At 38.2% G+C, this 72,089-nt stretch overlaps 2 protein-coding genes across 5 annotated transcripts; one reads left to right on the top strand and one right to left on the bottom strand.

The window, feature by feature from the left end:
* Positions 1-22,365: 22,365 nt before the first annotated feature.
* On the top strand, positions 22,366-23,499 carry LOC135637696 (F-box protein FBW2-like). 2 transcript variants are annotated; one of them, XM_065150412.1, is made up of 2 exons: positions 22,366-22,782; positions 22,879-23,499. In XM_065150412.1, the coding sequence occupies exons 1-2, from the start codon at positions 22,436-22,438 to the stop codon at positions 23,363-23,365; spliced, it is 834 nt and encodes a 277-aa protein (XP_065006484.1). In that variant the 5' UTR covers positions 22,366-22,435; the 3' UTR covers positions 23,366-23,499. The 2 variants fall into 2 exon arrangements, with proteins under 2 accessions (XP_065006484.1, XP_065006485.1); XM_065150413.1 differs by having other exon boundaries at positions 22,368-22,782; positions 22,882-23,499.
* A 3,614-nt stretch (positions 23,500-27,113) lies between these two features.
* Positions 27,114-58,978, bottom strand: LOC103984999 (protein HLB1). 3 transcript variants are annotated; one of them, XM_065152198.1, is made up of 14 exons: positions 58,464-58,976; positions 56,883-56,978; positions 54,943-55,012; positions 53,539-53,649; positions 51,468-51,551; positions 43,072-43,122; positions 36,324-36,353; positions 36,141-36,203; positions 35,929-35,994; positions 35,640-35,768; positions 34,441-34,476; positions 33,189-33,308; positions 29,325-29,510; positions 27,114-27,530 (listed from the first exon to the last, which is right to left on the bottom strand). In XM_065152198.1, the coding sequence occupies exons 1-14, from the start codon at positions 58,910-58,912 to the stop codon at positions 27,420-27,422; spliced, it is 1,602 nt and encodes a 533-aa protein (XP_065008270.1). In that variant the 5' UTR covers positions 58,913-58,976; the 3' UTR covers positions 27,114-27,419. The 3 variants fall into 3 exon arrangements, with proteins under 3 accessions (XP_065008270.1, XP_065008271.1, XP_009400879.2); XM_065152199.1 differs by lacking the exon at positions 51,468-51,551 and having other exon boundaries at positions 58,464-58,978; XM_009402604.3 differs by lacking the exon at positions 33,189-33,308 and having other exon boundaries at positions 58,464-58,977.
* Between the last annotated feature and the right edge of the window lie 13,111 nt (positions 58,979-72,089).

Below are 72,089 nucleotides of genomic sequence, written 5' to 3' on the forward strand. Positions count from 1 at the left end.
TCTTCTTATTTCTTTCTATTCTTTGTTGATTATTATTCTCTCGACAACATTATTCATACTACATCGTATGAATTTAGTAACTCTTTCCACATTGGAGTTGTATCATATCACATGGCTTGTATATCAAATCCAATCAAATGATAAGATTTCAGCAATCAATTAGTAGATTCTTGATTATTATAATATGAAGAAAGGGAGGATCACATGCAAGTGTAATCTTTTCTTAAATAGTAATAATATAGTATTACTGGCTAAGATCAAACCAATACTTACAAATCTTGAACGACTCTTAGACTTAACTTGTCGAAGCTTTAATTTCTACACAGGTAGATGTCACCTATTTATAAATATGAAATATAAAATTTTTTAATCTCTAGGACCCTATCTAATCTTGTTTAAAGGATAAGATATTAATTTAAAATATACTAAAATCATAAGTGCCTCTAAATCATTACAACTAATTCACATGAATTTATTTGGAACTATTGATATCACAAATTTAGGAGATAGCAAATATACTTATAAGATTGTTAATGATTATAATAGAAATACTTGGATATACTTCTTGGCACATAAAAAAAATTGATTCAAATATTTTATCAAATTTTATACATAAGTTCAAAATAAAAAATATTCTTCTATTCAAAGTAATCATGGTGTTGAATTTAAAAATTATAATTTTTACAAATTTTATTATTTAAATGGGTATGACCATAAATTCTCTACTCTAAGAAATCCATAATAAAATTGAGTTATTGAAAAAAAGAAAGAGAGTTTATAAGATATAACAAAAACTATACTTAATGAACATAGATTATCCAAATACTTTTAGGTCGAAGTCACGACATAATATGTAGGATTCTTATAAAACTCATTTATCTAAAATTCGTTATGAATTATAAATAATAAAAAGACATAATATCTCATATTTTAAAATTTTTAAATGTAAATATTTTATTTTAAATCATAAGGATGCTTTTAAAAATTTTAATATAAAATCCAGCATTTTTATTATATATTTCTCTATCTCTAAAGCTTATCGAGTTTTCAATAAGAGATCCTTAGTTATTAAAGAATCTATTTATGTTATTTTTAATAAATTTCTCATAACTAAGAAAAATAATTTTGATGATGATTTTGAACTTAATAAATTGAATTTGAATGAGAATTCTTCTCCCCAAAGTAATTTAGATACATATACTTCTAAAGAAATCTTCCCTAAGGAATGAAAGTATATAAATACATATCATAAGAAGCTAATTATTGAAGATATGTGTTCAAGCTCGTTCTTTGTTAAAAAAATATTTATGCAAATGCAGTTTTTTTTATATCAAATTACGTTTAAATGTATTGATAAAACTCTTAAAGATAACTCATGAGACTCATGAGTCTTGGCAATGCATGATTAAAGACCATATGCTATTTATTCTCATACAATCCTTTTTTTTTACTAGTTACTAAAAGGGAGATTTATCCAAACAAATCATGATCTTTCATTTGACTTTTTGATGTTATACAAAATAAATATCTTTTACTATTTGTTCTCCTATAGTTCTTTCTTTTTGCTAATGACTAAAGAGAAGATTTATACAAATGAATCATGATATTTCACTTGAATTTTTGGTATTCACGACTTAAACTTTATTTTATATGAATTAAGACTTTTTACTATTTGTTCTCTTATGATTTTTTTTTTTTGCTAATGAATCATGATCTTTTTGTACTCATGACTTGAGATTTATATTGTATGACTCTCTTATATTCATGACTTATATACTCCATTTGTTGATGACAAAGTAGAAGAAGTAACTCATATTTTTTAATGATGATAAAGCGACAAAATAGTGATTTATGCCTAGTTTATGTATTGAATAATGAGACTTATGATGTTTTTATAACTTTTTATTAGTAGTGACTCATGCTTAACTTTTATTAATTATTTCTTAAAATTTGAAACTTTGATTGAATATTTGGGCTTACAATGATAATATCAACAAGATCAAATTTGTCTCAACTTAATTCAAGACTATAATTGAAAAAAAAATATTATTTTGTATTCAAGTTTATCATATTTTTAAAATAACATATAGATAGGAGGATCTTGCTAAGACCCATTATCAATTGACCTCTCAGTGTCCATGTCTTGAATTTATTTTCAATGATAAAATATTGAGATCTTTCATGTATAATGATATAAAAATAATTTTTATTTTTATATAATTGGACATTGATACAAAAGGGAGAAGTAGTACCATGATACCATGATATTATTATTTTTTTGTATTGATGATGAAGGGGAAGAAATAGTAACTCATGTTTTTTTATTAACAAAAGGAGAGAAGCATATATTTTTCTTGTTAACCAAAGGGAGAAGTGATGATTGAACAAGAAGAATCATTATGTCTTATGATTTTTTGTTATTATTGTTTGATTCAGGCTAATGATTAACTTATAGTTATATTTTGATTGATATTACACATTGATAATTGTTAAAATTTAAATTTTGAAATACTTATGATTATAACTTGAAATTTAAAACTTGATTGAACAATGATTTTTGTGTTTGAATGATTGATTGAATAATAATATCAATAAGATCAAATTTCTTTCAATTTGAATTCAATATATGTATTTAAAAAGATATATAATCATTTGAGTTCAAGTTTATCACACCATTTTAAGATGACAAAAAGATATGATAGTCTTCTTACAACCCTAATATTAATTAGTTATCATTATAAAAGGGGGTGATTATTTGATGATGAAACTAATTAATGAGCTTATTGGATTAAATATATTTTTGAGATAAGTGATGTAGGAAATATTTTGATCACAGACTTGGATCACTGAAGGATCGACTATCAAGCAGGAGAGTTGGACGTTTTGCCAAAAAAATTCTTATTAAAAATTAAATATCGAATCGAAGGATTGGTCAACGTGCTAAAGATTGAACATCATGATATAAGTTCGAGCATCATGCTGAAAGGATCAGATATTGCATCAAAAAATTAGATATCATGGGAAAGTCAATATGCTAGTGGAATGGATAATATACCAAAGAAAAAGACAAAGTATCGAAAGTTCGAATGAAGTAATGGAAGAACGGATGATATGCTATCATAGCTTACTAACATGTTAAAAGTTTTGTTAATGTGTTGTATGCATGGTTGACTTATCAAATTCTTTATCGATGTCATTATGGGTCAATTTGAGTTGATATTGAGCCAAAATCATACCAACTTATCAAGGAAGTATTAGATTTGAAGTAAGCCAAATTGGGCATGTTAAAAGGCCAAATCAATGGCCTAAACTAGACCTTAGTGGTAGTACAACTAGGCCTAGGTGATAATACCGCCTGAGGCAATCGAAAAACATTATTTATACTTTTTGATGTTTTTGATGGTGATATCGCTATATCGATGGTAATACCACCTAGTTCAGTGATAATACTACTTACTACCTGTACCTTAAAATTTTGAAGATTTAAATTTTTGACTCAATTCTTACGGCCTTTTAGGGCCTAAAAATATCCCACTTAAACTTAGTTGATGGATTATCTATTAATGAGAAAAAAAATATTGGAAACTCTCATTTTGAGTATAATTTGAGTCTCCTCCTCTTGAATTTGGTTATAATTCTAACCTATAAGAGATGAGAGATATTATGTAAAATGACAATGTGAAGGTTATCTCCTTAACTTGAAAAATGAGAAAGTTGTAATAAAGATAGTTAATCTTCATCCATTAAAAAGAAGATTGATAGTGAAAACCGATGGTCTTAAAGGAAGAGGAATCAGGAGTGAACGTAATATCACGAACAAAGTTTTAAACATGATGTTTAATGTAATACTTATATATATTTGTGTTTTTCTATTTGTTCATGCTTTGCGGCATGTAGAAGAACAGTCGAATGTAATACTTATATATGTTTGTGTTTTTCTATTTGTTCATGCTTTACAGCATGTAGAGGAATGATCGAAGGCTTAACAGTCCCATTTTAGTTGGTTTGGTGGTCTTCTTAGGCTTGTAAATAAAGGTTATGTCATGTGGACACTTGTGAGAGATATTCAGTCTATAGTGGACCATTTTGACGCTTTGTTTTGCAACCATTCAGAGCTTGTAAAGTCTATTTGTAATTTGCATTGTCTATGAAGTGTTTCTTGAAATGTTTGTTTTTGGATCCTAAGTGAGGTGCTTTCTCTAGCCCGTTTTCTCTTTTCTAGGTCCTAAGGGACCATAAGAGGTTTTGGGGAGGTTGACCTTTACGGACGGACACGCAAGGATGCCACACGACTTAGGAAAAATCAACTAAGTCTGTGATAGATTGTATCAGAGTGGGACAAGCACTCATAAAAACACTTGATATGCAAATGTGGGGGACCTAGCGGGACTGCGTTGAGGGCAATCAACACGCACGACCGTTTGGGGGAAAACGAGCATGTAGATGTAGGGAAAAAGAGTCGCTCGGAGAAGCGAGTATCTGAGATTAGCATTCAGAGGAATGGACAACCCTTCGCGTAAGAGGCACCACGAGAACAAACAAGCTTGGAAGAATGCGTAGCACATAAAGGTTGGGATGGTTGAGTTCGAGCTACGGCTCGACGTTGACAACTATACTTGATTGCGCTCAAGGCAAGCGAGGTGCTTAGTAAAGAATGAGACCATGCAAGGTGGAATGAGTTGCTCAACGACTGAAAGAGTTATGCAAAACTCATGGAGGTAAGGGGAATTACTAACTCAAAGAATTCGGTACTCATGCAATGGCTTATATATGAACAATGGAGTGTTCGTGGCCATCCCAAGGCGACTGAAACTCAGTGCCATGGAGCATTGAAACTTTCTCTTGCTAGTCATAGGTGCCTAGCAAGCCAATCACGTGAGTGATGGCACGTGTGACTTGATATAGAATCTTTTTGCTTATTATATTTTGACGTATATCACTTATAACTATTGCATATGTGCATATATATATTGTGATGTCCTTGGATTTGTGCAATGAGAATCGGATCGTGATGAGATCACGATAATGAGATCGATTCACCTTTAAACATATATCCTAAATAATCCCGGTCATAGGTTACTCGAGAGGGACATTGTGATAACCGGACACACTGGTGTGCTGTATACTCGTCTATATGATGGATGCAGCTGGTCTCATAGCTACTCGTGCAGGGACACTAGGGATACAGTACAGGTGCTCATTGGAGAATGAGTTCACTGATTGATCCGCTTACGGAATGCTGAATGATTGATGATACCTTATTGCCAGACACCTAGTGATGCATTTGGTCCTTAGACTTGAGACACCAAGGATGTCCTCTATGAGTGCTCCACTCTTTGATACCAGACTTATAAGTTTGGCTGTCCCAGATCTAGTACAGCTAGTCATTGGGAGTAGTAGTCGACCTTACGAGGGCTATTGAGTGTCGATAGAGGATCATCCACTCTCGGCGTCATGAGAGGAATATCCCATGTGTTCTTGCTCAAACAAATCCCTGGCCAGGGTCATTCGGGTTGAGAGAGAAAGAGTTCTCCGGGAGAATCCGATTAGAGCGAGACTCGAGTAGAAACCGTATGGGTCTGACAACACCATGCTCGATATACGGTCTCTGTGATATTAGATGGATGAGGGACTATAGGTACACGGTAACCGAGGATAGACAGGTCCAATGGATTGAATTCCCCTGTATCGTCTGGGGACTACGACGTAGTGGCCTAGTACGTTCGTAGTCGATGAGTCGAGTGAATTATTACAGAGATAATAATTCACTGAGTTAGAAGGAGTTCTGACAGGTATGACTCACAGCCAGCTCGATATTGGGCCTAGAGGGTCACACACATATGGTAGACATTGCGATGAGTAGAGGTTCGGATATAAGATATCCGACGGAGCCCTTGTCTTATTGGATGCAGATCCAATACCCACTAGGGGAGGACCCATTAGGGTTTGATAGGGGACCTTTATAAATAGGAGGGATTCAGAGCCTCATAGGCTAGAGAGCTTTTGCTTGCCTTTCCTATTCTCCTCTCCCTCTCCACCTTAGAGCAGGCCTGGAGTTTTGAGGAGCGTCGTCGTAACCCTCCTGTGTGGATTACCACTAGAGAGGAGGACGCTTGACCTCCTTCACCCTCTCTTAAGGATCTGCAAGGAAACAAAGATATACGATCTCCCTAGGTAACACAATCTACTCTATACGCAGTTTTAAGTTTCGCGGATTTTGCGCACCAATCTTCGCACGACGACGAACATCTCTTTGGGAATCGGGGATTTTGTTTTCTTGTTCTTCCGCTGCGCATGTGATGTCGCCCCCAAGATTTCCCAACAGTGGTATCAGAGCCAGGTTGTTCGTGCGAATGATTGGTTTTGAACTACGTGTGTTGTGTTTTGGAAGAGTTTTGACGTCAAAATCGTTGACGCAAAAACAAGGATGGGCAGCAACAGTTACTGCCCTCGATCTACGTGCATGCAGCGCAGCCGAAGGCGAGCAGCACAGGGGCTGTGTTTGTAGCAGCGCTTGCCACCGCTGCTCCCGCGGGCGAAACCCCCCCCCCCCCCCCCCCCCCCCCCCCACAGGGGCGGTCGCCCGGCGGGACAGCACCGCCTGCGGGCGTTGCCCCACCGGCGCCCGCGGGGGCGCCCACCTGCAGCGGCAGCGCCGCCAGTGGGCGTGCCACCTACAGGCCAGGGCAGCGCCCTCGCCCCGCCACACAGGCCGCCGCCAGCAGGGTGGCGACGGCGGCAACAATAAGAGGGAATTAGGGTTTTGGGCAAAAGGATAGTTTTGCCCCTATGAATTTGAGAAATTACAGTTTCTATCTTTTTTATGAAAATACCCTTAGGAATTGAGAATTTCCCTATCTGTCCCTGAATTCAGAAAATATTAATTAATTAAAAGGTTTAGTTGATTATTATTTTTATTATTATCTAGTAGTCCTACATGATGATGATTATTTATACATGTGATGTATGATGTGTGGACGGATGATCATGGACCGTGTGATGTGTGTACTTATGATTATTATTATTGAGGTCTGTGAGCCTCTATTATATTTCTCGTTTATTGTCGGGCCTGCGTGCCTATGATTAAGTTGTAATCACATGAGGAGGCACAGCGGGAGCATTGATGCGATAGCGGGACCCACGAGACGGACGATCGTGATGCATGAAGATGCATCAAGATGTCGACGGAACCGACGAAGACGAGATGGACGATCACAGGGCATGGAGATGCACCGTTGCACACATAGATCTTGATGTGAGTGATTAGGCCTACTGGCTCGGGCCTAATCATATTAGGTTGTGGTCCATGATCATCTAGTGTGATTGCTTATACACATACTAGATATGTATATATATTTGCATGCGATGTAGATATATATTAAATATGTATATGTGTAACATGTCATATTAGGAGACCAAATCATAGAAACATCTCTCGATAATATTAAGTCGGTAAACGTGAGGCAATTAGATTGACCCACGTGGCCTTCCATCGTTATTAGTAGGAACCGATTCTCGGTGTAGGTTGAGTTGGTCGAGTCCCTCGAGACTCACCTATATCGCGATTTGCTATCTTGCTTACGACATAGAGATGTCACCGGTGACCTGAGGGCATGATATGCTTGGTCGAGTCCCTCGAGGGTATATCATCAAATCAGACTCATCTTGTAACGAAGGTGTTGACTTAACCAAGCATCATGGTTGGTCGAGTCCCTCGAGGCCATGGTGATTCGGAGGCCGAACATGACGGGAATCATAAGGAGTTGTGATCGGCAAGAGTTGCCTACCTTTTAGGCTTAGTGTGATTGGTCGAGTCCCTCGAGGTTACACTAAGACACTGATTGGATCCTGATCCCCACTAGAAGTCTGCCGGAGACTTCCGTTTCACGTGCTGAGGGTGTCGCGTGACTCGTTAGTAAAATAGTGTGAGCATATTAAGATAGAAGTCCATATCTTGATAGTTTATTTCTTGCAAAATCTGCATGTTATTCATTTCTGCTGCATATTTATTTTCAGAAAATGTCGCTTTCAAATCCCTTACGTGGCATACTTGATGTCAACCGCCTCACTGGTCCAAATTATATGGATTGGCATCGTAACTTGAGAATTGTTCTCACAGCGGAGAAAATCGTGTACATCCTTGATACAATGATGTCTGTGCCCGAAGAAGGGGCAAACGAGGATGAGATCGCTCGCTACGTGAAGTACATTGATGACTCCACTCTTGCTCAGTGCTATATGTTGGGCTCTATGACTCCTGAGTTACAGAGACAACATAAAAAGATGGATGCCAGATCCATTCTCCTACATGTTCGTAAATTGTTTGAGGAACAAGGAAGGACTCAGCGATATGAGATATATAAGAGCCTCTTCCGTGCTAGGATGATTGAGGGGACACCGGTTCAAAACCATGTCCTAAAGATGATTAAGTGGATAGAGAAACTCACAGGTCTAGGAATGGTCCTAGAGGATAACTTGTGTGTGGACATTGTGCTTCAGTCCCTACCAGATTCCTTTTCACAATTCATAATAAATTTTAATATGAACAAGCTTGAGGTGACTCTCCCAGAGCTCCTCAATATGTTGAGGGAGGCAGAGAGTACTATTAAGAAAGAGAAGCCAGCTCTCTACACTAGTGAGACCAAAAAGAAAAGGAAAGCAGAAAGGTCCCTTAAGAAGGGAAAGTGAAAGGGCAAACCAGGTAAAGCAAAGGTTACTAAGGAAGACCCAGCAAAGGACAAAGGCCAGTGCTTCCACTGTGGTAAAGATGGGCACTAGAAGAGAAACTGCAAAGAGTACCTTGCAGAAAGGGCGAAACAAAAGCTTGATGAAGCTTCAGGTACATTCATGATCAGTCTCCATTTGTTAGACTCTTATGATAACACATGGGTATTGGATACCGGTAGTGCTTATCATATATGCAATTCGTTGCAGGTTCTAGCAAGGCCTATGAGACTAGAGAGAGGCGAGATGGACCTTAAGATGGGTAATGGAGCAAAAGTTGCTGTAGTAGTTGTTGGCGAGGTCGCCCTACATCTGCCTAGTGGAGCTTTTATTGCATTAGATGCATGTTATTTTGTTCATTCTATTATCAAAAACATTATCTTCATTTCATGTTTAACAGTTAGTGGATATAAATTTATTTTTGAGAACAATGGTTGTTCGATATTATTAGATGATAAAATCATCACGAAAGGAACATTGCATAATGGTTTATTTATGTTAGACACTACTCCACATATCATGAATGTAAATGTGTCCAAAAGGAAACGAGATGAGTTGAACAGTGCATACCTGTGGCATTGTAGGCTATGTCACATCCATGAAAGAAGGATTCAAAAGTTACTAAATGATAGATATCTAGATCCATTCGACTATGTGTCATATGCAACTTGTGAGCCTTGCATTCGTGGAAAACTGACCAACTCTCCATTTAGTGGAACTGGAGAGAGAGCCACTGAGTTGTTGGAACTCATACATAGTGATGTATGTGGACCCATGTCAACTCATGCCATTGGAGGTTACTCCTACTTCATTACATTTACTAATGATTTCTCAAGGTATGGATATGTGTACTTAATGAAGTACAAGTCTGAGGCCTTTGAGAAATTCAGAGAGTATAAGAATGAGGTAGAGAACCAGACTGGAAAGAGTATCAAAACTCTTCGATCAGATCGAGGAGGTGAGTACTTAAGTACAGAGTTTACTCAGTTCCTCAAGGACCATGAAATATTATCCCAATGGACACCTCCTTATACACCTCAGCTCAATGGTGTCTCTGAAAGGAGAAATCATACGTTATTAAATATGGTACGGTCCATGATGAGTTTCGCTAACCTACCCATCTCATTCTGGGGATATGCCCTAGAAACCGCAGCTTACCTTCTGAACAGAGTTCCAACTAAGTCGATAGTGTCTACACCATATGAGATATGGAAAGGGAAGAAGCCTGATCTTAAGGTTGTTAAGATTTGGGGCTGCCCTGCCCATGTTAAAAGACACAACCCCGATAAGTTAGAATCAAGGACAGAGCAATACAAATTTGTGGGATACCCCAAGGAAACTTGTGGGTATTATTTCTATCATCTCGAGGACCAAAAGGTCTTTGTAGCTAAGAGAGCAGTGTTCCTTGAGAAGGAACACATTCTTGGTGGAGACAGTGGGAGAATGATAGAGTTGAGCACGGTTGGAGAACCAAGCTCAAGCACCACTCTACAGCCCGAGTATGTTCAGGTACCTAATACACAAGTTTCAACTTTACGCAGGTCTGATAGAGTATCTCATCCTCCTGAGAGATATGTGGGATATATTAGAGGAGAGGATGTTGAGGATATTGATCCTCAGACCTACGAGGAGGCTATTATGAGTATAGACTCCGGGAAGTGGCAAGAAGCCATGAATTCTGAGATGGATTCTATGTACTCCAATAAGGTTTGGAACCTAGTTGATGCGCCCGAAGGTATTATACCCATCGGTTGCAAGTGGATCTTTAAGAAAAAGATCGGAGTAGATGGAAAGGTAGAGACCTATAAAACAAGGCTAGTGGCTAAGGGGTATCGTCAAAGGCAAGGTGTTGACTACAATGAAACATTCTCACCCGTAGCAATGCTAAAATCCATCAGAATTCTATTGGCTATTGCAGCACACTATGATTATGAGATCTGGCAGATGGATGTGAAAACCGTATTCCTCAATGGAAACCTCGAGGAGGAGGTGTATATGATGCAACATGAGGGATTCATGTCCAAGAACTGCCCAGATAAGGTGTGTAGGTTGCTTAGATCCATTTATGGACTAAAGTAAGCTTCCCGAAGTTGAAACATAAGATTTGATGAGGCAATCAGATCTTATAACTTCGTTAAGAACGAAGATGAGCCTTATGTGTACAGGAAGGTAAGTGGAAGCGCTATCACCTTTTTGGTGTTATATATGGATGACATCCTCATCATTGGGAACGACGTAGGAATGCTATCCACAGTAAAGGCTTTGTTATCTAGACACTTCTCCATGAAGGACTTAGGGGAAGCATACTATATCTTGGGGATTAGAATCTATAGAGATAGATCCAAGAGGATGCTTGGCTTGTCCCAGTCCAGGTACATAGAAACCATTGTCAAAAGGTTTGGCATGGAAAATTCCAAGAGATGTCTCATACCGATGAGACATGGGATATCGCTTTCTACGAGTATGTCCCTAAAGACTCCAGAAGAAAGGGCGAACATGAATATGATACCTTATGCCTCAGCAATAGGGTCTATCATGTATGCCATGCTATGTACTAGGCCTGATATAGCGCATGCTCTGAGTGTCACGAGCAGGTATCAGGCGGATCCATGCTTGGAGCACTGGAAAGCAATAAATTGTATCCTTAAGTACTTGAGAAGGACTAAGGTTCTTTTACTAGTATATGGAGGTAATAGCCTTAAGGTTGAAGGCTACACTAACTCAAGTTTTCAATCTGATGTCGATGATAGCAAGTCGAATTCAGGGTATGTGTACACCTTGAATGGAGGAGCAGTGTGCTGGAAGAGTTCCAAGCAAGATACCACTGCTGACTCAACCACAGAGGCGAAGTACATTACTACATCAGATGCAGCAAAGGAGGGAGTCTGGTTGAAGAAGTTCATTACATATTTGGGAGTCATTCCGGATAGAGAGAAGTCGACTTCCTTATATTACGACAACTATGGGGCGATTACTCAAATAAGGGAACCCGGGTCTCATTAGAAGTGTTTTGAGGAAATTCCAACTTATCAGAGAGATCGTAACCCGAGGAGATGTAGTAGTGGAAAGAGTTCCATCCGAAGATAACATTGCAGATCCACTGACAAAGTCGTTGTCTCATTTTGTCTTTGAGCGTCACAGGGGTCTGATGGGGATCAGACACATAGGTGATTGGCTTTAGGTCAAGTGGGAGATTGCTAGTCATAGGTGCCCAGCAAGCCAATCACGTGAGTGATGGCACGTGTGACTTGATACAGAATCTTTTTGCTCATTATATTTTGGCGTATATCACTTATAATTATTGCATATGCGCATATATATATTGTGATGTCCTTGGATTTGTGCAATGGGAATCGGATCGTGATGAGATCATAATAATGAGATCGATTCACCTTTAAACACATATCCTAAATAATCCCGGTCATAGGTTACTCGAGAAGGACATCGTGATAACCGGACAGACTAGTGTGCTATATACCCGTCCATATGATGGATGCAGCTGGTCCCATAGCTGCTCATGTAGGGACACTAGGGATATAGTATAGGTGCTCATTGCAGAATGAGTTCACTGATTGATCCGCTTACAGAATGCTGGATGGTTGATGATACCTTATTGTCAGACAGCGATTCCGTAGTCCTAGTGGTGTATCTGGTCCTTAGACTTGAGACACCAAGGATGTCCTGTATGAGTGCTCCACTCTTTGATACCAGACTTATAGGTTTGGCTGTCCCATATCTAGTACAGCTGGTCATTGGGAGTGGTAGTCGACCTTACGAGGGCTATTGAGTGTCGATAGAGGATCATCCACTCTCGGCGTCATGAGAGGAATATCCCATGTGTTCTTGCTCAGACAAATCCCTGGCCAAGGTCATTCGGGTTGAGAGAGAAAGAGTTCTCCGGGAGAATCCGATTAGAGCGAGACTCAAGTAGAAATCGTATGGGTCTGACAACACCATGCTCGATATACGGTCTCTGGGATATTAGATGGATGAGGGACTATAGGTACACGGTAACTGAGGACAGACAGGTCCAATGGATTGGATTCCCCTGTATCGTTTGGGGACTACGGCATAGTGGCCTAGTACGTCCGTAGTCGATGAGTCGAGTGAATTATTACAGAGATAATAATTCACTGAGTTAGAAGGAGTTCTGACAGGTATGACTCACGGCCAGCTCGATATTGGGCCTAGAGGGTCACACACATATGGTAGACATTGCGATGAGTAGAGGTTCGGATATGAGATATCCGACGGAGCCCTTGTCTTATTTGATGACTCACGGCCAGCTTGATATTGGGCCTAGAGGGTCACACACATATGGTAGACATTGCGATGAGTAGAGGTTCGGATATGAGATATCCGACGGAGCCCTTATCTTATTGGATGCAGATCCAATACACACTAGGGGAGGACCCATTAGGGTTTGAAAGGGGACCTCTATAAATAGGAGGGATTCAGAGCCTCATAGGCTAGAGAGCTTTTGCTTGTCTTTCCTATTCTCCTATCCCTCTCTACCTCAGAGTAGGTCTGGAGTTTTGAGGAGCGTCATCGCAACCCTGCTGTGTGGATCACCGCTAGAGAGGAGGACGCTTGACCTCCTTCACCCTCTCTTAAGGATCTGCAAGGAAACAGGGATATATGATCTCCCTAGGTAACACAATATACTCTATACGAGTTTTAAGTTTCGCGGATTTTGCGCACCAATCTTCGCACGACGACGAACATCTCTTTAGGAATTAGGGATTTTGTTTTCTTGTTCTTCCGCTGCGCATGTGATGTCGCCCCCAAGATTTCCCAACATCTCTTCCATATGAGAATGATACGTCCGTAGGAGGCTGAAATGTGCAGTGAGTTCAGCATATTACTAGGCATTGAGGGATGCAGCGGGGGCTGTATTGACGTGGAGTCGCAATCTAGCAAGTGCATTTACAAGAGGCAGAATAATGCACATTTTATTCAGTAAGGTGGAGTAGTCCAAGGGGATGGTGGTCTCCGAAACTTTCAGAGAGAAGGAAACGAAAAGAGATGTTGCTCCAATGGGATAGATATCTATGAGGGATAAGTCCCGGCTCTCTAGAGGGAGAATCATGTGCAATAGACCGCACATGTTGAGGAGTAGTACCTCAAAAATAACAATTCCACGAAGCTCAATGGACTGAGTGAGCGACGAGGAGTCGTCACATTATCTCACTTGAGAGAATGCATTGGTAGATGCATTGCGAGATCAAGTGGGGGAGCGAGCCAAAATAACACAAATGAAGGTATAGTTGGAGTCGATATGAAGATTGAACTCAAGTGAGGGCTGACCCGTAGAATGGCGGGTGTGAGGGCCACCATCAACTCAATGGGAAATGAGGAGCGGAGCAACTTGGGTGTAACTTGGCGAAGTACCCAAGCTGCATGAAGGGAGCCGACATAGAAGATGGAACATGAAGCAGAGGCACCGAGCTTTCCTTAGACAGAGGTCAAGGACATGAACTCTTACAGAGACAAGAGCAAGATCATGTTGTTTCAGGGGTCCTTCATTCTGATGGAGCGGACTCATCTTGCATGGTGCCAAAGACGAAGGAAGCTTCTGAGCATATGCACCTTATCTCGGAGAAGTATTTGATGGAGGAATTAAGAAGACTCAACTTGCGGAGGTGAAGTTGAGTTCAAAAGGCCTTGGCATGGGGCAAGAGGACGTAGAGGTTGGTACTCTTGAAGAATATGCCACAGTGTCATTCAAGTTGCCATGAAGGAAGTGGTGTGCAGCGGAGATTATGCTGGTAGGGGCATAGGCCCAAGATCCAGACAATGGTGCACCATTTTCAACGAAGTCGGTGGACTTCGGGAGCTACTAGGTGACGGACTATCTTAGAGTGGTGTTTCATCTAGGTGTGACTTAAGATCCGGTGGATGAAGGTCGATTGCCAAAGGAGTGAACAAAATCGAAGGTGGAAGAGACCCTGTGATGTATTGGCCGAGGCCACACATGGAGGGATCACAATCCGAGTTCATCCCACAAGGATCAGAATGCAATGGAGATGTCACCGAGGGGCGATATGGGGCAACGGATCATGGTGAAACAGTTTGTGGCAATGCAATATACACGACATAGCCCCGTGAGGGACTATATCATACGGAGGTATGATCGGGAGCCATTGGGAGCTCCACTTCGGTGAACAACATGACGGCAAGAAGGGCTATGGATTCAAGGAGTGAAGGCCATGGTACTGTAGAGGCAGGTCTTCTGTACGTGCATTGAGTTTTGCATCGGATGAAAGCCTTGGTTATCAGCATATGGGGGCTATATTCCACCAAGGGAAAAGTTTGAATGTAAGTACAAGTGAGTCCCATGGGAGGGACTTGATCATGCAGAGGTATGATCGAAGCAACTGGAGAGTCGGATTGCTTTATAGCCCATATTCACTTAAGGGTGCCCGGTAAGTCAGAGGACAAGGTCGAGTAAGCAAACATTGCTACCAAGGAAGCTAAGGAGAATAGAATCGGTGCAAACCCTACAACGTGATGGCAGAGGCTATGCATGAGAGTTACACTCTGTCTTTTCATCGACCAAAGGGAGCTACTTGGAAAACACATAGGTGTTGAAGCAAAGGGTCGAAAGGGGCGAGGAAGCGATGATGAGTCCAAAGGGACTTAGCTACCCAAAATCAAGCATCAGTTAGAATAGAGGTGGACTCAGAAGAGTACCACAAAGACATATCTATTGATCATAAAGAAAAAGGATGCAGATGCGAGGCGACGGATAGTAGGGCTATGGGCATGGCAATGCCATTGTACCGTAGAGGCGAAACTTCTGTGAAAGTCATTGATCCCTTGCTCTCATGGAGGGAGAGCGCTTGGTCATGAAAGGGACCGAGGAGGTGGAGCATGCAGTGGCAAACTCCAAGTACCGAGATAAGGATGAAGGGTAGAGGTCAAGGAACTTCGTAAGACCGGTGTCAACGAGCTTCTCATCAAGATAGTTGAAAGCGAAGGACTTCGGGTCATACAAGAGTGCATGACCAAGGAATAAAGCTGGCAGTATGCGGTGTTGTACCTTTGCTACTCAGTGGAGTAGACGACTGAGTTGATAGAGAAGACGGTATAATCTCAGAGGCAACCAAAATGATTAGAGACTTGCTCCAAGTTGGGGTGAAAACTTCCTGCATTCCAAAAGTTCGATGGCATTATGCGGTGTTGTACCTTTGTTACTCAGTGGAGTAGACGACCGAGTTGATAGAGAAGACGATATAATCTCATAGGCAACCAAAACGATTAGAGACTTGCTCCAAGTTGGGGTGAAAACTTCCTGCATTCCAAAAGTTCGATGGCATTGAGAAGGTGAATCACAGTAGCTAACTCAATACAAGGAGTGCAAACACTTCGAGTGCTTCAAAAGTGTGAGCAAAGAGCAGGCGAAGGCCAGTAACCAGCTCGATGCATGGAGTACAACCCTCGAGGAGATGGGCAAAGTCAAGTAACCATTGCCTTTTCAACTCTTAAGAGAATGGGCGAAACTGAGTACCCTAATTCTCTTATCTATCCAGTAGAGGAGCTTTGCACAGGTTCAAAGACCCTTCGAAGATATTAGAAGACAATAGTTATCAAATCCTCACCAATAGTGATCAGTGCTACTGAGAGTAGATTATCTGCTTCATTTCCCAATAGAATGCCAATCGAAAGCGGAAGTGATGCGAATCTACTTCGAAGTGACAACTAAGTAAAAGAAGAGTCGATGGGCAAATTTTATGGAGGAAGGACCCAAAACTTCAGAAGTTTGCGAGGCGATGCTCGTTAAAACTCCAACAAGCATACACCCAGTTCAAAACAGCATGAGGCATTTGAGAGACTGGTGCATAGTAAAGATAGTCTTTTCCTTCATCTAGAGGATCGGCAAGAACCAACAGGGATCAACACAACTCAGCTAACCCCATATTAGAGTCAGAGTCATTGGCGAGTTGAAGCAACATGGCAGATCAAAGGTTCGACTACTCAAAAACAGTAGCGAAGAGCAGTTGGGAGCCAAGAGGCGCATTGCAACTGTAGCAGAAGATTGAAGACTCAGCAAAGGCGAGGAGTTGTAGTGTCGGCAAAGGCTTCGACGATGACATTGAAGGAATAAGTGGGGGAGAATGTCATGGACAAAGTTCTAAACATAATGTTTAATGTAATACTTATGTATGTCCATGTCTTTCTGTTTGTTCATGCTTTGCACAACATGTAGAGGAACGGTCGAAAGCTTAACAACCTCATTTTAGTTGGGTTTGGTAGCCTTCTTAGGCTTGTAAATAAATGTTATGTCATGTGGACACTTGTGAGAGATACTCGGTCTATAGTGGACCATTTTGACCCTTTGTTGTACAACCGTTCAAAGTTTGTAAAGTCTGTTTATAATTTGCATTGTCTATGAAGTGTTTTTTAAATGTTTGCTTGTAAATCTCAAGTGAGGCGCTTTCTCTAACCTGTTTTCTCTTTTGTAGGTTCTAAGGGACCATGGGAGATTTTAGGGAGGCTGACCTTTGCGGATAGATACGCTAGAGTGCTACACAACTTAGGCAAAACCAGCTAAGTCCATGATAGTAGGTCGGGAAGATCGAACCACTATAAATTTGTTTGCCTCTTTTTACTTGCCCTTTACTTATGACTTAGTTTTATTCTCTTTACTTGCAATTTTAGCTTGATCAATTGAGTTTTTAAAATGTATTGATTTAAAGATAGAGTTTTAAAATAAGTTAAATATATTATTACATGAATTCACCTCTCCTCCTCCCCTCTTAATACCAATCTTAATACAGATGATATGCCGAAAGAATGGACACCAAAAGCTTTAAAGATATACTAGATAAGTGATTGATTTATCAAAGACTTAATCGAGGTTATTTTAAGCCAATTAAGCTAGTATTGAGTCAAAACAAAACTAACTTGTTAAAAAAACTATTGGTATTGAGGCGAGGTCAAATTTAAGCCTGTTAGAAGGCCAAAATAGTAGCCTAAAGTAGCCTAAATAGTAGACAAGCATTATTTTTTGCTTTATCAGCTTTTCCGATGGTGGTAATACCACCTAGGGCAATAGTAGTAATGCCCAAAATTTAAATTTTTTTATAGTAATGCCTTGAGAGTTTAGAATTATAATTGTGTCAAAAGTTACGATGATAATATATACAATGTCAATGATAGTATCGATCATATCTTGAAATTTTAGAAATTTAAATTTTTGACTCCATTCTTGAAGTCTTTTAGGATTATAAATACCTCACTCTTGCTTAATTGATAGAGCATTCATTCTTTAGCTAGTGAAGTATTGTAAACTCATATTTTGAGTATAGTTTGAGTCACCTCCTTTTTTTTTTAAGTTTGGTTGAAATTTTAAGTTGTAGGAGATAAGATATCTCTTATAAAAAGATAGTGTGAAATATCTCATGAGCCTAAAAAAGAAAAAAAAAAAAAAAAAAAAAAAAAGGATAGTTGATCTTTGCTCGTTAGAAAAAAGATTGATAGTAATAACCTATGGCATCAAAGGAAGAGGAATTTAGAGTCGATGTAGGTTGGAAAGACTGAATCACTATAAATTGATTTGCCTCTCTTTACTTGCACTTTGCCTATGACTCAGTTTTATTATCTTTACTCGCTACTCTAACCTAATCAATCGAGTTTATGAAATATATTAATTTATTTGATTAAAATTTAAAATTAATTAAAAATATTATTACACTAATTCAGTCTTTCCGTACCCCCCCTAACGAAACAATTACTAATTCACTTCCCCCCTCTCCCCTTGATTATACTCTAAGCTTCTCTAACTACCCTAAGAATAAATCTTTAGTTTCCTTATTATTCAAAAATAACATTCAAAAATGATTTGAGTTAATTCATTCAGATATTTGGGGACAATTATCTTTTAACTCTTATTCTCATCATAAATATTTTGTTTCTTTTTTATTGATGATTATGTCTTTAATGTCTTTCAACATTTATTGATGATTATAAAAATTGACACCTTTTATATGTTACTGGGACCTTACTTCTTGATGCTTCTTTATCTTCTCATTTTTGGATAGAAGCTTTATTTATAACTGTGTATGTTTAATTAATCATTTACCATCACCTAATCTTCATAATGAGTATCCATATTTTTGTTTATTTAATGAGCATCCTAATTATAATCGATTATGTATTTTTTTGATGTCTTTGTTATGCATGTCTTCCTTCATCCGACAGAAATAAATTGACTTTACAATTTGTAAGATGTGCATTTCTTGGATATGCATCGAATCAAAAAGGTTTTCTTTGTTATAATTTTATTATTCATCGTATTTGTATCTCACGTAATGTTATTTTTATTTAAAATCTTTATTGTTTTCAAACCACTCATATTTCATCTTTAATAATAGTTCTAATAACCCAAGATTTGATTCTGGGGTAGTTTGTCAACAAGAGATGAGAGAATTATCAATCAAGACACAGAAAAGTCTAGATCAAATAACTTCTTCCTCTCCTTATCTAAGTTCTACATTACCAACTATTAAGATAGTTGTACCTTCCTTAAGATATTATACTTAGCATATTAGACCTCTAGATCATTTATCTATTATGACTACCTTGTCAACTGTCCATGTTCCAAATTCCTGTTCACAAGCTAGGCAACAATTGCATTGATAGAATGCTAAGAATGAAGAACTGGAAGCTTTGACAAAAAATCATACATGAGATATTATTCCTTGGCCAGATGAGTGTAAGCCAATTGGGTGCAAATGAGTTTTACTCCATTAAGCAAACCGTAGTTGATCTTTGGATCGATATAAAACTCATTTAGTTGCTCTTGGGAATTGGCAAGAATATGAGATTAATTATAAAAAGTACTTTTTATATGATGATCTTTTTTGAATACATATAAAAAGTACTTTCTTATACGGTGGATTCCTGTATGAAGACGATCAGATTCAAAAACTCATATTTGTTGTCTATGATATTCTCTGTTACAGAGTTCTCTACATGCTTCTTTCCATACGAAAGATCTTGGAAATGTTTCTAGATGAACTTTCTGTTCATCTCTAAGCTCAAGATATATTCATTTAATCAACGTAAATATATCAAAAAATTGATTACTTCGGTTGGACTTGAACGTTCAACTCCGATACTCTATTGGAAATCAATATGAAATACTCTAAAAATAAAGGAGAACTACTATACGATCCTAATAGATATCGATAGCGTGTCGGAAGTCTGATTTATTTAGTAATTACTCGATCAGATATTTCTTATGTAGTAAACCTAATAAGTCAGTTCATGCTATCAACATAGATATTTACATATGGTAGCAGTGAAAAGAATAATTTATTATTTACTTGGGACTTGTAATCATAGATTATTCTATAAGGTTGGATTTTCACTTACCCTCCAAGCTTATAGTAACACTGATTGGGCAAGGTGTTCAGTTAGTATATTGTATGTTGGCAATACTCTTGTTCGATGAAAATGCAAAAAATATAGGAGAGAGTATCTAAATCTTCTACCAAAGTTGAATATAGAGCTATATCATCGGCTTGTTTTGAAATTGTTTGGCTTCGACGACTTCTCTTTCCACCATTCTTTTGATTCACCAAAGAACAAAACACAGAGGTGGATTGTCACTCACTATATTTGATATTGCCTACTTTGATCATACATTACCTCATCTCAACAGAGTTTCAACCTGTAAATATTTTTACAAACTCATTGTCAAAGACACGACATCAACTTTGGCTAACAAATTGATGCTTATTAATTCAACAGTAGCATCAATTTGAGGGAGGATGTCAAATCTAATCAAATAGTAAAATTTCAGCAATCAGTTTCAATTGCAGTCAATCTATTATAATTTCAGTTAATCTATTATATATATATATATATATTGTGATTGAGTGTAAATATTCAATCTTTGTAATAATTTTCTTGTAAAGAAACTTTGTACATGATTATATAGAGATCAATCTCCAAACGGAAGACAAAGTGTTTTCATAAAATCAATCTGTTGCTTTTTTACATTAGCTGACAGCAAACTAACCGTTGATGCGGGCATCTATTTTTAAGCATGAATTATCTTTCCATGATAGATGTGGTGATGAAACAACTTAGACTCAACTCTCTTCTTAAACCATTAAACTAGTTGGTTCTTATCAATTTAGTTGGTCATGTGAAATGACAGGAAGAGAGAAAAAAGAATCTAGTTCCTCCTTTTGACAGCAATCTTGATTTAAAGACGGTATTAAACATAAATCTTTGAACAATGACATCAAAAGGTATTAAACTAGATCTAAGTATTTGATTTCATAAACATAAATATTATTTTCGTATTTTAAATCAACATATTACAGATTTTTATGCTTTCATAAACAACTTAGACTCACTCACGAGGAAGCAGAACCAGAGGAAAAGGATACTGTTTGCTCAGCTTTCGGTCAGTCTTCCAAGTAAGAAAGCTATCTTCCTCCTTTCTATCGATCAGTCTGAAACCGGAGAAAGTGATGAAACAGCTGCGACTCACTAAAGAGGAAGCAGAACGAAGGAAAAGGTAGACTGTTTACCCAGCTTTCATTCAGTCTTCCTTCGAGTAAGAAAGCTATCTTTCTTCTTTTAACGTTACGTCGTTTTCTTCCTTTGAGAGTAGCAATCGTATCTTAAACCTTTTCCATGATTGTGTGATCTATGCATAGAGTTGCGTCTTCAATGCCACAAGCTCATTTAGATAGGCTCAATGCAATACATCTAATAAGAGAATAGAAAGAAATCTTTTTTTTTTTCTCTTTTCTTTATTTACTTTAAAATTAGAAACATTCCAAATATTATAAAACTTATGACATACTTCAAACGCCACTAATTAATAAAATTTATTCAAATAATAAATAAACTAAATTGGTTCTCGCATCGTCAGATCAATGAAAATTTTTTAGAATAATTCAATCAATCTAAATAATATATTTGTTAACTGATGAGAGGTAGTTTTTACTTCTTTTTTAGTCAAAGTTTTTAGTACAATTATAATTGCACCACTCTACTTACTTAATAGACGACGAGCAAGTAGAAGGTGAGAGTGGAATTGGATCATCCCTTCATTGGTGCCTTTGGACTGAAATCAATTCCATCTTTAACTTTTGAAACTATGTTGTATATTAATTATTGTTTATATATATATATATATATATATGTATATATATATATATATATGTATATATATATATATATATGTATATATATATATATATATATGTATATATATATATATATATGTATATATATATATATATATATGTATATATATATATATATATGTATATATATATATATATGTATATATATATATATATATGTATACATATATATATATATATATATGTATATATATATATATGTATATGTATATATATATATATGTATATGTATATATATATACATATACATATATATACATATACATATATATATATATACATATATATATATATACATATATATATATATACATATATATATATATATATATATACATATATATATACATATATATATATAGTACTCTATTTTCACATCAGCCTTTCTGAAATGGTTATACGGGGTGGCATTTCCGGGCCCACGTTCATAGCTTGATGACAACGAACCCATCGCCTCTCGGCCCACTTATAGCTAGCTATAGGGTTCAGCGCTTCCTTCTGCGAAGGAGGGAGGGACGTCGAAAGAAGACTCCACCGCCATGGAGGAAGGAAGGAGGTGGGAGGACATGCAAGTGGACTGTTTGGTCAACATCTTCCGGCGGCTCGGCCTCGACGACCTCACAGTCTCGGTGCCCTTCGTCTGCACGTGCTGGTGGCGCGCCTCCCTCGACCCGGTCTGCTGGCGAGTCCTCAACCTACGGTCGCTGGACTTCAGGACCTGGAGCCAGTTCAGCCGGAGCTTCGGCTCCCGCTACCGTCTCAAGACTCTCTCCTTCTCCGCGTTCTTGAGGTTGGTCGTCCACCGCAGCCATGGCTCCGCTTCCGAGCTCATCTTTCCCTTGTCCTCCGGCGCGTCGGTGCACGACTTGGCCTACGTCTCCATCAAGTGAGTGCAAGTACGACCTTCTTCCTCTGTCGTCGGTTCTCGCCGACGAATTCACGATAATGTCTCGATCAATCCTTGTGCTTGTGCACATATTAGCAGTTGTCCCGGGTTGAGGACTCTTGCTTTGCCCGATAAACTGATGCTGGAAGACGACCTCCGCATTCCGGAACTCATTGGAAGGTGGAAGGATCTGGAGCAGCTGGAGCTGGAGACGAAGCCCACTTCGTTCCTGGAAACGGTGGCAGCGATCGGGCACAACTGCACGCGGTTCGCCCGGCTGAAGGTGCGGGGGTTGATCGGCAAGGAAGACGCGAGCGTCATCGCGATGTGTCTGCCGGAGCTGAAGCAGCTGGAGCTGAGCGGATCGTACCTGACCAAGGACGAGCTGGCGGTGATCGTGAGCGGCTGCCGGAAGCTGGAGAGGCTGACCGCCACGGACTGCCTGGGCTTCCAAGCCGACGAGGAGCTGTTGGGGTTGGCCTCCGGCATCCACAGCTTCGAGCACGAGGGTTCGAAGCTGCTGAGCGACAATGGCTACGAGACGGACGAATCAGAGCAGCAGTCTGGATTTTTCTACTGGTGACTGAGACTGCCACGCTTTCTCCTCGAAACCATATGAACAAACCCTCTCCTGCATCAACCTTAATGGAATTATAGTCTCCATTGTTGATCTCTTCGAGTTAGTAAGATCATGAATTTATCTATGTGTTAATTTGACAGAGTTCAGAATCGCGCCATATGACTGACTCTCGAGTCTCCAAAGATATGGTTGAGGATGATGTGCCACTGACTAAAAATAAATGAATAATAATAATAATAATAATAATAATAATATATTCATCCGATCCTTATAAATTAATATTAAATTTTATCCATTTTGAACGTGAAACTAATCAGAGTATTATGCTACTGATAGACTCTGAATAATAATAGTAGAGGTTGGAAACATAAACACTACATTTCATTTGTCATTAGGATTCCATGTTATCGAATCTGACAGGAAAATGAAAAACTCAGAATCCTATGAACACTACTAGCAAATGTCTTAGAGAGAGAGAGAGAGAGAGAATGACATAATTGTATGTTGATTAACGAAAGACAGTAGCTTTCTTTCTGTAGAGTGGCTAACGCTTGAAGAAATACTTCTTTCTTTCTTCTCGCCAATAAAGAGAGCAGCTCACCTGTGTCGCTTCACAAGTCCATCATTTGACAAGAGCTTTCGAAAAGGGAAAGGGACCAATTGCTCAAAAGATTGAACTGCCTTTCTTATTTTTCAGCTCCATCACCATCATATAAATCCCAAAGCTGCATCAGTCTGTATTTGGTTGAAACTAACGGCGTGTGAGATCTAATTGTGATGCGATATTCGATTGTTCTGCTTCACCATTCCTTACCTCCAAAGCTGTGCGATTAATTTTGCAGCTCTGCAGAAGATTCATTTGCATTGAGAATGTGGCACCAGAGTTCAGAGACTACACAGATGGATCCACAAAATTAAAGGAAGATAAGAGTTCATTCCACACATGAGGGTGATGATGGGAAAGCATTTATCTTTAGAACAGCATTAGATTAGAAGTTAGTGATGTGTTTGTTGATAGTGGGAATTTATATAATTTTGGTCAGAATTAAGTAAAGTAGAATGCAACTATTTTTAGTTTCAGATAGAATCACATCACTCTTAAAACAAAAGAGTAAAGAGTATAATTAGATCTTACTCAAACTAAAATCTTTATCACCTGCATCATGGTCATCATTATACCATTTGACTCATTTACATGTTTTTTAAATAATATTATAATATATATATATATATATTTATTTCTTTATTTATTTTTAAGATATTGAAAATATTATAAGATTATTATATTATATTACGTCTTTCTGTTTGTCATAATTTAAAATAAAAAACTATTTGAGAAAAAAAAAAGAGTGTTTTTTTAAATGAAAACAGAGAAACTTTTAACATTTATAGGACAAATGATCAGAGAGAACAAATGATGAAAACTTTGTCGGGAAGAAAAAGCAACGACATGATGAGATTTTACAGTACAGAATAGTCTCTGATCATCAAAGAAATGACAATAGCTACATCGTGCAAAATGTGGTGCTTTGGACAAACACAAGGTGACAGAATGGGACATGTCCCAATGCATAGTGGCTTTATATATATATATATATCTGGATAAATTTCTGATTTTTTTTGAAGTTTTCTCGAAAGATGCTTTTTTTTATCATAATTCTAAAGGTGCTTTCTATTCACTATAATCTCTGAAATATTTCTTATCAAAACAATATATCTTATCGATCAATAAAAACTTGAATTAAGGTGCTTTTGTTCATAAATAAAAAATAAAAAAAAATTATTTGAAATTTTATTTTTGTTGATTAGAGTTTATTATTATTGGATTTTGAGTCCATTTACCTACCAAAGTTACAGTGAGAATTATAGTGTTTCGGTGTAGGTATCGAAAATATTATAAAATCATTGTGATTGACATCATAAAATGTATACATGGGATCGATTAATAGAGTGTAATATAGCTGCTCTAATTATCTTGTCAGGAGACATATGAGGATTTATGACAAATAAGGAAGGCTCTTGAGAAAATTCAAAAGGACCACATTCCATGAAAAATTACCAAAAAAAAAAAAAGAAAAAACTTTTTCGAAAATCCTCCCAATTTATCCCTCAGTATATGTGTATTAACCTAACCTGCACACCAGATGTTAATAAACAAACTTATTTTGTGACTTGAGTTGAACCTAATCATCAAAGTCGTATACTATATGGACAAAACATCACCAATGTCATTTTTTTAGCCTTGACTGAGAAAATGGAGACATATAGCTACTAGCAAACATCGTTGTTTCTCAAGGTTCCCCCCTCCCCCTAAAAAAACAAAAAAGTACAGTTTCATGTCTACCCTTCTAAATTTAAGTTTATCATAAATATACCTCCGAGACATAAATAATGTTTTTTTAATGTTAATCTCTATTAACTAAATTTAAATGCTAAATCAAAATATACTCATCATTATGTATATATATATATATATATATATATATATATATATATATATATATATATATATATATATATATATATATATATATATATATATATATATGTTTGATATTAGAAAATTGGAATCCACGGTTCAGATTCCAAATCGATAGTTTTAATTTCAAACCGATTAAATATGATATAGTTGTTAAATACTTAGATTTAAAACCAACTAACTTGGGTTAGAATCTTGATGAAGTTATTTTAGTTTGATTAAAAATTTTACAATTTTATTTTTTTCAATCAAAATTTTTTTAAAAAATTAGTATACTCATATTATAGTAATATATCTATTTTAAAATTTTTAAAAATAAATTACAATTTTTAATATTTTAAATTTTAAAATGATAAAAAAAAAAAATTAAGGATTCCACCGAAATCAAATCGTCCAAACCAAAATTAAAACCAAAACCGAAATTGACGATTCTAATTTTGATTCCAAAATCAGGACAGCTCGAATCTGATTCTTGAGTTTTAAAAACTAGAACCGTCTGTCCTAGAATGAAACCATCGACGGAACAGTTAGGCACTATATTATCTTATATTATTATACCGAAGGTGCAGTTATAATCTCCTAGAAGGCGTACGTCCCATCCTCGTAGTGGATGCAATTGCTCTGGCGTCGACTGCAGAGCAATTACCTCAGCACGCTTCCCTGCTTCCCGTGAGAATCTTTAAGTTCCGTCAATCTGCTGCGTTCAGGAACCTCATGAACCACTGGTGAGCTTCAATTACAAAAACTTGTGATTTCATATCTACCTATTATGCCAAAGAGAGCCTGAAACCGTAATTGAATGCAACACCACAGTTCAATTTTCGGATCATCTTCGCAGGCAACACACTGATTTTGAAAATTAGCTCAACGATCTGCAAACTGTCAGCAACCACAGAACTTCAACATCTTGTACAAACACTCTTAAATAATCTAAGAATAGTAGACCAGCATTAGCTTGATCATTCTCGGAGTGTGAGTTGATGATGTGGTTGTACATTAATGTAGTCGTCTCTGATCTTTAGTGCATTGCCTGCATCTTTCTGGAGGAGACATACTTCTTTGTGGGGGTCATAGTAGGGTAGTAGCATTCCTCATCACAGGAAAAATAGAAGCTATATATTAGAAAAAATGAAAACATTTATTAAGCTTAATGTAAGAAAACAAGATAATCATACTATGACCTTATTGTAATTGCAAAACTCCAACTACATCCGTGAACATTTTGTTGATACAGAAAGAAAATGAAAATGAAATCCACTTGGGTCTGAAAAATTTGTGAAGGGCAAGAATGCTATAGCAATCAATAATTAAACTGCTGTACAGATATTATACTGCCAAAAAGCCTGACGGATATTTATCCTAATATTTAAACACACTTTTAAGTTTCTGAATCTATGGCACAGATTAGAAAGCATTACAAGGCTACCACCATGAATGACAGTTACTACCAGTGAAAAATTGAAACACCAAACAGTCTTAAGGAACTTGATCGAAAAAGTATGATAATTCATGCACCAGTAATCTGATATTGAACAGAGTCCGTATTCTTCTAATATGCAATTGTCGCAAAATGGACAATCAACCAGTTATGATGCCAGCAAGAACATCACTCTTTCCTCTGGCAAAAATGGTGTAGACTAGGCAGATTGCATCCTGCCATCCGTACAAAGAGTCCCATGTGTCAGCAACCTGGTATGAGGGTAAATGAGACAATTAGAAATGTTGGACCCTGAACAAAAATTTCTTGGCTTCATAAACCAACACAACCACCTAAATATCAATCCAAAGTGAGCACTTGAAATAACACTTCATTCTAATAATTCAAAAGAGAAAAAGGAACATCCAATCTTTAAAGGTACCATAAGTTTTCTGAACTGTTTTCTTTTCCTGGATTCTACATGAAGGGCTATCTACATTTAGGATTACTGAAACTGTTGTTCTACCATCAAGAAGGAAAAAAAAGAAACAATGTCTTTTAACATGTTTGACTGTTTGAGGATTACCTTTTCTGGTCTCATCCCTAAATCTTTTATTAGGCAGTTCAAGTGCCATGAATCTGAGTCCATGATTTGCATCCATGGACCATGCCTTCTGATATCTTACCACCATCCCCTACAATCACTAGCAATCAAGCCAACTCCTGAGATGTCCAGCTTGTCTTTAATTTATATCTTAAACCATCTCCAACGATCACCAGCAATTATGCCAGATGATATGCTGGCCAGCTTGTCTTTGATTTATATCTGATCACCATGCCTACAATCACCAACTGGTGAATGACTCGAGGTAGCCATCTCTGATATGCTAAAGAGTTCACGCTGTCTTATGTTGATATGATATGGGATGGCTTAAAGGTTTATCACAATTTGGAATCAAGCAGTGTCTCCATATTTATGCTGATAAGAACATTAGGACTCTGACAATTTGCTGGCCTGGTTATCTAATAATGGTAGGACTAAATCTACAATCATCAATCAAGAGAAAGGACCATAGATGAAGCTAAATGTTGAAAAAGGATTAAATCTAGCCAAACCCAAGTAATTAATAATCCAGAAAATGTAGCTTCTATTAACAATCTTGGAACCTAAACATGAACTAGGAGTAGATTTGTTATAAATTTATATTTGGATGGGCTTGGAACCTTTGCACCAAAGCTAGCCTTAGTTCAAGTTGTTGGTAAATGAGGCTCCATAAAGCCCAGCCAAGAATGGTCAAGAAAGTAACTGACAGTTATGGTCTGCCTAGAGAGTATGTAAATAGCCAGTAACAAACTTGATAACCAACTGGCAGTGAAGTAAAATTTGATACTGGATTCAATATATGCTAGTAGAAGTAATGTGACATGCAACAGAAGCAAAGGATGCACATTTAGGTATGAACATATAACAAAACAGTCACATCAACATATTCATTAGGTTCTGTAGTTCTGACCATAATTATATTAAAACAAATTCAGGGCAAAAGAAAAGCCAGACCATTTTTAGTCAGTAAACTAAAAATGAACATCTAAAAAATTCCAAAGATGAGTGGCACTCGATCTTGAGATACAAAATTTAAACAAGTTGGCCAGTCATGCGAGAAAGATCCATATCATCATTCATCAACCAAACTTTTGCCACTAGTCTAGGGTTTATCATAGAGAGCACAACAGATAATGACATGACTCCTTAGTGCCATGATTATATCAAAGTGATGCTGTCACCAAAGAAAGTATGGATAAGGGAATATGCCCAAGAACTTAATTGTCTAGTTGATGTGTCCTTAAGGTTTGAGTTCAAACGCTTGTAACCACAGGGCAACTGGACCTGCCAGAATCTAGGAAAAAATAAAATAAGAAGCATGCTATAGGGAGTGACATCCATCCATATGAAAAAAGAAAACCAATAAGCCAGTGGAACACAAAAACATAAGGACAACCTGAATAAATGTTGAAAATCAGTGAATAAATTCTTCTACTGACATGCCTGGATATAGGACACTTACCAAGTAAACTGGACCATGAATTGTGTCAATGCAGAGGCCAGCACCTTGTGGTAGAGTAAGGTCCGCGCAGGCTGTGACAGAAACAATGTCACAGACATCAACTTTAACTAGTGATTTGTCAATTTGGGGAGATCCTTGTGACCTTCCAGAAGGACTTTGTGACAGATTCTTCTCAGCACTACTGACCTGGTAAAGATTAAATTTGATGCATTATTGTTAGTATCAAGAAATCTATTTCACCAAATCTATCCTGATTATTACATAAAGGTAGAAATATGAACAAATAACTCATTATAGATAAGGATTACAGTAATTGAGTGAAGCAACCCTTCAGTAATATCATTTTCACATAACTTGTCTGCAGTTTAATGAGTAAACATTTAGGTTAGTGGGCAATGAAATTCCACAGATAAGTTGCTCTTATTTTTGAGGAACTTATAGATTTGCATCTACAGGAAAAGTGATCAAGAATACAAGGATAACTCCTATTTTCCACAACAAACCAACAACATAAGAAAAGATACCAAATGACTTCAGGAGGATATTAATTTAAAGAAATTTTGATTATAAATTTAGTAGATCATCCTTTGAGATCAGCAGGAGATGGTCAGAGATGAAGTTAAGAATTCAAATTTTGGTTGAACCAGTTGGTATGAAGCAGTATTTGCTAATTTGATAATGGACAGGTACAAAACCATATCAGTCGGTACTTGTTGATATTTATTTTTTATTACCTTTTCAGTAATACCAAATAATATGCATCAGTATGCAGCCATGTATTGTGAGACCAATTACCAAAACCAGTCAAGATTTATATCCTTCAATAAAGTATCAAATATCCATGGATAATCCATATAAATGCACCATTAAGATATAGAGGCCCTGAAGAGAAGTGAAAGAAGTAGCACATGATCATGGACATGCATATGTTGACATCCAGAGCAATTTGGTCATAGGGAAAACCAAGGTTTGACGTACCACCCAAAACGTTACAGTACAGGTGATATGTACATGTCTGCCGGCTGATCAGTATGTGGACCAGCCCATTTCAGATGTTAGACTGAAATATGGCCCAGTGTCGGTCTGTACAGGGAATGTATCGATTGATACAGTCGAAACTTATCCTATATCAACTGATATGGGTCAGTATCAATCATAATTTGATCGATATCGACACATATCAAGTTTCATTTTGACCCCAAGGGTCAAATTTGATGGTTGGGGCCTCGTTCAGAGCTTTAAATCCCCTCCCTTCCCTTACTTTCACTCACTCTCTTTCTCACTCTTTCTCACACTCACTTGTGACTAAAGCTTCAGTTGATTCACTTCCTTCAATGGAAGCCAGTGCAACAAAGTTGTTCCTCTACAAATCTGTAAAGATAAATTCAATTTTTCCGCCTTATAACCTAGAATTTCTATTCACTTATGACTTAGATACACTTTTTTCTTATCTAAATATAATTTATATACTAATAAATTAAGAAAAACACTATTATTATTATTATTATTTTTTAGGCTTTCTCCCAAAAAAGAGTAAGGCACACTGATATTGTCCGGTAGGTACAGGTCCGTCCAAGGCTCGACACAACACTACGATCCTTAGGGAAAACTAGTTGATAATAACACATGGATTGGGAAAGATGATACAAATGTTCCCATACAAATTCAAACATTCACGTCTTTCCTAAATGACATATCAAAACATAATTATTTTGCTCATGGAAGTACTCAAAAGCATGAACCAACCAACATCCATGACAGAGAAAACAACATCAAACTAAAGTTTAGAGACCATGATATCTTTGGTGGGATTATATGTTTTCAATAGGAAAAACATAGAAAAATCTTACCTTTCAGAGTTAGGATAAAAGGGTTTTTGGTGAATTTATATGGCATGGTGGTATTATTGGAAGAGTAGATTTAACAAGGATACTAATGAAATTTTGAGATGCAATGAATATCTCACGAAGAACAAAAAGACTAGATAAAAAAAATAGCAGATTGTTTAGCACTTCAGCAAAAGGGTGTAAACTGGGTAGAAAGAAGATATAAAGAAAATGAGAACAAGGGAGGAAAACATGACAAAGAATCAGGGACTATGGATAATTAAAGTTTAAACCTATAAATTGTAAAACTAAAATCTCTAGATGGTTTAAAATACAGTCAGTTTTTCAACCACATGCATCTCCCATTTGTATAACCCAGCCAACCTTGCCAGACAAGGATAATCCTGAGAAGGCCAACATGGTTTTTATTGTTTATCCAAAATGCACAGATATTAAACTTGAGTTCTGGCATAATGAACAGTCTGTTATATCAAAAACAGGAAAGAAATCACTGGTTTTATTGTCTTCCTTTCAACTTTATGGAGAAACAAACTAAACAAAATACATCAATACTAAATTCAGTGGTTAGAAGTATTTAGATAATGAATCAAAAAATAAATCTCATATCATACATTTATAAACTATGGTGGAGGAACAAACTAAAAAAATCATAATGCACAATGGAACATTGGTCAAATAAAAAAGAATAAATATATAATAATTGGTGAAATATTGAAAAGAATTTCAAAATAAGATGAAACATGATTATCCAACAGTATAAAGCAAGGATTTAAGTGCTGGAGCCCGCATTCACTCGGTAAAAAGCATACAGAGCGAGATGGGGAGAGGGAGAGAGAAGAATGAAGAAGAGGAATCATCATATTGTCTCATTTGATATCGGGCAAGACCAAGGTTCGCAATACCGTACCGTATCGGAGTTTCGACCTGGGCTCGGTACCAGTACGGTACGATATACCGCTCGGTACACCCAGGTGTACCGAGCGGTATATTCAGGCGTGCCGAGCACTGTAGAAGTGCTACAGTGCTACAGTGTCGGAACGGTAACATATGGTCCACGTACCGGAAGTCTGGCGGACCGGTACGTACCGCCCATACCGGGCGGTACGGACCGGTACTGCAAACCATGGGCAAGACGATGACATTCCATAATGCTGTAAAGAATGCTAGACCATAGTCAGCATTGATCTGATACAAGAAATTCACCAGTACAGATTTTAATGGTTACTTTGTACCAAGATTCATAATTTTGTACCTTACCGACATACAGTATGGGCATACAACTCGGTACATATATATAATATAAAAATTAATATATAAAAATAATATTAAAAAAAAAAGGAGGCGTACGTTGCCTCGGCGATGTTGCCTCCTTTTCTTCTCCTTGTCATATCAGACGAGGAGAAGAGCACGGTCTTGTCATCTATGGCGTTTAGCGAAGACATCAAAGGTCGTAGACGTCTCCAACCTTCGGCGAAGAACGTGGCGAAGAAGAAGCCGAGCCATGGCCTCTCCGTTACCTCCTGGATCGAAATCGTCGAGGGAGGGTGACGCTAGATGGAGAAGCATTGAGTTTCTCCTTATTCTCCTTCTTCTTCTCCCTCTACTTCGAGCGCCTTCTCTCTCTTCTCCCTCGACACTTCTTCCCTCGCCGCAGCCAAGCCACAGCCAGGCTGATACTACTCAATAGCGAGCGACAACCGTTCCCGACCTGTTTCAGGCGGTAACAGTCGAAATATCGACCATTACAGCCCGATACAGCCCTGTACCGTCCGATACGGGGCTAGATCAACGGTACTGCCCAGTATGGGCTATATCATTCGATATTGTAATCCTTGCTTTGTACAACTTTAGCTAACCAGTCGCCTTCCTTTTTAGATGAAAACAATTCAAACCTACCAACAATAAAAATAAAGTGACATGAATGAACATTTTTCAGTTGACTTATTTCAGAATGGAATAAGCAAGGAAACCTATATTCTCATCATCTCTTTATTAGGGTAATGAGTAGCAAACTGACCTGTTGAAGTCCCTCATGATTTAAAATAAACTGGGACCTTTGCCAATCTCTATGAGGTGCAATTGGAATATGGGCAGGTTGCGCTGTCAAATAACCCACTTTGAAGTAGGGTAAAGGAAGCTATCAAGAAAGCACCACATGAGAAAAGCAAATGTCAAAGAATAATGACTTTCATGAGAGAATCAACATCTTATGCCATATCATCTGAACATGAATTTAATGGGCAGTATATTGGTTATGATAATTATCCCAATATAACTTGAACCCATGAAATAAAATTGCTTCTCATAAAAGGTCATATTTCCTGAACAGGTTTCTATCAAATTTTATGGCGAGAATAAATATTAATATTCATACGCAACCTAAGATAAACATTATAAATTGCAGAAGCTTGTAAAATAAAGACTTTTTAAACCTTGATTAGACTATAAACACATCATTAATCTACAATTGGAGCTTACCGATTCTCTTCTTTGTCTAGAGCTACTTAATCAACATAAGTATAACTAAATTTATATTTCTTTATCTGATCATAATTCAATCCCATTTGGTTGATACTCACCTGGCGGCAACTATGTAAAGAATAGGAGAAACACTGAGGGATCTTTTGCATTCAAATCCCCTTCCCCCCAAAACACAATCTTCTTTTAACCATCCTCCCTTAGTATCAATCTTCATCAGATCAGTATTTTGTAATTAAGATTGCCTATAACATTCTTGTCTCCCAATCAGAAAAAAGCATAGCTGAAATTGGATGTAACCAGAGGCAATGATTACAAAGCTTTGGTTTCTAACCTATCAAAATGAAGTAGATCTACTTTTCTATCCATATAGACAAACCAAGACTTAGGTTTCTTAATTGATGATCAAAATACAATAGTAATAACAATATGGAGAATTTATTACCTCCCTAAAACTCCACTAGTCCCTTTTACACCTAGGTTATAAAGTTTCAAGGGCAATTTTGTATGTAACCTTGTATTCAATAAAAAGACAGTCTACTAGAAAAAGATTCTACAACACAATTTGAAGTGAATAAGAAACTCAGAGAACACATTCCACAAGAAAGGTAGAAAACAGTTTAAAGTCCGCATTGAAGTATTAATATGTGCCACCCAGCATAGGAATGTTTCATCTCCATTAAGAAAACCCATCTGAACATTTGGCTTGATACAAGTAGCTTACATTACAGTTACTATTAATATCATGACTGAAAGTTAAATGGCAACAATACAAGAAGCAGAATACTCACCATTGAACGAACCAGTCTCAAGGCACTGTGATAAACCTGAATGAACATTGAAGAAATCAAACTTAAGCGAAACACTGAAATGCTCACTGAAAATTCAGCAATTAGATCTTGTGCAAAACAATTACCAAATTCACAATGTTCATTAAATCTAATATACATTCTCCACCCAATACTTTACAATAAAATTATAATAACATCAACTTCATAGTATGTCGGACAGATGAAGAACCAGTTCCTCACAATCAAAAAGTGCCTTACAAAATTTCAGAGTACATGTATGCACAAGAATGCATGACATGCATATTTGGGCTATCTGAAATCTATAAGAGAAATCATTGAGGTCAATGAAGTCATTTGCAAGGGATAAAGTCATCTACAACTAGACAAAGAAAATCACAGAGATGAAACAACTGTGAAGAAGATATCCATGGTAAAAAGACCAGCCTAAAACACCTCTACCAGCCCACGAATCTGAACCAGACCATTAAGACTTGGTCCTGATCGAGAGTCAGCCTAAGGAGGGGGGACCCTATTCCATCACAGAACAGGAGACGAGAATATTGCAACATCTAACACTATACATACCATCATGCCCTGGTCGGCATGCCCCTAATACCAATCAGCTAAAGCTAATAAATGGCTTGGCCATCTGACGCACAGCCAGCACATATATGGCATGGTTTGGCACATGCCAGCCATAATCCTTAGTCCTGAACATGAGTCAGATCTTTGGGAGATCTGGCACATCATTGATATATCAACAATAAGCTGATGAGATCATGAAACTGCATTAGTTAAGAATAAAATCTGATAGTGAACAAAATCAACCAAAGAAGTCCACCAGCAGTTGGGCTAATTCTAAATTATTATAATGTAAGTTGTAACACCTAAACTTTTTGCAGTAGCTATCAATAATTTGAAAGGAAATCACATTCTGGCCCCTTCATATAACTTTTGTTAGGGAAATAATTGGTCTTTACAATGAACTTACATTTGTTAAATCTATAGCACCAAAATGTCTTTCCAGCACCCTTGCAAATGCTTAATCACATGCAAATTATTTTCTAACATCTAGCAGTCCTTCCTGGACTTGACAAGCCCAGGAAGTTTCTATCAGCCACCTGTATACATAGAGATGATATGTGTAACATAAAATTAAAAGACAAGAAACAGAAATAAATCAGATGGCAAGGGTATACCGAGTAATTCGGTTTCAAAGCATGAGCAGCTGCAATATATATAGCTGATTGGCTATAAAGCTCATCAGGAGGGACTTCTTTTGCACTAACCGGTCTGCCAGATCTGAAAGTGTCCTCAGCTAAGCCATACTAGCATAAGGAACAGAAATATAATCAGATTTATACATGACCCAATATTCTGGAAGAGAAAATTCATAATGTTATCTAAAGTATACTATTTTCCTTTTGAAACTTAATCTGACAACAAAGTTGTGAAAACAAAATATGACATATAGCAGTAAATACTAACCAACACTGTCCCAAGATTGTAAATTGCTCGATGGAAATCAAACTGTAGTTGGATTGCCGCACGGAACTGCCAAATAGCATGAATTATTAATTTATCATAATCAAATTAAGAAAAGAGAAAGATCTGAACTGAGCATATCTACGAACCTTAAGATATATAGTCAGCCTAATAATTTAATTAACAAATATCATTCCTACGGTTCATGGTCTTACCTTACTTATAGCTGTTCTTATGATAGTTTGCTTCTCCCGCACTGGAACAATCGCACCAAGTTCCTGCATCATAATTTTTGTATATAAACATCACTATGGTAATCATTGTGAAATAAGAAAACCAGCATAAAATTACTTTTGAAAGAATCAACCTAATTTGTAAACAAGTATAAACCGCAGTACCTGCAGAGCAAGTCCCCAGTTATTAAGGGCCTACAATAAAAGAACAGGAAAATTAGAATAGGGCCTCTTTCACTAGCAGCACTCCATAAAAAAAATTGAGAATATAAACAAGTCAGCAACAAGATATTCAGTTTTATAAAAATTTGATAAAACATGTCTGTCAGTGAAAAAAAAAACGTAAAAAAATCAAGGGAATAAAGATAACTTAAAAGGTACACATAAATGCACAAACTACATGCATCATGATGCAGTATAATGAAGCTTCCCACTAAAACACAGTGATTTAAAAAGCGCTAGGCGTCAAAAAACGCCAAGGTCCAAAAACGCCCGAGGTGCTAGGCGCTCGCCCGAGCGAAGCGAAACGCTAAAATATAAAAATATATAATATAATTAATAAATATAATTATTTAAAATTTTAAATAAAAATATGCTATTAAATTAAGAAAATCTAAGATACAAAATCATAATGTCACATTAACAAAAAGTTTCAAAATTCAAAACAATAAAATTTTACATCAAAGTTATTCATCATAATCAATATTATCGTCATTTTCACACAAATCATCTTCATTGAATTCGTCTTCTTCCTCTTGTCCTTTGATTCCTTCCTCTTCATCAAGATATGTTTCATTCTCTATGTTTTCAATAATAGCAGAAGCCGAGCTTGATGCTTTTGCACTCATTTTTCTCTCTGACGTATGTCTTGTATATGTTTGTAATTCTCCAGCACCTGAAGCTCTTACCATATCTCCCCATGTCAATCTATCATCTTCAAATACAAGCTCGTCTTCAGCATCTTGCAAGTTAGCATTCATTTCTCCTACTAACCACTCATTTAAATCATCAATATCTTGCAATGAGATTGAATCAAATCTATTTTGCAAATCATAACGAGTCTTCAAAGCTTGATTATACTTTATGTAAACAAGATCGTGCAATCGTTGATGTTCTAACCGATTTCTTCTCTTCGAGTGAATCTGTCATGTCATATAATTTAAAAATATATTAATACATATATCTAAATAAATTAATTAATTAAAACAAAAATATTTAGTAATCCTTACATGCTCAAAGACACTCCAGTTTCACTCACAACCCAAAACACTGCATGTCAAACTAAGTACTTTGATAGCAAATTGCTGTAAGTTCGGGGTGGAATTTCCAAATAGACTCCACCATTCAGTTGCAAAATTTATGTTATTATTAGCAATAACATAGTAACATAATATATATGAAATTAATTATATCAAATTATTAATACCTGGAGACGTAGTTGTCCTAGATCGAACGGCAATTGGAATTCCAAAAAGACCTTCGGTATTTTTATATAAAGATAATTCATGAATAATCTTATGTTGAAACTCAAGGCTGGGAACTAATCTTACAACGCACTGATATAACCCACCCAAAACTTCTGCATCAAATTCAACAGATTTAATCTTATAAAAGAATTCAGAGTTCAAATAATATCCTGCTGCATGTAAGGGACGATGAAGTTGACAATTTCATCTTTCGTCGATGATTGTAAAAATTTTCTCATATTTTTCTTCATTTTCATTAAAATATCTTTTAATCGTCTCCTTTGCTCTATCCATAGCCTCATAAATATATCGCATTGCAGGCTTATTTTCATTATTCACCAACCAAATGACTCGAACAAGAGGGCCCATTACCTTTAATATATAAACTACATGATTCCAAAAGGATGACATTAAGATGATATCAGCAGCCCTCTTGCCTTTTGCTTCTTTTGCTCATTTACTTGTCACACATTTCTCAGCGGTAAACATATTTCTCAGAGTATGTTTTTGACGATGCACGCTCTGTAATGTCAAGAATGAAGTAGCAAATCGGGTGACACCATGTCTCACTAATTATTTATTCCCTGTAAATTCTCTCATCATATTCAAAGCCCCAATATGATTATAAAGAAATCCAACAACAAAAAGCCCTTTCTAAGATTTTCTTGATTTCTAAAATCTTTCCAATATCCTCCAACGTTAAATTAATACAATGTGCTGCACATAGAGTCCAATACAAGTGTTGTTTTTTTTATTCAAGCAATTTACCTGAGACAAAGGATAACAAAAATGATAAGACTTAAGAGTTTAACACACTTAATTGAAGATAAAATAATTAACAAAATCAAAAGATGAATATTACCAGCTAAAACATAGTTGCTTCCATTGTCGGTTATGATTTGAACGATATTTTGTTCTCCAATTTATTCCACGAAGTTGTCAAGTAAATCATATATTTTGTCTCCAGATTTTACAAAAGATGAAGCATCTATTGACTTCACAAACATAGTCCCTAAAGAACAATTAACCATAAAATTAATTATACTCCTGTGCCTCCTGTCAGTCCAAACATCTGACATAATAGAGCAACCATGTGTTGTCATGATTCTTTATGACCCTTTAGTAAGTCATTTGTATAATTCAACTCTTTTTGCATCAATGGAACTCGCATCTCATAATAACTTGGAGGTTTTAATCCTGCACCATATCTTCCAATAGCTTCAATCATATCCTTAAAACTATCTAAACGAGTTGTACTAAGAGGAAGACCAGCCTGATAGAAGAAGCGAACAATATGCTGAATTGTTCTTCCTCTTATTTGTTTATCACAAGCATCACTTATATTTGTTTGTCTAAATTTTGAGCCTCCTGCTTGCACTTATTGTTTCTGGGATCCTTGAAGCATATATAGATCCATCGGTCCTTTTTTACATTTCTTAGTACTCATAACTTCTTTTCCCTTTTTGTCGTATACTCTTTTTTCACTTGGGTTAATACTCATAGAATAATCTTCTTCTTCATCCCTAAGATGTTCAACATTGTCTTCTGGTAAATTCCCGTAAGATTCATTCTTTTGTGTCTTCTTTTCATTCATATAACTCAGCAACTCTTCTTTTACCTCAGGTGGACATTTTTTACAAACTGCTGCATTCTTAAAATTTCCTACTAGATGTTGTTTTGCACGAAAAATACCACCTCTGATAGTCTTATCGCAGAATATGCAAGTCACTACATTAAGATCTTTCGGATCATTCAAATAATCATACTTCCATGCAGGATCTTTTTTTGATATCATTAGAGACTCTATTGAGTTGCTCTCTACATTTGCCATTTATGTTGAAACCTAACAATAATTTCAAGTAAATAAAAATTAACAACATTAAAATCAAAATAATATATTATTAATCTATTAACAGTATTGAAAATTAATCATTTCAAAATTCAAATAAACTTAATATTAACAGTATAAGCCTGTTGACAGAGAAACGAGGAAGCAGCGGCGAGCAACAGCGGGAAAGGGAGCGGGAGCGACGAGCGGCGATAGAGGCAGCGTTTGCGAGCAACGATAACGGCAACGTTTGCGAGTAGCGATAGCGGCGAGCAGCGTGATCGGGATCGGGATCGGGAGCGGCAGTGGGTTAGGTAAGGGTTAGGGTTGGGTAAGGGTTATATCAGTTTAGTTGGTTCGATTGAACCAACTAATAATCGAACCAGGACCGAACCAGACCTAAAATCCTGGTTCGATCGCCTTGGTTTACCCAGGTGCTCGCCCGAAGCGCCCAACGCCTGGGCTCGGGCGAGCGCCCAGGCGACGCCTGTTTGAAGCGCGCCGCCTGGGAGATTAGCGAGGCGCTCGGGCCTCGCCTCACCTCGCCCGAGCGCCTAGGCGAGCACCCGAGCGCCTTTTTCAATCACTGCTAAAACATTTCCTTGAAATCAATAGAAAGGATAGCTACATACTGCAAACACCACATTCTCAGCAATAAATCAAATTACTGCTTTGCATCGGGTGTACATACAAGTCTCAACAAGGAATCAAACTCTGGTTTCAACCAGATGTACCTATAGGTGCTGTTGCCCCAAGACACTGCTAGGATACAGATCCATATGTACCATCCATTATTGTTACATTGGGTTGATTTCCATTATGAAACAACCTCTTCAACCCACTCTGAGCATATGATGTGATAGTCGTTTTAGGTATTTAAGTCCCACAAGCCATACGGAAGGTGAACATGATAAGGTGCTTGGTTCGAGGGACTAGGGCTTCTCCTTCTTCCCTCCTTCCTCTCCTCCTTCCTTCTTGTTCTTTCTTCATTCTTCAGTCAGACCAGTACTCCTCTTCCTTCTCTCTCCTCCCTCCCTTCAAAAAACCGCCAACCAGCAAAATGGTACTACAGTGCATGTCAACATACCATGTGTCTATAGGTAAAATATGACTACAAGCTTTATCTCTGCACTAAAAAGATTTAGCAAATAGCTCTATATCATATATAGGAGAAAAAGTGTTGTTCATGAAGCAGAGTTGTTATTGCTATTTTAGCAGAATTAAGGGGGCAAAAGAGTTCTAGATAGAGAAAAGTCTGATGCTCCAACAGTAGTAATACTAAGCTTGCAAATAGTTAAAATATAGGAGTGAAGCTACTGTTGTTGCTCCTGCAAGAGTAGTACTAATCTAGCAAATTACTCCATATAGGAGCAAAGCTACTTTTGCTGCAGCTGCAAGAGTAACACTAAGACTGGCAAATAGCTCCTTGTAGGAGCAAAGATGCTGCTATACCTAGTACAAAACTGGCAAATGCACTATATAACAGCAAAATTGTTGTTGCTACACTAGTAGTATTTCACACACATTTCAGATGTCACTAGAGTGAACAGCACAGAACAACATAATCTCAGCTTCACAACAATGTCAGACTCCACACACATGCCTCTCCTTGCCCACCAAGCCTGGTTTTCCATCACAAACCAAAGCAGAGGGTAAGTACCAGCTGTAAGTCCTAACCCAACATGTAATTGAAAATGAGCCTGATTGACATAATAACCCCAATATTTTGGAAAATGACAGCTCGGCCAACTCCACCAAAGCCTCGCAACAAGTGCAATGGTGTGCAATCCACCCTACGCATTGTTCTCTCCTCCCTCCCCATTCCAATTGATGGTGTTCCTAAAAAAATGTTTACAATAACGTCTAAAAACATTTTCATTAATTATTGAGGCAAAAAACTAAAAATAAGAGATTTTATGGGGATTTATTGGGTCCAAAAATCGTACTATACTGGCCCAACCAATCATCAGTCTGTGTATCGGATGAAAAATTTTGTTCTTGCTAGTGGCCGCTTTCTTGTTGTTCCTTATTCTAATATCATAATACCAATGTGTAGGGTCCAACAATCGTCCCCTGGATTTTCTCTTTCAAGTATGACATTTCTCAGAAAATCTACCTTTCTACTGTCTCATATCTGGAAATTTAGAATAAACTTAAAATAGACCAATAATTAGATGTTGGACTGGTGGTTGGTTCCCTATTTAAGTTTGAACCCTTCTAGAGATTGGTACCTACCCTAGGCTGGAGATTTACATAACTATCTTAGTGAGGGGAAAATGTATGTCCTAAAAAACCTAAATACTAGCCAACTTGAATAAATTGGTTAATCATCACAAAACTACACTTGGTTATATCTCAATGTTCAGTGACATCCCACCAATTTAAGTAAAAGTAAAGAAGAAATATTCCTTAAAAATATTGTATTTTGGTTCATGTAAAAAAGGAGTCCCAACCAAGGCTTAATATCTGATCCACATACCAGTTTCAACACCTTGCCCGATTAGTAGAGTACTAGTATAATAGAGTAATAGACAATATAATCACTTGTGTCAGCTGATATTACTGCAAAATAATTTTAAAAAATAAACACCAACCAGTACAGAGCTAAATGATCCAATAATATCAGAAACCTTTCCCCTCATAAAATCAGAAAGGTATCAATTCTATGATGATAAGCTTTCACTTGTTAGATATAGAGTGATTAAAAAATCCTAACAAAGTTAGACAGTAGTTGCTTCTGTTATGAATTCAATACTACAAGTCTACAACCCTACACTCCAAGTAAGTCTCTGTTCCAACTGTGTCTGTCAAAGGTCTCAAACCTTCAATGTTTTTTGTTTTTTAAATATTTAAATAACTTATAGAAGCACCACAAAGCACAGTTTCATCACTGATCTCCAGCCTGTTAACAGTACAAGATAAACACATATTAATTTTCTCATACAAATCGCCAGCAATTGTTAAAAGTAATTCTCTTGTTAATGGAGCTGAATGAAGCCAAACAATTGTGAAGCAAACAGGGGCAGCACAGTGCATGAGGTTCCCACCAATACAGGTTCTAAGGGTCAACATCCATAACCTTACCTTGTAAGCTTTCTTTGACAAGAACGTTGATCACTCAGAACAATCTTACGTTGACATCAAGGCTCTGCCTCATGTTATGTATATGTCAAGCAATTTAATTTTAGTGTCCAGCTTAAAATTGGCCGACATCATGGTGATCATTTATACTTATAGGCATTTAATTAAGTTAGTTTCTGTCTGAATGTTATATAACATAAAATCGTAAAACATTGAAGGAATGTATTCAATCAACACCAAGAGGTTATTTTCGGTTTACATGGAACAAAACATAGATATTTCAGCATAAATATTATATTGCTTCATAGATCCACTGAAGTTCTGGCCTAGCAGATTAAAGTAAACAGAAAGCAGCCATATCTGTTAAATGATTAGTACCAGCTGAAATTGGATCAACAAACAAGAAAAGGAAAATTTTAAACATGTCAAGAAATAAAGCTCATGATGGAAAAGGTATAGAAATATTGGTAAGAAAGAACATAAATGAAAATATATATATACTGCAAAAAGAACATAATGTTACATAAATATAGCTGACCTGTGGGCTGTTCCAGTTAAGCTGAACAGCTTTCTCATATTTCTTTGTTGCCTGTAAAGAAAAGGGATGTTACAAGGGCTGCATGAACGTTCAAAAAATGCAACAGTAAAAGGGGAAAAAATCTAAGCAAATAATGCAGAAAATTTTTAATAGTTGAATCATTAAGTTGGCAGCTAAGATAGCAATCAAATGAATTTTTAGTCCTTATGCATTTGGCATCTGCTTGGACATATCTTCTTTAGGCTATGCATCCACCAATTTGTGCAAAGTGTGAAAAGTGGAAAATAGATGCACCCAGCAATTGCACAGTAAAGAATTACATAGATTATAGAAAATCCAATGGATCACAAGTTAGATGAGATCACTTTGGTTCTGTAATTTGAGAACATTTAGCTTAGGCAATAAAACATTATAATTTTCAACTATATTATAATCTTTAAAAGGTCCCAGCTTACATAAGGGCAAACAAGTAATTGTTCATGATATTCAATTCTTCATTCATTTTACATGATCCTACATTACACCATCTTTAATCAATTGTTGTGGTCTTTCGTGGGATTAATTGCTTTCCCATATAAGAGATAAATGTGGGTTGTTTGCAAATCATATGAGCGTAGGAACATTCACATCTAATTTTCACATAGACAACATAAGCAAACTCTAATTCAACTAGTAATGACCCAAAATAAATAAGAGTACAAATATTGATCATTAACATTATCTTTTGTGTACATCACATGATAATAATCAACTTCTACCTTAGAAGAATCATAATTACACATCTCTCTTTCTGGAATATTATCATTGAAAGATGGGCAAAGCTTTAAATACAGATCAGACCTCTATGTATGCAAAGTATTTACCAGCCCAACCAAAGAGCAAGACCAGACCAGTCAGCACTGATTGGTACCTAAAATTTTATTATTTCTTCTGTGATGCTAGAAGGTACAGGTCAGTACACCAATATTATGCCGATTCAATCAGTTACTGAAGCCAGTTTCGAACAGAGATCCAAGTCCTTTAAATACATTCTATTTAAGAACTTAACTAGTAGCCAGGGCTAATTTTCTCCAACCTGACATTGGATACATGGTATACATGGCTTAGGGTCACATGGATTTGTTATTTTTGAGATGTATGAATTAATTAAATGCCCATCAACCCCTAATTGGGTTATTGTGTCACCCAAACTATATAACCATTGTGAACCTCCTTTGTTCATGGATATCAACCCTAAAAACTAGTCAGTGCTGATATTATCTTCCTTTTTTCTAGCACATGGACCTTGAAACAATCCCTTTAAAATGGACACTTTTTAAATGCCCTAGCCAAACAAGTTCATCATCTTGGTTTTAAATGTTTTCAGAAAACAATGACAATAGCCATTTTTTCCCATCTTCATATCATGAAACAAAAAATGCTGTTCTATCATCTTGTCCTAGTACTACTCTCGCCCAAGCACGCTTAACTTCGGAGTTCTAATGGGATCCGGTGGTTTAGTGCTGGTATGATCGAACTCATATTGTATTTCTTTGATCATTTATCATTGCCCATATGCAATTGAAATAATATTAAAGTTTGATGTGCTGGTACTCTTATTTTTTCCCTTTATAATTCATGAATACTATAGTTCTCTGAACAAATTTGTAAAATTGCTTCATAATCTTGCTCAATAGATTTCCCAACAAAATCCATCCAGATTGTTCAAAGTTTAATGGGATATGATCTTCGACTAAACTTGAAACAATAATTTTTTCAATAGAAAAAAATGAAAATAATGTCACCTTCATTAATGAAAGTTACATGAAAACAATACAACATACTATCACGGACTTAACTGGTTTTGCCTAAATCGTTCGACACCCTTGCGTATTCGTCCGCAAAGAGTCAACCTCCCCGAAACCTCTTATGGTCCTTTAAGGACATACAAAAAAGAAGACAGGTTAGAGAAAATGTTTCAACTCGAGATCCCACAAGCAATCATTTCAATAAACACTTGATAGGCAATGCAAATTATAAACATAGACTTCGCAAGCTCTAAAAGATCGCACGACAAAGGGTCCAAGATGATCCACAACGGCCAAAAGTCCGCATAAGTGCCCACATGACATTGTTGCAAAACAAGACAGCGAACCAGCCCTAGACACTACCCCAAAGGCTTATCCAGCCATGTGCCACCCGGGTAGCTCCTGGGTGTTCTGCTAGTTGACACTCCGCACCACTTTGCGGAGTTGGAAAACCCTCAAAATGGCCTACTTTGATAGCCTATTTTTGGGCAATTTTGCCTCTATGCGACGACTGCACATAACTTACGTTTACAAGACTAAAACGACCACAAAATCCAACCAAAATGAGGTTATCAAGCCTACTGCAAACCATCTATATGTTGTATAAAGCATAAACAAAACCAAAAGATACAGACATACATAAACATTACATCGAACACCTTGTTTACGGATTTGTCCATGACATTCTCCCCCACTTATTCCTTCGATGTCCTCGTCGACGCCTTTACGGACGCTACATCTTATCGCCTTTGTTGAATCTTCAATCCTTTACTCCAATTATAACATGTCTCTTGGCTCCCAACTGCTCTCCACCTTTATTGTTGATTAATCGAACTTTAATCCACCAATGCTGCTTCAACTCAACAATGACTCCGACTCTGGTGTGGAGTCGTTCGAGTTATATTAATCATTGTTGGTTCCTACGAATCCCTCAGATGAAGAAAAAGACCTTCCTTGTTGGGCGTCAGTCTCTTAAACGTCTCGTGCTGCTTGTATTGGGTGGATGTCTATTGGAGCTTTAACAAGCATCACCTCACAGACTTTGAAGTTTTTTATGTCTTTCCTTCATAAAATTTGCTTATTGATTCCTCTTCTACTTAGTTGTCGACTCTAAGTAGCTTTGCATCACTTTCGCTTTCGATTGACATTCTGTTGGGAAATGAAGTGGACAATCAACTCTCGATAGAATCAATCACCATTGGTAAGGACTTGAAAACTATTGTTTTCTACTAAGTTTCTTCAAAGGGTCTTTGAACATGTGCATAGCTCCCCTGCTGGATAAATAAGAGAATTAAGGTACTTAATTTCACCCATTCTCTTAAGAGTTAAGAAGGCAAAAGTTACTTGACTTCGCCCACCTCCTCGAGAGTAATACTTCATGTATCAAGTTGGTTACTAGCCTTCGCATGCTCTTTATTCACACTTCTAAAGCACCTGAAGTGTGCACTCTTTGTGTTGAGTTAGCTATTGCAATCCACCTCCTCATTACTATTGAACTTTTAAAATGCAAGAAGTTTTGCCCGAAAAGAATAAAATTCCACCCCAACTTAAAGCAAGTCTCCAATAGTTTTGGTCGTCTTTGGGATTGTACTGTCTTCTCTATCATTTCCGTCGCCTACTCCTTTGAAAAGAAAGGTACAATATTGCATACCGCATAGTCCATTCATTGGTCAAGCACACCTGGATCGACCTAAAGTCCCCCTCTTTCAACTCTCTTAATGAGAAGCCTGTCAACACCAATCTTACAAACTTCCTTAGCCTCTGCCCTTTGATCTTGTCTCGGTACTTAAAGTTTGCCTCTACATTCTCCACCTCGACCCCTTTCACGACTATGTGCTCTCCCCTCATGAGAGCAAGGGATCGATGACTCCACGAAAGTCTTGCCTCTATAGTACCATGTCGCTGCCATGCCCATAGTCGTACTATCCGTTGTCTTGCATTTGCATCCCTTTCTTTGCAATCGGTAGATTTGCCTTAACGGCACTATGGCGCTCCTTCGAGTCCACCTCCATCCTAACTGACGCTTGGTTTTGGGCAGCTAAGTCCCTCTGAACTCATTGTCACTTCCTCGCTCCTTTTCGATCATCAGCTTCAATACCTCTGTGTTCTTTGAGTAGTTCCCCTTAGTTGATTGAAAAATAGACTGCAACTCTCATGCATGGCCTCCACCATCGTGTTATAGGGCTCGAGCCGATTTTATTCTTCATTGTGTCTTTGGTAACAACGTTCGCTTACTTGACTTTGTCCTCTGACTTGTTAGGCTCCCTTAAGCGAATATATGCTCTGGAGCAATCCAACTCCCCAATCGCTCCGATCATACCTTTATATAATCAAGTCCCCCAATGGAACTCATTGGTACTTGTACTCGGAATTTCTCATCAATAGTACATAGCTCTCATATGCTGATGACTAAGGCTTTCATCGAATACAAATTTCAATATACGCACGAAAGACCGCCTCTACTATCACGGACTTAGCTATAATTGCCTAAGTCGTGAGGCACCCTTACGGCCAAGACGCGAACTTAGCTTGAGTTGCCTAAGTCGCGAAGCGCCCTTGTGATATGCATTCGCAAAAGTCAGTCAATTTGCAACCTCACTCAGGTCCCGAAGGACCTGTAAAAGAGAAAGTTGATTAGTTCGAAGAATGAGCGACGGACAAGTCCTGACGTTTCGCGAAAAGGGAAGCTTTACAAGCAATTTAGCGAGCACCTTGCGTGCAAGAGACAAAACAGAGAAAGGAGGAAAACAAGGATTTTAGAGAGTTGAACGAACAGCTGCTCACCGAGTGCCGAGCGCGAAGAAAAGTTCCCGTCAAGAAAACATGCGAACTTATGAAGATTGTTCAGCGCCCGACACTATACCGAAGCCCCATCCCCCATGGTGCCACCCGGGTGGTTCCAGGGTGCTGAGATGATTGACATTTTGCGTGCAATAGTGGGCTGCAGAAAACAGCCCGTGGCATGCGAAAACGGAGCCATTTTGGACTATTTTGTTTGGTTCGGTGAGCGATCGCACTGTAGCGCTGCAACTTGTTCGAACTTATATTTTTACAAGCAAAAGAACATAAAACCAAGCCAAAACATATTGCCAAGCAGCTGTACATGTAAACAAAAGCGACGAACGGTTCGTTGAACGAAGTTGTTGCGGGTGCACAACGACCGTTCGTGACATTCTCCCCCACTAAAACTGTCGACGCCCTCGTCGATGCTTGTTGGTAGTTGTTGATGATTGCTTCTTCATGTCGTAGGGCATCTTCGAGCTCCCAACTGGCTTCAGTTCTGGAAAGCTTTCGCCACTTCACCAAGTACTCGATCTGCTCAGCTCTAGTGGGTAGCTTTATCTAGTGATCGCTAAAAATGGCTTCGACTCGCTTCTCGTAGAAGGTTCTGGTGGGGGGTAGCCGAGTCGGAACACTTCGGGAAGTATCTTGCGGATCCGAATGGTAGGCTTTCAAGTTATTGGCGTGAAGAACATTGTGAATTTTGAACCACACCGGCAGCTGCAACTTGTAAGAGACGTTGCCCACCCTGCTGATAATTAGGAAGGGCTCTTCATACTTGCGCACCAATCCTTTGTGTACTTTGTTCCTAAAGAATTAGAGTAATGCTGGTTGGAGATTTACCAACACCAAATCGCCGACCTTGAACTCTTGCGATCGCCTTCCCAAGTCTACCTACTTCTTCATCCTTTTGGCTGTCTTCTCCGAGTAAGCCCGCGTAATATCTACATTTCGATGCCACTCTTTTGCAAAGTGGTAGGCTGACGGGCTACTCCCAATATACCCGATTCCCATGGTGTGAGGAGTTGACGGTTGTTATCCTGTAATGATCCCAAAGAGGCTATTGTTGGACACAGAGCTCCTCTGCAAGTTGTAGGAGAATTGGACTATGTCCAACAGCTTTACCCAATCTCGTTGGTTGGTACTCACATAGTGCCGAAGATATTGCTCCAAGAGCGAGTTTATTCTTTCAGTTTGGCCATCCGTCTGGGGGTGGAGGCTTGTGGAGAAATATAACTTAGACCCCAACAACTTGAATAGCTCGATCCAGAATCGTCCCGGGAACCGAGCGTCTCGATCACTGATGATATTGTGTGGGACTCCCCAATACTTCACCACATTCTTCATCATCAGCTTGGCCACCTCCTCGACTGAACAGTGCAGGAGTGCAGCAATGAAAGTTGCATACTTTGAAAATTGATCGACCACCACGAGTATCGATCCGAGTCCCCCTACTGCCAGCAAGCTTGATATGGAGTCCAAGGAAATGCTCTCCCACAGCCTTTCTGGTACGGGCAATGGTTCCAAAAGTCCCATCGGCTTCCGCTATTCCACCTTGTCTTGTTGGCAAATGAGGCACGTTCGAACATATTCCTCCACATCAATCGCCATCTTCGACCAATAAAAGGCCCTCTCCACGAGAGCCAAAGTTCTGTGAATGCCCGGATGTCCAGCTCAAAGGGAATCATGACACTCTCTTAAGAGCTCACGTCGTAAATTGTCCACTCGAGGGACATAAACCTTATTCCCTTTAATATAAACAAGTCCCTCTTGGACCCAAAATCGTCATGTCTTACCTTCTTTGATGAGTTGCATCAGGGTTATTGCTTGGGGATCACTGTACAGTGCATCCCTGATCTTGGAAAGGAAGTTAGAGTACAACTGGCTTGCTTGGCCTCTGCCCTCCAACTGTACGACATTCACTCACTCCACTTTCCGACTCAATGCATCGGCCACGACATTTGCTTTTCTGGGCTTGTACTCCATTGTCATATCAAACTCAACTAGGAAGTCATGCAGACCCCGCTACGCCCCTTAAGGCCTAGCAATATGGTGAACTTACTGCACACTTCAGCCTCCCACAAATGTATCATTCCCATGCCGAAGTGAATTTTTCATGCTTCATGGCATCGAGTTTCAATCACCTTAGGATGACCACGAACAGTCAATTGTCTACATACAAGCCCTTATATGAGTATCGAATTCTTCGAATTAGTAATTCTCCTCACCTCTGTGAGCTTTGCACAACTCTTTCAGTCATCGAGCAACACATCCCTCCTTTGCACGGTCTTATCTTTTGCCAAGCGCTCCGCATACCTTGAGCACCATCAAGTTTGGTTGCCAACGTCAAGTCGGAATACGAACTCAGCCATCTCAACCTTTGTGCACTACGCGTTCTTCCCAGCTTGCTTGTCCTCGTTGTGCCTCTCACGCTAAGGGTTAGTCATTCCTCTGAATATCAATCTTGGATGCCCACTCCTTTGAGTGACTCCTTAACCTATGTCTCTACGGTCGTCTCCCTCAAACAATTGTGCTTGCTGGTTGTCCTCAATGCAACCTTGTTAGGTCCCCCACATTTACATATCACGTGTTTCTAAGTATGCTTGTTCGGATCTGATGCCATATATCACGGGCTTAGTTGGTTTTGCCTACGTCATGCGGCACGCATGCATGCCCATCCACAAAGGGTTAAATCTCCCTGAAACCTCATATAGTCCCCTAAGGACCTCCAAAAGAGAAAATGTTATTGGGATCCCATAAGCAACCATTTCAACAAACACTTGATGGGCAATGCAAATTACAAACACAAACTTTGTAAGCTCTAAACGATCGTACGACAAAGGATCAAAGGTGGTTCATCACGACCAAAAATCTCCACTAGTGCCCACAAGACACTACTATGGAATAAGGCAACGAACCAAGCCTAGACACTACCCCAAAGACCCATCCAACCATGTGTCACCTAGGTAGCTCATGGGTATTATACTGACTGATACTCCGCACCACTATACGGAGCTAGAAAACCCCAAAAGTAAATGCCTGGATGGCTTATTTTTGGGCAATTTTGCCTCTACGCGACCACTACACACAACTTATGTTTATAATACTAAAACGACTATAAAAGCCAATCAAAATAGGACTGTCAAGCCTACTGCAAACCCTCTACATGTTGTGCAAAACATGAACAAAATCGAAAAACATGAATATACATCAACATTACATCGAACACCTTGTTTACAAATTTGTTCATGACAATACGGAGTCCAGATAAGTTCAAGACAAAGGAAAAGAAAACAAGAAACAAGAAATAAAAATAAAAGGATTTCATCTTTGTTTTTAAAAAGGTCCTAAAAGTCTTAAAAAGGAAAATGGGTATTAAGTCGTGTGTTCTTCAGGCTCATTTGCTTAATCAGTTTTAACAAGTTCCTGAAAGTCCTTAAAAGGAAAATGAGTATTAAGTCATATGTTCTTCAAGCTCATCTGCTTAATCAATTTTATTTTTGCCACCAAAGAGAATAATCTAATATGTGACAAACAAAGATTATTTAACATACATATGTCATATTAATTTCCCACATGTATGTGGGTAACAACACAAAGGAAGATGATCTTCACTATGGCGTCTGCACCACACAATTATCCAGCATGAATAAAAAAGGTTCTTGAAGCAACATCAGCCTGTTGTAAAGACGTAAAGTGATGGATCAAAATCACCATTGTTTGACTATAGGATTTAACCCGTATTGAATCAATAACTTCAACGGTATTTGAAAACCCAAAAGAAGCAATAATAGAGGATAAGAGATACCAGACTAGTTAAAGTTCAACCTGTTTCCATAATTCTTCAGCCTCCTTGGTACGTCCACGCATTTTAGCACGATCAGATATCGCAATAGCCCAGTTATAATATGCCTAAAGAACAACAGTATACAATCAAAGCACTGAAAGCTACTTGCTGTACCTTTGCTGTACGGGCTATAATATGCCTAAAAAAATAATATGCCTAAAAAACAACAGTATACGCATTTTGCTGTACGGGCGGTACGTACCGGTCCGATAGGCCAGTGGTACGCGGACCACTCCGTACCGTACCGACAATGTAGCAATGTACAGTAACACTGTAGCAGTGTACAGTGCTCGGTACACGTGAGTGTACCGCTCGGTACACGTGAGTGTACCGCTCGGTACACGTGAGTGTACCGCTCGGTACACCTGGGTGTACCGAGCGGTATACCGTACCGTACCGGTACCAAGCCCGGGTCGAAACGCCGGTACGGTACGGTACGACGAACCTTGATTAAAACATCACAGAACATCACAATCAGATAACATAGCCAAGTTATAATGTGCCTAAAGAACACCAAGCATGGAAAGCTACTTGTTGCTGTATAAAGATCATATACAAAGTCAATCACCTGGCAAAGCTGTGAATCTCTTAAAAATCTCACAGTATATGTGACTTCATATAGTATTAAGTCTCAGAAATCAATAAGGCAGATAAAAGTAAACAACAAACAAGCAGATGATGCCACAATGACAACATATGCAAGTCATTACAAGATTACTAGATACATCCAACATGCTTTAGAATACATATACATGGAAGCAAGAGGAGCAAAAGCATCCACCCCCACAAAACAACAACACTAATAAAATCTCACGTATAAAACAAGCAAATTACCTGCAATGTAGCATGAGGCAGATGAGTAGTCAAGGGTGGTTCACAAATTTAAAGAAGGAATCCTGTTGTTTACAAATCTTTTGCCAAACCAGTTCAGTTTCTGAACTTCAGTGACTTAGCTTTCAATTAAATGTTGGTTCATATTAGAACCCACGCCATTTGGGGTATTAAATCCGTCCTTTCTTCCAATTATCTTTAGGTCTGGCATCCAATGTCTCCTTTTCTCAGGAACAGGTACATTTTCTTCTTTACCCTCTCTCTCTCTCTCTCCCAATACTCTTCTGGCTTACCCATGTCAGTATGTCACTGTACCATACCACATCATATCAACATGTGCCTATTTGCCAGCCAGCACACTGGTGTGCAGCAATAAGGCAATCCATGACCATAAGAGCATGGCTTAAGACTCAATGCTGTCATTACATCTCTAACTTTTTTCATATATTGATGTAAAAGTATACCAAGATTTGTTGAGGATAATAATTCATATAGCAAATAGAAATAGAACTGTCACTGACCTACAAAATTTCTATTGGTATATCAATATTATTCATATCATATTATTTGTTGTTTATAATCTAACATGTTTGCATGCCATACACCTAACATTCAAGATGAAGGCCAACCAGCTAACAGAAGATGCTTTAGTTGATAGTCACATAGGATCATAATTTGAGGGAGTGACATGCACAGTATTACCTATACAATTTGTTGCATAAAAAAATCAGAAAACATTTCATGACATAAGGGCATCAAAAAGAAAGACAAGCAGCAATAATAGCAGTTAACTGGACAAATATAGCAGTAGAAAAATAAGTAATACTCTGATCAAATAACAAAAAGAAAAGATGAACAAAATAGGAAAGCAAATGGAGAATAAAGACAGTAGCTAAAGCAGTAATTTGAAGGGGAAAAGAAATGGCCCATTGCACAAGGCACCTGCTAATTTTGAAGAGTCTGGGGAGGATTACTACTAGGAATATATGCATGGCACAAGGTAAATCATATTTAGCTTAATGACAAAAGGAAGGAATCACCCAAATTGTTAAATCCACAATATCAGAAGTCCAAGTTGCAATACGTTATCTAACCAATTAAAGTATTATCAGCACACTAAATCATGAATCTAGACACAAGAGAATAGCATGGTTTTTCCACACATATGTTCAGGGCATTTCAGAAAAGTAGGGAGACAATGATTAGGACAAAGATAGTTACATCGTAGAGCATAGGACAAAGTCGTGTGGCTTCCTCATACTTTTTGCAAGCCTCCTCAAGTAAGGCATCTTTAGAAGAAACAGAATCTGGACCAACATTGTCAGCACTCTCCTGCATTCGATCATAACGTAAGCAAAAAGAAAGATACAACTAACTTAAGAGAGCACAAATATGATACAGATTTTCACATTATCAAAAACGAATATAAACATCTCACTTTTTTCCAAACTTAGAACTGATAATAGTTCAATATATCGGCCGAAACAGTATGGCACAGGCAGTACACACTAGTCCAACAGCTGACCGACCATAGTTGAGGAGCATATCGAGCGATACACCCTTTCAACGGGTGTGAAATGATCAAAATTTGACCGTTACCAACCTATACTAGTCAATAATGGTCGGATTTCAACTGAAATGAATTAAGGGCCCAGATTGAATTGGTTCCATTGGTCATATCTTCTAACACTCTTTCTCACTCAGTCACTCTCTCTTAGAATTGGTTCCATTGGTTCCATTGGTTCCATTGGTCCAATTTGACCATTGGACCCATTAGAATGCCTATTTAACTCCTTTCCTCCCTCCTCTTCCACCCCATTTCATTGTCATATCTTCTAACACTCTTTCTCACTCAGTCACTCTCTCTTTCTCACAAATTCTCACTCTTGTTCAATATCAATGGAAGAACCATTTGGAATGTGCCACAAAGCTGCTCATGAACGTCCAAAAAGGATAAATCCGTTATCCCTTCCTTATTTGGATATTTTTTATTGAAATAGAACTAAATTTGCATTTAGTTCTAATTAAAATACCCTAATTTAGGTTATTTTCCTAATTTTCAGATATTTTCGAACATTTTCTAGGTTTTTTTTGGAACTGTCGACACGTTCCAACGTACTGTGTGTCGGTACGATTGTATAGACCGTCCGGACCAGCCAACGAACTGAAAAAGCAATTTGGTATCCTTTAAATATCATATTTTGCTTATCATGTTTGTACCTCTGGTATGAAAATTATAAAATTATGACTAATAAGATTAACCCCCCAAAGCTTGGTCACCTTAGAATTTGGAAAGAGTGTGGCATTTGTAATGATAAATGATATGGGCACATCAGAACATTCAAGACAAATTTCATTAACATATCATAATAGGCAGACTTCCTGAATGGTAGTGTCTTGTTGATGCTCGGTGATTTGCCACATAGTGTCAGATGGCTAAGAACAATAGAAGGGTGAACTTTCAAGCACCCCAACAGCAACAACGAGATATAATATTCCAACTATTTGGGGTTACCTACATGTGCATTTTCGTGTAATTAAGCTATGTTTAGAGGCCTACGGGAATTACAAGCATATCTACAATAAGCATATAGAAATTAAAACTGAAAGTAACAGGAACAATACCTGGAGAACCAATGCCCAATTGTAAAGTGCATCATGATCTTCTGGATTTCTCTGTATTGCACTAACATATCTACAAAATATTTAAATGGATTATTGATGTACAAGAAACTAGCATCTAGCATCTGTACAAATATGCCCAAGTTCCATTCCACATGATGCATATTAGCCTCAAGTCATAAGTATCAAACCAACCAACAAAAAAAAACACAACAATGCAACCACTGCAAGGTCTACAAAGGTGAGATGTATGCAGACTTTACCTCATACATATAGACGTTACTTATTTACATGATTCAAAGTTTCAAACCCATGACACCCAGGTGTATGGGTAAGACTCTTTTGCCAAGGGCATACAGAAGTAGTGTTAACCTGGCACATAACTAGAATCAACAGGTTACTGAGATGTTCCTGCCATAAATCTATGATCTCCAAAACTTAAGAAAATGTTGGTTATTTCACAGATGGGTCGGTAAGGTACTAGTCCAAACTCCAAATGCACTCATTTAGTAAACTGGTTTTGATATCAAAGTAGCCAAACATTAATACAATCACATGACTTATAAAATAAAAAAATTAATTTTGAATCCTCTTGTTTTATAATATATTAGCTTCTCTACTATCATGGACTCAACAAGGATCTCCATTCCTCATAACACCCTCTTGCCACTCAGAGGTGCAACATTCTTCAGTACATAAAAACAATACCTTGCTATAATGTGTCTGTATAGTCAATGTACCTGGTTTTATATAGTTGCCCAACCTTGCACGCGGTCGTGCCCTTTGCAACTTTTTTTGACATGTTGGCAAGACTCTGATTAGCTAGCACATGTTGAATGTGCAGTAATGCACCTAATATTAATGATCGAATCTTCTACCAACAGTCTTAAACCAGCCTACCTATACAAGGTTAAACTTTTGAGCTTCCATCTTATACTAGTCATAGAACAACTATCAGAAATATGATACGTATTCATAGCCTCCAACACTTCTCAACTTCTCAGGACTTTCAAGCTTCCAGACTTACTAGAGACAACTATTTCTGTTCCATAGCAAGTTTCCTGTGCTTTTCCATACTTTCTACTTCTCCAATGACACTTCCCTTTTTCCTGTATCTGAACCTGGCCAAGCATGCATTCCTAGAGGAATCAATTGAATCATATGATTTACTTGCAGCATATCCAAGTTACATGTGTCACTCAGAGATAATCATGTTAGAAAATTAAGTAATATTTTCAAATAGTTTATATCAAAGTGACTATGACATTCAAAAACTATGCCGCAACTTTCAGAACTTCATTGGGGGAGGGCTGTATGATCAATAAGACGTCAGAAACAATATGCTTTTTCCTATCATTCAAGGAAAAGGCACCACATAGAGGACCAAGACACTGATGATTTCTAGCGTGCATTTGTTTGTACATATAGTATTTTGTTATGATCAAGGTATTACACAAAATCAGAATCTGATTCATAATAGTAGTGATCCACTTGTTTTCTTCACCAATTTCTCCTACACTTATTAACAAAACTAACAAATAAAGGTTGCAATTCTTGAATTATTCCAAACACCATTGATCTCTATAACAACCATTGGCTAAGAAATGACAAAGCATCAAGTAAAATCTACTAACACAAGTTAGATGAAATTATGAAACTTCAAAGCAGTCCACAGAACACTGATTTGATTATGAAACTATCAACAACTGAATCATCTGAAATTGCTAAAACAAGGAATAAAGAATTAATCAGAGAGAAAAGTATGAAATATTCTTGTTAGTCGTCATTATGTGAGAAGGCTAGAAAAAGAATAAAGAAGATTAACTATTACAACAACAGTTGAAATGTTGAATAAATAAAAAACTAAAGAAAACCTTACCATATTAGCAAAGTTTAAAATCCATTGGAAAGAAAGGAAATGACAAATTGAAAAGAGGACATACTTTTTAGCTGCATATAAAAGAATCCGTTGGCGAGAACGACCTTCCTCATCCACTCCAGTTACTTTATTAATTAAATCCATTGAAACGTCATTCTGGCTGAAACAGTATGGAAAAGAAGATCACAATAATGTTTATTTTATCCTTCTTCCTAGTGTGGGAAACATGCAAGATTTGAGATAAGTAATAGGTCTAGTACAATATCTGTCATCCGAAACATAACAAAAGTAGACAAAGCTCCCCAAATGCATAAATGCTCCACCATATGAAAACAGAGCATGAGCCTATAAAAATCTAAGACCATGATGGCATGTATGTGAAACAGTAAAAATACTAACCAAAATTAGGCAGAGAAACCAAGAGCTAAAAGATTTTGTTCTTGTTTACAGAAAAAAAAAAGTCATTTTCTTGATGCATACTACAACATTAAACTGCAGTCAAGGGGAATGCATGCATTTCATAACTGACCTTACATAGCAAGACTATGGCATGCCACAGTTAACATATACATCAAATATCGATTGTTAGCATGTATCAGATATCATACTACAAAATTAAATTGCAATCAAGGAGAATGCATGCATTTCATAACTGACATTACATTGCATAACTATGGCTTGCCACAGTTAGCATATACATCAAATACCAATTGTTAGCATATATCAGATATCAAGAAAATGTCATTTGGTGTTATGTTATTATATCAACTGTTAAACAACACTGGGCAACCATCACTAGTATAGAAGGGTGACATCCATACCCAAATAAGAAAACAGTTCTTGTACACTCTAAGAGTCATTCACAAGATGCTATCTGATCCCATTTATGACATGCATTAGTGACAATTTCAGACCAGCTATAGGTCACATTACCGAGAATTTGGATCTATTATCTGTAAATCTAGGTTATTCTTTCTCCCCTATCATTCTTCCATATTTTTCTTGATTCTCTGCCTAATGGCCAAGGTGAGGATCCAGCACCTTGCCTGGCATAGTCACCTATGCCAGGTAAAATCAGCCTGATCAAGTACTTTATTTTTTTGGATATGATATATGCAGGCTATGATGGGAGTGATCCGTTCAGATTCTTGCATTTCAAAGTATCTTTATCTTTTTATATTGTACAACATACATTTCCTTCTTTTTTTTTCAATAAAGATTCTTATGACTAACAATTTGACTATAGGTTCTTCTGATCTCATCACCTGATCCCCATTGTGATGGTGTCGTGCATGGTTGCTAAGATGGACCCTTTGTTGGCACCAATCGCAAAATATCAAGAAATGTTCCGTGAAGTGTTTACTCGAACTTATAGGGGAAGTATACTATCAGAAAATCGTGTGGTATAATTTTTTACTTGCGCTACAAAATTGTAACTTCTGACTTCAAAGAAATAGATTCCAACGAAAGATGGTGAAGAAAAACGAGGAATAGTGCCCATTTGCCGCCAAGAAAAGAATGAACATGAATCATAGAGATCACATTGTGATCCACGAACAATCATCTAACATATGTTTAGTAAATTTCCAAAAAGACCATTCGTCAAGGTCTAGTCACTGCAAAGACAAATCAGAGGAGAACAAACCTAAAAGAGGAACTCTCAGCATGGCTACTCCTCTGAGCATTGCTACCGTCGTCTCTGGTCGGATCCGCTGACCAAGATCTCTCGTCCTTCCCCCCAGTGGGCCCCTTTTCTTCTTCCTTGAGTTCGTCCAGAAGCTCTCGCATCGTTAACGTGCGAATCCCGTTGCCGTTCGAAGCCTCAGCTTCCACAGATGGAGAGAGTTCCTTCTCGACTCCTTCCGCCTCAATCTCGCCTTTCTTGACATCCGACGTCGGTTCCATCTCGCCTTCCGCGGCCTCCAACGTCGATTGGATCTCGACTTCTTTGGTCTCCATCGTCGATTCGATCTCGCTTTCCTTGGACTCCGACATCGATTCGACGTCGCTTCCTTTGACTTCTACTGGGGAATCGCGTGTTTCATCGATCGAATGGTCGGGGATCTCGCCGTTCTTGGGCTCGGCCTCCTCCATGGACGGGATCGAATGGGTTGGGGTTTTCTCTTTCTTGGTTGGGAGGTTGGGGAGTGGGGGATAGGGAGAGCCGAAACGAGAAGACTAGTAAAGGATAACTTTTCGAAAAAGTCCCCTTATTTAAGTTTATTCGCATCAAGGTGAAATGAGAAATATATTAATGAGTAATTTTTCCGAATTCACCCTATATTATTTTCTAATTTATATCTATCCAAGAAACTTAAATTAATCATGAAGATAATTTAGTTGATAAAGACAGTTAATCGTAACATGTTGAGCTAAAATTTCACCTTCATCGTTTATTCTTTAAAAAAATATTAATTGATCATATGATCAAATCTAATTAGCATTAACTCATTTGACTACAAACATAAAATCTAAAATATTATAAATAGTAATGCCTTAATTATTTGAAATCCATTATACAGGTTTTTTATTGTCATTCTATGTACAATTCCATAGCTTTTATTCAATTAAGAGTGATTGAATCTTCTATCTATAGTTTTTAATAAAATCTTCATTGGCCTTTTTTTTAATCTCCTTTTGCACTATTGATAATTTTTTTAATATAATTTTTATTTTAGAGCTTAGTTTGATATTACATATTATATACGTAATTTTGATGTTGTCGTAAAATATATAATTATATATTGTAGCCATTAATATAGCCTATGATGTCATTTATGAGTTCTCAATAAATTTAAATTTTAGAAAAATCATGTTATTCAATAAATATATTGTTAAGTCAAGTTCTGATTATCCAATCTGGAGAGTGAGATCGAATCGAAGCTTATTCCGAAATTGTATGAAGTTCTATTTGTAGTTTTCTAACACATCGACCCTACAATACTAAGTTCAAAATATTCCCGATAAATACCTCTAATGAGGTCAAAGAGAAAAAATATCTAAAGTGCATATCTATACCTCTCGAAGAGTATGATATGATGATCAAACGTTCGACCATGTGCGACTTATAAAGATCATGCGTCTTTGGATCCGACTATCACATGTCGATCAGATCTAATTGACAGATGACTATTATGGTTGACCAATCAAGCACATGTGGCCACGTTTTAACTTGCGTCTTCATCATGTCAGCTTTCCCCAATCATATATATCAATCATCACTGTGGTGTGCGGTAACTAAAGAAAACGAGGGCTTCTTTTTTGTCGTTTTAATTACAATTAGGAACTCAATTATCGATCGTTACACCATTCGAGAACCTCCAATAATGGAGGAATTAATAAATGGTCGAGTAAATGACATGACTAATGGAGTAGAAAGTGTGAGAACCAAACAGCATGACAGCCACATAATGTCGGAACAAAACACTCAAAGAAGACTCGGTTGGTTCCCTTATTTGATTCAAGAAGCAAAAATCATGTTTCAGCTGATATATATGCGTTTGCAGTCCTGCTGCTGCTTCAGTGTTTGACAAATTCCATATACATATGGAATTTGCTGGAAGATGAGTGCTTCTTCGACCATTAATCTGTGGATGTGCATCACAACATATACTGGAAAGGAAGAACAGTTGCTTATATAGAAAGGAAAGCAGATTGATGCTGTGAAACACCAGGAAATAATGTACTTCCAAGAGTTCTTCTAAGCTGTTCATGTTTGCTAGTGCCTTGGGTACTTGGGCTTTGCAGCATCATTCTGCTATCCTTTGTCGTTTGCTGCCTACAGTTTTCCAACCACTAGGCAGAAAGATAGATTGGAAGAGAAAACCTTCAACAGAGTTCACGGTAGAACTAAGCAAGCAGCCATTGTTTGTTCTTGAGTGACACAGAAGGGAACTCTTGAATCAGGAAAGTGTTTGATACTGTTTCGCTTCCTTCATCCAGCTTTCTCGAGCTATCAACAGCTCATGTACGAAACAAATATAAGAGAACAAGAGATGAAAGGCAGTAAAGCAACAGATACGACACGGTTTCTTGTACCATTCCACATCTTTATCCATGTGTGGAGTTGCAGTCGAGCATCAAAAGCTGTGGTAGGCTCTTGCCCTTCACCCAAAGGCATCATTCTCCATCTTATTATTCACAAGACATCAGCTAAGATGGAGCTCTGAGTCATCGAGCTTAACAATGCGATACTCGCTAAAATCCTGGAGTTGGATATAAGAGGGCGAGGTTTTCTAAGAGCAAAAGCAGCAGGAGAAAGGCTGTCAGGTGTTGGAAGTGAGTGATGGGATCCAATGCATGACGTTGGTGTTTCTCGTTTTGGGGCGTGAGGTTGACAAGCTCCCAAGTAAAACCCTAAGCAACCCAAAGTCCAAAACCCTAGCCCTAGCCACAGTAGATTTGGACAAAGGTCACACTGCCACTGTAGTTTCACAGCCCTTCGAGTGACCACTCCCAGAGCTTCATGTCAGATGCCACACGTGCCATTAGCTTTATGTGTTTTCCCTTCAAACTCTAATTAATATTTTTCAAGCTGGAGACAAATAAGACTGTAATAATTGCATTAAGGATTTCTTACCATCGTTTAGAAGCCGAGTGTTATATATATATATATATATATATATCGTGTTGTTTGACACCCTTGCAGAATTGGCGTGATGATGGATCTACACATTGACGCAAGGAAATGTTCATGTAGCAACATTGCGATTAGGGTTAGATTATATATGCTACAATTCCAAATGCTTGTTTGTGTATTTATAGCTTTATCAGATCATGTGATATGTCAGTGGTCGTACTAAAGAGAAAAGAATTATATAGAAAGAGGATCATTTGCACTACAAATACTACATGTTGTGATTCTTGGAGACATCAGTTCGTGTTCGTGTTGTATCTAAATAGCCCATCAAATACTTTGTAGAAAACAATGGTCTAAGGACACCTATCAAGATCTAAAACTCCTGAAGACTACAAAAACCAGTAACTACTCAGAAAGCTTATGGGTCATTTTGAGACCGCATGAGTAACCACATAATCTTCTTTAAGCGTCAGAATGAGCGCAGAAAGGAGAGGAAAGTGTTGCAGAAGGAAGATCTCGGAGGCAAAGTGGAAAGCGAATCAAAACAAAGTGATGGAAGATGTCACTTTAGATAGACCACCACGAGCAGTCTATGCTGACAAATTAACTCACATATTCATGTTTTAGAAGATGTGTATCAGAAGATACAGATCTTCTTGGGAAGATCTACAAGAATATAATGGTTGAATGTAGCAAAGGAAGGAACAAACATGATGGTATTCGTCAGAAAGAACATCAAGGAAGAAAAGAAAGATCACCTCCGAAGGCAATGACAAGGCAATGATGAAGCTCTTGTCCAACTTCCTCCTGTCAGAGAGAGAACGAAGTAAAGCTAGCAGAAGACAGACTGAAAGAAGAGTTGGTCAAAGCCCATATCACTACACCAATCTGCTTCTCCTTGCCTCCTCAGAAAGCAAAAAAGTAAAAGAAAGTGAAGAACACATCACAAGCCAGCAGAACTGTGCACGGATCTCAGAATCCTGCGGCTACCAGCCAAAGCAGTGTGTGATGTCGGAGTTCACCGAGATGGATGCATGGAAGCTGTGATTGGGGGGAATGAAGCCTGGTCCGAGATCTCGAAATATAAGAGAACATGTAAGATCTGTAAATCTCAAACTACTACAAATGCCTCGAGCCAGACAACATTCCCCTCAAAGGAAAAGCTTCCTTTCTCCTTCTTTCTCCCCCTGAAGTCTCGGCTTTCATTCTGAGGATGGCTGTGGGGAGATAAACCTGAGAGAGGGTGGTGATGATAGGTGATATGATTACATTAGAGAGAGAGAGAGAGAGAGAGAGTACCTGATGGCGTTTGGAAGGGGAAGATAAGTAGCAATAAAGGAGGATGTGAGGGGGTAAAGGAGAGTAAAGACAAAATAAATGGCCCAAACCTACAGCTGGGATTCAGAGCTGACCACGAGCTCAACTCCTCTCTGTCTCTCTCTGTCTCTCTGCACTCGGTATGTGATTAATGTGCTTCTTCCTAGGGATGTGGGACACCTGTTCATGGGCCGGAATTGGGCCAAATTGACGGCCCTTAATGAAGGTACCTTCAAACTTTTCTTTTGTGGCTCAGTATGTCTGGATCAAGAGGTCCTACAACTATGTTTGAGAAAGTAGAATATACTAATCAACCCAAGAAAACTTGCTCTGATTTGGAAATTAGAAAGCTATATTCTTTAGTATATATTATAGTCTAGAAATTAAAAGATTAGTCGAGTAAATGGAATAACCATTTATGGCATATCCAAACTATATATTTGGGAAAAATACTAAACTACATATAGCTGATAATTTGTCCCTTAATCTCATTTCAAATGATCATATAAGAGCAGAGTCAAGTAAAAAACATGATGAAAGGTGAGATGGATAACATAGTCATATCAGTGTCGCAAGTCGACGCTTCAGGTCTCATTCAACTTCAACTGCACTGGATTGGGAGACTTGGGAGATCACTAATGGGCTCGCATGTCTCTGCACATGAATACTATTCATGGATTAATGATTGATGTTTACCCTAAAAAAACTACAAGTCTCTTGCGTTGTTTAATAGAGATAATGTCTGTGGAGTTCATGCAGAAGTTTAATGCACATTAGTTGCTCGAGTACTTGGCACCTGAGTTTGCATGGAACCATGCAGATAGAACAGCCTTCGACCTCAACCTGCATCAGATCATGAGTACACTTGTTTCGTTAGATTGCATAGAAGTTTTCATGCATGGCCATGCTTCTGCAGTCTTCACATATACATACAAATTTACCCCATCATGTTTTCAACATTAATTAGATCATACTTGATCTTTTTTGGCTAATGAACAATATGATTTCAGTTGCTGCAAAGTTTCACATGGCCATGAATCCTCTCTTTGCAACACATCCACCATCTAATGTCACATAATATGGTACTACTATAGGGTAGCAGTGTAGGTGAAGGGGACGTCCTTCTCTCTTGGTCTCTTATCCTCGGATGGGAATCCGAACCTACACCACTGTTCTTAGGAAAGCTTCCACCGATCAAGTCATCTCTACAAGGAGCCATTGTGCATACTTGGAGGAAAAGCTGTGGGGAGTAGTTGAAAAGGAGGGATTAATGTTATGTCTGAGGAAAGGGCCGATTGAGGAGTCAGCACTTACCATCACCCTGCGTGCCTTCAATGGCGTTGGCTTTTGGACGCACCGTTGCAGAGATATATTAATTTTGATGCCAACGACCAAGCGTTGCACCTGGAAAACGAGGCTTCTGTAGCACAACCAGAGTGAGAGAGAGAGAGAGAGAGAGAGAGAGAGAGAGATGATGCTGAGGCAGGTACAGATGTTGCGGGCGACTCGTTCAAGCCTGTGTAATCTTCCTTTATAATAAAGGTCTCAAACTTTTGTTCCAACATTCATGAATGCCGTGATTTGCCCACTTTGTTAGGTGCTGATGCAGACAAAAAGACACGGTGCGCTATGGTTATTATAGATCGATATATATATCCAGGATATTACCACAAATACTTGGCATCATAATCTTATCCTTGAGTACTGGAGTGAAAGAAACGAAGGCATGCAACGTGGCAAACACTCCATCGATCGATCTTTTCAGCAACGACATCAGCTTAATCTGTAAAATTTGGTCCTCTACCCAAAAGATCATAATTGTTGGTGACTGTGTCGTTGCCGCGGAGTTATCACGGTTTGATCCACGGGTCGATGTCCGGAGTTCTCGATCGATCGGGAGAAGTGTTAGAGTCGACTGGATTGAGGGTCGGGTCGTCGATGTCATCTTCTGGGAAGGCGTCTCTCAGTTGTAGAAGTACTGAAGTCGACCGTATCAAGAGGTTGGGACAATGACACCATCTTCTGGCAAGGCGTCTTTCGGTTGGGATGGCTGTGCCTCCGGGAGTGGCCGAGCTCCTGCACAAATGCCCTCGTCGGGGGGTTCCTTACTTTGGCCCCTCGTAGATTAAGTTAGTGGTCGCTTTTTCCTCTTTTTTTCTCTGTCCCCTAGCTAGATGCCGGTCATGAGCTTTTATACTGTTGTGCGGGGATCGGTCATATGCGGATTTGGCATGGCGATCGATCCCTCGAGTGACGAGATGGTACCGTTGTGCGGCCGCCGCTTGATACGTACGGAATGCCGTCATGCGGCATCATCCTGAGCTTTCCGGGATGGGACTTACTAAGAGGGTGCCTCCTTGTACGGGTCTCAGCTCGGGGAGGGGAAGCACCCCCTCGTGCTGACTTGGCAGGGGCATGATGCGGTGCGGATCGTGACGTGATTGGAATCCAAAATATGCCTTATCAATTCTCCCCCTCCCCCCACCGAGGCATGCCATGGGGTCCTTATAAAAGGGCGAGGGGCATGCCTGGTTCGTAGAAGTACAACCTGTGAATCGGTTATTCGTGATGGGTGGGTAGACTGATCTGTCGTAGGGCGACCCAATGGACTGTGCTTTGCGTCTTGGGCAAGGCCGGACCCATTGGATGAACGTCCAAACTGGGACACGGGTGGAGCATCCGAGCAACTAAACTCGGGCAAGGATTGAGCTGGCGAGTCGCTGGTCAGCGGACCGAGTAGTGTGACTCAGGCAGAGACTGAACCTATTGGCTGAACAACTAGACTCGGGCTCGGGTTGGACTGGCGAGTCGTTGGTCTGCGGAGCGAGCCGCGCGACTCGGGCAGAGACTGAACCTGTTGGCCGAACATTTGGACTCAGGCTCAAGTTGGACTGGCGAGTCGTTGGTTGGCGGACTGAGCTGCTTGACCCGGGCAAGCATGAACCTGTTGGCTGAGCAACTGGACTCAGGCTCAGGTTGGATTGGCGAGTCGTTGGTCGGCAGACCGAGCTGTGTCACTCGGGAAGAGGCTGAACTTGTTGGCCGAGCAATTGGACTTGGGCTCAGGTAGGACTGGTGAGTTGATGATCGACAGACCAAGCTGTGCGACCCGGGCAAAGACAACCTGTTGGCCGAGCAATTGGACTCGGGCTCAGGTAGGATTGGCAAGTCATTAGTCGACTAACCAAGCTATGCGACTCGGCCAGAGACTGAACCTTTTGGCCAAGCAACTAGACTCAAGCTCATGTAGGACTAGCGAGTCACTAGTCGGCAGATCGAGCTATGCGACCCGGGCAAAGACTGAACCTGTTGGTCGAGCAACTGGACTTGATCTCAAGTAGGACTGGCTGGTCGAGTCGGCGGACCGAACTGTGCGACTCGAGCAAAGACAACCTATTGGTTGAGCAATTGGACTCGGGCTCAAGTAGGACTGGCGAGTCATTGGTCAACAGATTGAGCTTCGTGACCCGAGCAGAGACAACCTGTTGGCTGAGCAACTGGACTCGTGCTCAGGTAGGACTAGCGAGTCATTGGTCAACGGATCGAGCTGTGCGACCCGGGCAGAGACTGAACTTATTGGCCGAGCGATTGGACTCGAGCTCAGGTTGGACTGATTTGGGTGACGACCACCGATCGGCGCATCGAAACGCATGTGCAGTGATGCACGTGCAGTGGCACACGCACGTATCACAGCGCGTATGTGTCATAACGAGCGGGGCAACAGAGGTGCTGGTGGGAAATTTCCTATCACGAGCGGGCTTCTGGCGGGAAACTTCCTGTCATGAGCAGGCTTTTGGCGGGATCTTCAAAACTAGAGAATCTGAGGAGATCCAGGGAGTTATGGCGGGTTTAAATGCTATGATCATCTCTTCCCTCGGGGAGCCCAAATGTTGGCTTTAGGGTAGCGTGTTTCTTCTTTATAAACCCTTGACTGTGGAATGTGGTGGCATTGCTCAGTCATTGTTTTCCCTACTTATGCCTCGGATCGCTGCTCGTTGGTTTGAGGTCGGGATGTCTTTGTCTTCGTCTTCCCCCTCTCTCTTCGAGTCGATTGATTTCCGAGATCAACAGCTCGGGTTCCGGTAGTTCTAGGGTAGAGGTGATTAGTTCTTCGTCGGGTGGCTCAGTCCTAGTAGATTCGAAGGCCTTTGCGGCCCTGGCATGATGTTGACTCGGTGGTGCCCGAGAACCTATTATGTCCGATTCAGGATTGTTACAGTATCCCAAAGAATTATAGACTTCATGCTTCACGTCCTGGTCAACATCCTTATGACCCATTTCCTAATGGGTTCGGGCTGACCACGGATGCTTTAGAGGTGGGGTTGTGCTTCCCACTGCACCAGGTCATTGAAGAATGCCTCCACTGGTGGGGGATCTCACCGTCCCAGATGACATCGAACTCCTGGCATTATTTGGTGGTTTTTCTCGGGGAGTGTCAGGGGGTAGGGATCGAACCGACCCAAATCCTCTTCTTAGCATTCTTTCACCTATGCAAGGGGCGGGGCGGGTATTACCTGATCCCTAAAGTGGGTTTAAGATTAGCGGGGCACCCTCCAACAACAAGGGGTGGAAGGCCTGTCATTTCTTCATGAGTTATAGTCGAGGTAGGGGTTTTGCGTTGGGTGGACCTCCCGGGCTATTAACAACGTTCCCTCTTTTCTTTCGCACGAAGAGACCGAGGGCGTGGAGTGATTGAGAGAGATCTTGTCCTCCTCTCGGGCCATTAGGGGAATGACCAAGGAGTGGTTGGTTGAAGCAGGGTTAAGCCTAGCCAATAGGGGTAAGATCAGATTCGTGTCTGGGGTGCTCCCTCTTATTTTTTCTTTTTCTGATGTCTTACTAATTGTACCTTTGTTTCACAAACATGGTGAACTTCTAGATTCTGAAGGGGATGCCTCGCACTTTGGCCGTGGTGCAGCCATCCCGAGAGTGCGAAGGATCCGACTCCGAGGTTCCTTCAAAAAAAGGGCACATCGGCGTGTGGGTCGAAGTCACCTAGGGAGCCGGAGGCCGGTCAGCCGAAGAAGAAGGCTAAGGTCGGCACCTGGAAGGTTTCGGAAGGTATGGCGAACTGTAGAGTAGCAACCCTGGGGATGGGTGAGTTGGGTGGCAGCCTCCAGGGGATGGGTGAGTCGGAAGGTTTGGACGATACCACCAGCCAGACTGACAGTATCGTCGCTTGACATAGTTTGAGAGATTATGTTTGTGCAGCATTATCGCTTGACACAGTTTGAGAGATTGAGTGTCATAGACTGGGCCAGCTATGGGTCACTGAATGAGCCTTCCACTTAGCTCAAAACAGCCCAAATTCAGGCCCAATTGGTCCCTAATTGAGTTAGCATTGTTTCACCCCAATACCAACTCAATTAGACATAAACTAACTCGATCTAAACATAATTAATTACAAACATGAATCCTATGTTGTCTAACATGTCATTGGTTCATCCGACGCTTCGTCCGATCTTTCAGTGCGTCATCCTCTCCTTCGGCGTATTGCCCAATCGGTATGTTGACTCCCGCAACTTTCGATCTCCTTGGCGCAATGTCCAATCCTTCGGCTTAATACCCGAACTCATGGCATGAATACCTTCTCCTATTACGTCGATCAATCCTCTAGCTCGACGTCCAATCTCTTGACATGTTCCACTCCGGCCCAACGTCCGATTCCTCCTACTTTAATCGATTTATCTTTTCTGATCGAAGTTAGTCCTACGTCACTGAAAATACACATTAGATCGTAAAATCATCAATTGATTTCATCATCAAAATCCGATATTCAACAATCTTCCCCTTTTTTATGATGACAACCAATTAATGATAGAGGTTAAACTAAACTCCCTTTATCAACATGCCAATTGAGATGAACCATAAATTCAAATTGAATTCAAGTAAAAATAATTTTAATCATGAATATTTCAACATTGCATGGATCAATAATTATAAGTTGAAGTATTGCATGTATAATACCAAATTATCATGTTAATTTTTAAAATATAAAATCATCATTACATATAAGATTTCAAATCATCATTTATAATTTTAAAATATCAAATTATATCATACCATGTATGATCATCATAACTTCTCATTGTATGCATTATCATAATATCATGAGTGTTTCATGCATAATTTCATATTATAACTTCTCCCCCTTTGTCATCAACAAAAAGGAGAAAAGTGCAACTAGTAAATTTTTTAAATATGTAATCTAGTAAGGTAGTAAGTTTTAAACATACAAACTAGCAAGTTTTAAAGATATGTAAGTTTAGCAATTCTTTACTTCCTGAGATAGACAAGATAACACTTTTGCTTCTCTTGAAATTGCAAGCTAACAATTCTTGCTTCTCTTTTGAGAAATGTAAGAGAGCATGCTTACTTTTCTTTACGATATTTAAGCTAGCAAGTATTCAAGCTAACAATTTAGTAAGATTTACATCACTTTAGATCATGCAAGCTAACATGTTAGCAAGTGTTACTTCTTTTTGAAGTATGAAGGCTAGCAATTTTTGCTTCTTTTGAGATAAGTAAGCTAATACTTTTCACTTGAGATGCCTAAGATAGCAAGTTTCTACTTCTTTGAAATATGCAACCTAGCAATTTTGCTTTTTTTGCAATGTGCAAATTAGTAATTTTTCCTTCCTTTTGCAAGCTAGTAAGTTTTCTTTCCTTGAAATTTGCAAGCTAGTAATTTTTTTTTCTCCCCCTTTGTCATTGTCAAAAAGAAGGGAAGAATATAATGTTGTAATTTTTTTCCCTTTATATTAATTTTTAAATCATGACAAAAAGATAAATTTAAATCAAGAGTGATGAGGTATACAATTTATAAATATAATGGAGTATTATACATAAAATTCAAGTCATAAACCTTAAGAAGTCAAGTGACATATCATGGATAATTTGAATAACTATCCTCTTTAATAAACAACAAAAGAATCGTAGGAGAATAAATAATGAAAGATCTTGATTCATATAAAACTCTCAAGTTATAATTCCAAGAAATCAAAAGATAAATCATGATTCATTTGGATAATTCTCTTTAATAAAATAAAATAATCATAGTGAATGATATAAAAATCTCAAGATCATGGTTTGTTTGCATAATTTTCCTCTTTAGTAAATAGTAAAAAAGAAGAAATCATAGAGGATAAAAAAGATTTTGATTCCCATAAAGATATAAGTCAAGAAATCAAGAGAAAGTTTATGATTCGGTTTGATAAATATGCTCTTTAGTAAATAATAAAAAGAAATATAGGAGATCAAATAAGAGATCTTTATTCACAAAAAAGTAAGTATTAATATCGAGAAATCAAGATCAAGTTCATGATTTGGTTGGAAAAAACTCATTCAAATTCAAATCATCAAAATTATTTTCATAGTATAAGATATTCATAAAATGACATAAATAGATTCATTAATCTCTTATTGAAAACTCGATAAGATTTTAAGGATAGAGACATTTTCAAGAATAATGCATTCTCCTTTTTTATGCGTTTCAATTTATGTGATTTATTTCATACAAGCATGCATTTGTATTTTATGTCAAACAAAAACATATATCATCCTTTAAAACCGAAAAATAAGATTTATCACAAGAGTCATCAAGATCAATAAACCATAAATCACAAAAAAATCATTACTTCAAATCATCATGCATCATTAAATCATCAAGCATGATTTCATTAAACATAAAATAATTTTAATCAAAATCATTTTATTTGTTATAGTAATGCATTTTCCTTCTTAAGTTAATCTAACTATTCATACTTAGTGGAAGGAGTTAATATGCAATCATCATGCTCAATTTTGATCCCCCCCCTCCCCCACAGCATTTTTTTTCCATTTTATATACTAATTTAAAAACAACTCATAAAATGCATCAAGTAATTTCATAGAAAAGTAAAGAGGTTTTGGTTGAGTCACTTACCTCGCTGCTAAAAGCCACAAAGGCGTAGTTTGCCACCTCTTATTTATCGACTTGCTCCTTGTCTTTGGATGCACTCGAATCGTCCTAAGTCGTTTTGAGTGCTTTCGTTTTTTTTTGTAGCTTCTTGTTCACTTTCGGATATTCGCTTTTGAAGTACCCGACCAACTGCATTTATAACAAGTTATTTTATCATTTTTAAGTTTATTTTATTCTTAGATTCTTGTTTTATGAACTTCTTTAATTTTATTGTAAGGAGTTCAAGGTCATCATCACTTGAGCTTTCGCTCGAGTGGACTTCTTTTGTTTTAAGTACCAAATCCTTCATATTTTTTGGAAGATTATTCTTAAGTTCATCATATGCTATACATGTCATTTTATAGGTCATCAAAGACCCGATAAGTTTTTTAAGCGGAAAGTTATTTAGGTCATTTGCTTCTTATATTGTCGTTACTTTAGGATCCTAACTTTTTGGAATAGATCTTAGAATCTTGTTTACAAGTTTAAGATTAGAAAAACTTTTACCAAGTGCTTTTAGATCATTGACGACATCCATAAAACGAGTGTACATGTCTCCAATGGTCTCATTTGGTTTCATGTGAAACAACTAATAGTTATGAACCAAAAGATTAATTGTTTACTCTTTAATTCTACTTGTGCCTTCGTGTGTGTGACTTCGAGTGTGTGACTTCGAGTGTGTGTAAATATCATGTGTTGTTTCGTATATAGAAATCTAATTAAATTCATTTTTATCAAGAGCACAAAACAAAGTATTCATTGCTTTAGCATTCAAGGAGAAAGTCTTCTTTTCCAAATCATTCCATTCATTCATTGGTTTGGAAGACTTCTCAAAACCGCTTTTAACAATGTTCCACAACTCAAAATCTATATAAAATAAAAAAATTATCATTCTAGTTTTTCAGTACATGTAGTTCGTATCATTGAACATAGGAGGACAAGTGATCGAAAGACTCTCTTGATTGCTAGTAAAAGCCATTTGTCTTAGGTGTTAAACCAAAAGAAAAAAACCTTGGCTATGATATCAACTGTTTGGATCGAAATCGGCACTAAGAGGGGGGAGGGGGGAGGGGGTAAATTAGTGCTTTCATAAAACTTACGTCGATTCGAAAACTCATTCAACGTAGAAAAATCATTTCGATAAAGCCCATATCAGAAAGTGTTTAAACTTGACTTAGAGCAAATATAAAGTGAAGTGAGCAGCTAAGTAAGCAATAAAAGTAAGTAGCAAAAGAAAAGAGCATACCAGATTTATAGTGGTTAGATTGTCTCAACCTACGTCCACTCTTGATTCCTCTTCACTTAATACCACTGGCTTTCGCTACCAATTTCTTTCCGATGGGCGAAAATTAACTATCCTTACAACTCTTTCTCCTTTTGGCAGGCTCAAGAGAGAACCTTTATAAGTTTTACACCTCTCTTAGAATGAACTCTAA

Source organism: Musa acuminata, chromosome BXJ3-5, assembly GCF_036884655.1.
Source record: "Musa acuminata AAA Group cultivar baxijiao chromosome BXJ3-5, Cavendish_Baxijiao_AAA, whole genome shotgun sequence".
Classification (NCBI taxonomy): domain Eukaryota; kingdom Viridiplantae; phylum Streptophyta; class Magnoliopsida; order Zingiberales; family Musaceae; genus Musa; species Musa acuminata.

Coding starts and splice junctions, on each gene's coding strand:
- LOC135637696 (XM_065150412.1), top strand. CDS start 22,436: ATGGAGGAAGGAAGGAGGTGGGAGGACATGCAAGTGGACTGTTTGGTC. Junction 22,783..22,878: donor TTGGCCTACGTCTCCATCAA/GTGAGTGCAAGT, acceptor TGCACATATTAG/CAGTTGTCCCGGGTTGAGGA.
- LOC103984999 (XM_065152198.1), bottom strand. CDS start 58,912: ATGGAGGAGGCCGAGCCCAAGAACGGCGAGATCCCCGACCATTCGATC. Junction 35,769..35,928: donor ACAATCTTGGGACAGTGTTG/GTTAGTATTTAC, acceptor TCCTTATGCTAG/TATGGCTTAGCTGAGGACAC. Junction 27,531..29,324: donor TTCATGGTCCAGTTTACTTG/GTAAGTGTCCTA, acceptor CCCTCATACCAG/GTTGCTGACACATGGGACTC.